General features: G+C 38.2%; 2 protein-coding genes across 2 annotated transcripts; both read left to right on the forward strand.

The window, feature by feature from the left end:
- The first annotated feature begins 46,104 nt into the window (after positions 1-46,104).
- LOC127128657 (phenolic glucoside malonyltransferase 1) lies at positions 46,105-52,901 on the forward strand. Its single transcript, XM_051058024.1, has 2 exons — positions 46,105-47,629; positions 52,793-52,901. Exon 1 carries the CDS (start codon positions 46,223-46,225, stop codon positions 47,615-47,617), a length of 1,395 nt encoding a protein of 464 aa, XP_050913981.1. The 5' UTR covers positions 46,105-46,222; the 3' UTR covers positions 47,618-47,629; positions 52,793-52,901.
- Positions 52,902-53,136: 235 nt separating this feature from the next.
- On the forward strand, positions 53,137-54,124 carry LOC127131971 (uncharacterized). The gene is made up of 3 exons (XM_051060842.1): positions 53,137-53,193; positions 53,295-53,339; positions 53,624-54,124. Exons 1-3 carry the CDS (start codon positions 53,137-53,139, stop codon positions 54,122-54,124), a joined length of 603 nt encoding a protein of 200 aa, XP_050916799.1.
- The last annotated feature ends 17,965 nt before the right edge of the window (positions 54,125-72,089 follow it).

The raw sequence follows: 72,089 nt of genomic DNA on the forward strand, positions 1-72,089 counted from the left end.
TGCGGTTGCATTTATTTTCGTTTTCTCTCTCTCTCTCTCTCTCTCTCACTCAAAGCCTTCATTCGTACCAGCTAGCACTGAGATTGAAGGAATCCGTTCGTGTGGACTGAGTAGAGACGTTGTCATCGTTCAACGTTCGTGATCGCTCTGTGGATCTGCATCAAAGGTTTTGATCGTCACAAGAGATCTGCACCAAAGGTTTCAATCGTCACAAGAGGTCAATATTCTATCACTGATCATGACCATTCGTAAGGATCTCTAAAGGAGAAAATTTTAATTTCCGCTGCGTTTTGGACCGCAATTCTCCTTCAACATCATCATTCATGATGCTTGATCTCCTTGCTTGGTTAAATTGCATTCAACAACTTCTTGTTTCTGGTTCATTCATGTGGAGTTCTTAGTTGTGTTTCTATTCACTATGCTCATGATCATTGATTCTAGTGTTTGGTCTATGTAGGTTGTAGTTCATGGCACATCTTGAGCCTTTCTAAGTCCTTTGTTTCATGATTATCATTGGAGTGTCACTCATGATTAGTTCAGTCAATGTCATTATACTATCCATTTCACTCTATTTCAATACATGTTCAAGATCCATTTATTCATATAAGATAACTTCAAATTCATTTCAAGAGCCATTCAGTTCAAATACCAATCCAAGTTCATTCAAATGAAGAAATGTCATTCATTACATGATCATAAAGGGTCCATTACATGAAAAATGCAAAGAGAGGTGTGTTAACCAACATTTGACTTTTTGACCAACAGTTGACTTTTTGGTCAACTTTGACCAAAGTCAACCCAAACCCTTAAGTCATGACCTATGCACATTCAAGCCTTGTCATTCACTCAAGTTTTGATTCGATGAGGTTATGTGATTCATCTGTGAAGAGTTCATTGGCCCTGTCATGTAGGGCATTCCATGTCATGTTTTAATTAATCCAATACAAAGTCAAGTCTTGATTCATGATCATTACAAGTATCCATTCATATTCAAGAATTAATTTCAAGTGTCAAGATCAAGTCAAAATCTCACATTCTGTAAGGAAAAGAAATCAGAGAGACCGAAAGTCCACATGAGTATAATACATTCTGTAAGGAAAACTCACGAGGGAAACAGAGACTCTAGGGGATAAAGGGATTTATGCATAGGCCAGACTACGTCTTAAAACTACTGGGGAACTAGAGGGATTCCATACAAAATGGAAAGACTCAGCCGGATAAAAAATAACATCTACAGGGGATATGAGTAAGTCAGGATAAAACTGAAATACTTGAATCATGCAGGGAAAAGCGATTTCACTAAGGAAATGCGCACTCAACTCAATTGGGGAGAAATGAACTTCAACACAGGAGGAGCAGAAATCTATTATCTACTACCTGTTACTGGGTAAGGAGATAATAAAGATCTGACAAAGAGAACATTCGTCATCGGTTAGGATGAACATATCAAGGATGACTCGCTGGGAACTGTCAGGAGAGGAAATTCATTACTGGTTACTGGGTAAGAATAGCCTTGCTGGGGAAAAACTGCAGAAGATAGGATTTACAACTACCAGTTACTGGGCAGAAGATCAAGGGTGAGAGTATCCATCATCGGTTAGGATGAACATATCAAGGATAAACTCAACAGGGAAGAAAATCTGTCACCGGTTAAGATGAACATATCAAGGATAGACTTTCCTGGAAAATGTCAAGGAGGATATCCGTCATCGGTTAGGATGAACATATCAAGGATATACCAACTGAACAAAAAAGGTAGGAATTACATCTTATCGAAAGCTGGATAGAAAACCGTCGGAGAGAAAATCTGTCACCGGTTAGGCTGAACATATCAAGGATAAACTCTGCAAGGAGGAAAAAGTAGGATTTACAACTACCAGTTACTGGGTAGAAATCCAATAAAAGAGAAAATCCGTCACCGGTTAAGATGAACATATCAAGGATAGACTCTGAAAAGGGGATAAAGTGGGATTTACAACTACCGGTTACTGGGTAGAAAACCACAAGGAGAAGAAAACCCATCATCGTTTAAGATGAACATATCAAGGATTAACTCTCTGAGGAACAAAATAGGGATTACAACTACCTTTTTACTGGGTAGAATACCAAAAATGAGAATATCCGTCACTGGTTAAAGTGAACATATCAAGGATAGACTCAGGCAGGGAAAAGAAAGATATTTGTCACCGGTTAGGATGAACATATCAAGGATATACTTCATGGGGAATAGATCCACTAGGGACTCTACTGAGGAGAAAAAATAAGGGTACTTTTGTCGGGTATTGGGAAATAAGTAACAAACTGCAAACTAAGAAGAATATTACTAGTTACTGGGTAATAGACTCTTAGGGGACCAAAGTATCTATCTACGTAAGAGCTAAAAGGAAAACGGTCAATCAAGACTCCACCCAATGAGGACAAATAACAACCATCCACGAGGAAACAAACTCAGTGGGGAAACAGAGAAAGGTTAAAGTCTTTCTGCTTAAGGGACTGACACTCTACAATTGAAGGAGGACAGACACCAGATTTGGTATGGGGATAAAATAACGCCATAATAGAAAATAAGGATCTCAAACCAATATGAAGATGCAGGATATGCAAATTATGAAATTATATGAATGTATATGTATATGTATATATGATGATTATGCTGACAAAACGATCACAAAGGATACAAAGGTGTCGCAAAGAATTTGAACCACCGATACAATCCTCGGTCAATCCACAAAATATGGAGACAAACTGCTGGAGAACAGAGAGATCAACATCCTAAAGGTTCAAACCTAACTGAGGAATGAGGAGATCTATTGAGGACAGTACATCAAATCTATGAGGAATTTTAGGTCAACACCATAAAAATGGGAGACAACCCTACAGAGAAAAATCATAACAAAAGCTGCTCAGAAACCATGAGGTAACTCTGACTGGGAGCAAGTTGAATGGCGATTGGTGGGGACACCAAAGCGATCTATTGGGGGAAGATCAACCATCTCTGAAGATCAACCCTGTTGAGGAAAAACAAACTTTGCTGGAGAAGGCAGAAACTCTGTCGGGGAAAACAACACGCCGTAGGGTATCTGAATCAACCAAATCAGCTGGGGACGAGGAAAGGAATTCCACTAAGGGTCAAACACTCCATCGAGGAACTGAATCAACACAAACTTCTAGGGATACCCAAAGGGTTAACTGCTTGGGGAACCTCTGATGTTTCGCACTTAAGGACTTGCTGTCCATTGAAATGTTGTTGATATTCCTTTTACTTGCTTTGAAATATTCTTGCTTTTATATATTTAAGAAAAAACTTGATTTGGATTTTAAAAATTTAATTTCAAAATGATCATAATAAAATTTAAAACTATTGGCTGAAGTAAATAAGAGTAGAAACAATTGGATAAAAGCTGAACTTTATTTAATGGAATGGTAGTTTGTAAATGACAAGACTCCATAGATTTTTAGAAAGTTGAAAATGGTAATTTACATGGAAAAGGGTTACATTGAATACAAATGATCCTTAATCCTTCTACCAACTCTCGATATCCAATGTACTCTTGACCGCTGAGGATGAACTGATGTCAACCCTTGTGCTCAAACAAGTCTTCAAAATCTGACGATCAACAGAATGCAGTTACTTGCCATAATCCCTAATTTTTGCATAAGTTGCCCTAAGGTGGGGTACTCAACTTATCGGGAAATTCTTTCTGTTCTATGTCTCTAATTTTTTCCTGGATCGCCCTTTCGGGTTTTCAATCCACCGAGACGCTCATTTTTGCCTAAGCCGCCATTTCGGGTTTTCAACTTAGCGAGTTGTTCTTTTCTTTTTTTAGGCGAAGTATTTCTTGACTGCATCTGCGTTTACAGGACGAGTGAACTCTTCACCGTCCATTGTTGTAAGAATCAAAGCGCCGCCTAAAAAGGCTCTCTTAACAACATATGGGCCTTCATAATTAGGAGTCCATTTTCCTCTGGAATCTGGCTTGAACGATAAAATCTTCTTGAGCACAAGGTCACCTTCTCTGAACACTCGAGGTCTGACCTTCTTATCAAAAGCTTTCTTCATTCTCTGTTAATATAACTGACCATGACACATGGCAGTTAATCTCTTCTCTTCAATCAAATTCAGCTGATCAAACCTGGTCTGACACCATTTAGCCTCATTCAACTTAGCCTTCATGAGCACACGCAATGAAGGAATCTCAACCTCTTCGGGGAGCACTGCTTCCATACCATATACAAGAGAGAAAGGGGTTGCCCATGTTGAAGTGCGGATGGATGTACGATACTATTGGTACAGGGTTAGAGTATCGGGATTTGTTATCGTCTTCACAGGGATTATGTGATATTGCCGCCGTTCATCAGTTGTTAAGTTCTTAACTTATAGTAACAAGGGGGTTTTAGTTTTCGGTTATGGTAGCTTGCATAAAAAGTAAGAAATTGCGGTAAAAGTTTTGGTTTTACGATTTGAGAAAGATTGTCAAAGTTAGGGTTCGACGATCACTTTGCATGCATATGTTCGATCAAACAAAACTCATAAACTCCATTAGATGATAAACACATTCACAAAATCCTCTCAATGTGTTTATTTCTAACACACATTGTGGTTTTTCCCATTTTGATCCATTGTTGATTTCTCACACAATCTATCAAAATGACAACTTTTAGGTTCAACTTTTTAGTGAACAAACTCATTCAATACTATCTCTAGCTAAAGAACAAGGATGGATGAAAACCTAGGTCAAGAGTTAGAAAACACCTTTCAATCATAAACCAACACAAAGAGTTATCAATAAAACAAGGTTTTCACCATACATTCATCATCAAAGAGTTTACAAATGAAGATCAACCCATATACATACAAAGCTTATGATCATCTACATCTAACCTTGACAAAATGAAAGGCTTAGCTACTCATTTTCATGGTAGCTTGAACAACAAGTTTCGGAAGAAGGTTGATCAACATCCGAGTCGAAGAATCGAGATTGGATGGGAATCCACCTTCTTTTTCTAAAATATTGTCAAGAGAAGAAAAAGAATGAGAAAATGTGGTTTCTAGGGCACAAAAATCACCTCTAAGCCAAAAACAAGTAAAAAGATGATCCCAAGAAAAAAGGGAAAGATAAAAGATGATGTTCCAAAAAGTAGCCCATGCTACTTATAGTAATGGTTACTGAGCTGTCATGCTCGCTAGGCGAGCAGAATGGTTCGCCTAGCGAGCCCCAAAATAAGCCACCAGAAGAGCCTGCGTCCAGAGGAATCATCCCAGAAAAGTTTGCATATGTTCGCTAGGCGAACAATCCTTCGCTAGGCGAAGCCCTCGCTTCTCTCATTCGCTCCAGCGAGTCTTGATGTTTTTGCTACTGGAATTGCTCGCTACCTGCTCGTTGGATGTTCGCCTAGCGAATACTTCGCTGCTTACCTCGCCACAGCGAGTTTTGATGGATTTGCTACTGGAATTGTTCGCTGCTTGCTCGCTGGATGTTCGCCTAGCGAATACTTGATCTTTTTGGTTCTGTCCAAATCTGGGAGTGTTCGCTGGCATCTCGCTGAGTGCTCGCCTAGCGAATACTTCGCTACCTCACTCGCCTAGCGAGCTTGCTAATGTTTTCTTTCTTTCTTGGTTCCTTTGCCATCTTTCTTGTGCCTTAGTTTTCTACTCTTTCATGCCTAATTCCTGCACAATAACACACAAATTAAAGGTACCAAGATCATTTCCATAGTATTGCAAATCAACAAAAGCAAGGGCGGTTTCGAACACTTTTTCAACAAAAAGGAGTGAAAGATGCCCACATTTGATAGCTCAAATAAGCAAACTTGGGCATCTAACAACTCTCCCTAACTAGATTCTTGCTTGCCCTCAAGCAAAGTATGCCTCTTGAAGGACAAGAGGATTTGCTTAAAGAAAAAGATTTCTCCGAAATCGGATAAAATGGCTCAAACACAAGAGAATCAACCAGACACAAGTTCCCAATGGTTAGATAACACAATACACAAGAACTAAAGCCTTATAGCAATGCAAAACATGTATCAATCCACAACAATGTTATCCTGAATGAATCACCCTATCTCTCCTCTTCGAATAAGGATTGAAGAAATTACGCGTTTGCAACCGCGGGGACAATTTCACTCTACAACAAACAATGCACAAGTCAATTCAATTCATACAATGTCTAACAATTATACATGAAAATGCGGAAGCACGAAGATCACTAAGGTCTTTTCCGATTGTAGCTTGGTCAGGTTTACAAACAAGGGTCATATCTAAGGCCATTGAAAACGAACTTGCCGACGCAAAAGAGACATTCACTGTACAAGCTATTCACACATCTCAACTTCGTTCCACTTGTTTCTCATTTGAAACCTTCACAACTCTTATTTCACAACTCAATTTTGTTTTTCACTATTTTTCTTCCAAGCAAGCATTCATTTTCATTTTCTCTATTTTTTTTTCTTTTCACATCGTATTCACGAAACAGATGTTTCTCTTTTCTAATTTTTTTTTTTCAATGCTTGCTCGGTTATTCAAGAGTTATGGCACCTACCGATTCTCATTTTCATTCTCCCCAACTTATCTTTTACTCACCCCAAGTGAATTCTCTTGACTTTTTACGGCAAAAGAACAATTATAAAAAATTTCAGGGTTTCAAGAAAAAAGATTTTGACATCTCGCCTTATTTCAAGCTGAGATTCAACTGTTTAAGCTCAAAGGGGTTCACGAATACTCTCTGCTCACGGTAAGTTGTATTTGGAACTGGTTGTGCTCGAAAGAAAACAAGCGCCTTGATCATTTATAATTGCTTCCACAAATTCACAATAATAAAAGACAAAGCATGAATCAAATGAATCAACACAGTTTATTAGAATCCAACATTTTAGTGTACAATGGAGGTTTCCTCACAATTTGTGGTTCTAAGTCCTAGGTGAATCATTCATTCAATTATGTTGCAAAAATAACAATATTCAATTACGAAAAGAGTAAAGTTCTTAATGCATTCTAAAATTCTAACCGGAGGTAACCATGTACCTTAGCATTATTCGCTTGTTTATTTTTATCATCGCTATCCAAGCTCGGATGCACCTTCATTGGATACTTCTTTGAGGAGCAACCAATCTAGAAGGTTTGACCCTCAACAACCAAAGATTTATTAAACAAAAGAAATTCAAACCAAACACAATAATTTAAAACATAAACAACAACTATCACTTCAAAATGTTAAAATGTGCGTGGGGGAAAAAACACCCCAAAAAGTACATAACCAAAATACCCAATATCTAAAAATACAAGAAAATAAAACATAACATAAAAAAAACTTAGTCCTCATAGGACTCAGAACTCTCCTCACTACCGGCCTCAGAATCGGAACCATCATCATCATCATCATCTTCATCATCAGCAGCATCATCAGCGCCACCAGAACCAGAAGCACCAGCACCAGCCCCCTCTCCGAAAACAGGCCTGTCCTCAGGCCAACTAGCATGTTGCAGGAACTGCTAACGCGTCATCATAGGATGCTCTCCAGAAGGGTCATGTACCTGCAACTGTAATAACTGCATAGAGTCATGTATATCAATCATGGCACGCTGAGTCGCCGCCATCCAATCCCAATTGTAATTGCAAACAGCTTGTTGGAGCAAAAGCACCAGGACCATCAGAAGCCCCGGTATCATCAGCAGCTGTACTACCTCGGAAGTTCTTCGGCTTACAGTACTTGGCCACATATCGATCGTCGATTGCGAACGGAATCCTTACCTGACTGTGGGAGGGTAGCTTCACCCTCGACTGTTGGCACAAAGCCATGATGAGACAAGGAAAAGCAAGGGGCAGTTAACTCGCGCCACCGACTTCAGCCCGCTCTCAACCACGGACTTCATCTCAATCGCAATGATTCGCGCCATATCGATCTGTACATTAGTTAGAATACAGTGGACCAAGTGTGCCACTGGGATCGGCACGGTCGACGTGTGTGACTTGGGCTTAATGTTAGTCAGAACCAGCATCAAGATCAGCTGAGCCAAGGGAATCATATCCTCCCGATGGTACCTCACAGGAACCCTAGATGGGTTCACCTCAACCGACTTTCCCCCAAATGAATGTCCCTCTGAAAATATAATAAAGTTCTGTCACGCAACATTCGCTACTGTCTTCGCCTAGCGAGCAGCTAGCGAATCAGCTCGCTACTGTCTTCGCCTAGCGAGCAGCTAGCGAACATGACAGTATCTGTTTTTTTTTAAAACAGTACTACACAGCACAATTCAGCAAGGTTCCACCAATTTGAACACCAATACCACACAACACAAAGCTGTAAATACTTACAATGTTGGGGTGCCTCCCAACAAGCGCTTGTTTAACGTCGGATAAGCTCGATGGTTCGAGATGCTCACAGAGGAGCATCCAAGCAGATTGCACAGCTCTCGCGATCCACAAGACCGCCAAGATAAATCTTTAAACATTGGCCGTTAACCGTCCAACTCTCTTTCTTCTCCAAGTCCTCAATGACAACAGCTCCATACTCTTTGACTTCTTTGACACGAAATGGCCCAGACCATTTAGATTTCAATTTTCTGGGGAATAACTTCAACCTAGAATTGAACAAAAGGACCAACTGTCCGGGCACAAATTCCTTCTTCCTAAGCTTTTTGTCATGATACTTTTTCACCTTTTCTTTGTACAACCAACTCGAGTGATATGCGGCATTGCGTATTTCTTCCAACTCAAGCAATTGCACTTTTCTTTTTTCACCGGCCAAATCCTTATCAAAGTTCAATAATTTCAGAGCCCACAAAGCTTTGTGCTCCAATTCGACCGGCAAATGGCAAGTCTTACCAAATACCAATTTAAAAGGAGTTAGCCCAATTGGAGCTTTAAAAGCGGTACGGTATGCCCATAAAGCTTCATCCAACTTTTGCGACCACTCTTTTTTAGAATTCGACACGGTTTTTTCAAGAATTCTCTTAATCTCACGATTAGAGACTTCGGCTTGACCGTTTGCTTGTGGGTGATACGGAGTCGCCACTCTATGTGATACACCGTAATGTTTCAAAACGCTTTCTAACGGAGCATTACAAAAGTGCGACCCTCCGTCACTAATCAACACACGGGGGGTTCCAAAACGGGAAAAGATGTTTTTCTTCAAAAAATTTATTACCGTTTTAGCATCCTCCCGAGGTGAGGCAATCGCCTCAACCCACTTAGAAACATAGTCAACCGCCACAAGCATATATTCATTACCATATGAGGGTGGGAATGGTCCAACAAAGTCGATACCCCAACAATCGAATACTTCAACCTCTTGGATGTTTTGGAGAGGCATCTCGTCTCTCTTACCAATCCCACCACTCCTTTGGCAACTATCATAACTTTGTGCATGGGCATTTGCGTCTTTGAAAATAGTAGGCCAATAAAATCCCGACTGAAGGACTTTAGTGGCCGTTCTTGCTCCATTGTAGTGTCCGTCGTAAGGCGAGTTGTGACAATGCCAAAGAATGCTTTGCGCTTCATCTCCAGTAACACACCTCCTCAAAAGGTTATCACCATCCAATTTAAACAAGTATGGGTCATCCCATACGTAGTACTTAGCATCCGAGAGAAATTTCCTTTTTTGGTTCGAAGTTAGGTCGGGAGGCACCAAACCACTAGCCTTATGGTTCGCAAAGTCCGCAAACCACGGCCTAACTTGAACTTTGAAAAGTTTTTCATAGGAAACTCTTCCCGGATTTCCTTCTCGGAAGCGGTAACCTCCACATTAACTAAGCGAGATAAATGATCTGCCACCAAATTTTCCGATCCTTTCTTGTCTTTGATTTCAACATCAAATTCTTGCAACAAGAGGATCCAACGGATGAGCCTTTGCTTCGAGTCCGGTTTGGTGAGCAAATATTTAATCGCCGAGTGGTCGGTATACACTATGACCTTGGAACCAATAAGATAGGACCTAAACTTTTCAAGCGCATACACTATCGCAAGTAATTCTTTTTCAATGGTGGCATAGTTAACTTGAGCCTCATTTACTTGCGTAGTGTATCGCATGAAATTTTTTCTCTTTTCTTTGGCCTAATACCGCTCCGATTGCATAGTCGCTCGCATCACACATGAGCTCAAAATTTAAATTCCAATTTGGAGCGACTATAATTGGAGCGGTAACCAATTTTTCCTTTAAAATTTCAAAAGCTTGTAAACACTCATCAGTTAAAAGAAATACCTGATCCTTAGCTAGCAAGTTACTCAAAGGCTTAGCTACCTTTGAGAAGTCTTTGATAAAGCGCCAATAGAAACCGGCGTGCCCCAGAAAGCTTCGGACTCACTTCAAATTCACCGGAGGAGGCAACTTTTCAATCACTTCAACTTTAGCACGATCAACTTCAAGCCCTCTTGAAGAGACTTTATGGCCAAGCACTATCCCCTCGGTCACCATGAAGTGGCACTTCTCCCAATTAAGAACAAGATTTGTCTTCACACATCTTTCAAGAACCGTTTCCAAGTTGTCCAAGCATAGACCAAAGGAACCACCAAATACGGAGAAGTCGTCCATAAAGACTTCCATTGTTTTCTCGATAAGGTCGGCAAAAATAGCTTACACACATCTTTGGAAAGTCGCCGGTGCATTGCACAACCCAAAGGGCATTTTACGGTATGCGAAAATTCCAAAAGGACATGTGAAAGCCGTCTTTTCATGATCAGTCGGGTCAACCGCAATTTGGTTATACCCGGAATAGCCATCTAAGAAACAATAGTATTGTTGCCCAGAAAGTGTTTCTAGCATTTGATCCATAAACGGGAGTGGAAAGTGATCTTTTCGAGTTGCGGTATTCAACCGCCTATAATCAATGCACATACGCCACCCCGTTGCCACTTTTGTCGGGATCAACTCATCCTTTTCATTTCGAATCACGGTAATGCCACCTTTCTTCGGAACCACATGTACAGGACTAACCCATGGGCTATCTGAAATCGGGTAAATCATTCCTGCATCCAACAACTTAACAACCTCCTTTCTAACAACTTCCTTCATAGTAGGATTTAAGCGGCGTTGCGGTTGAGCTATCGGCTTAAAGTCCTCTTCCATTAAGATCTTGTGCATGCAATAGGAAGGACTAATTCCTTTGATATCGGAAAGAGTCCAACCCATGGCTTCTTGATTCTTTTTCAAAACATTGATCAAACGGACTTCTTCATTCTTTGACAAAAGATTGCTTATGATAACCGGCTTTGCTTCGGTCTCGTCGAGGAATGCATACTTCAAATTAGAAGGTAACATTTTCAATTCAATAGGCGATTTTTCTTCATTAACCTCCTTCTTCATTACTTCCTCCTCAACTTCCCACGGATGTAACTCTTTTAGACTATCAAGTTCCCTTAGGCATTCATCAAGAGCTTGCTCTTCTTCAATTGTGAAAACTTCAAAGGAGTCATCAAGAGCTAACTCCATAGGGGATATCTCATGAATATGTTTAGAAACTTCAAAAGTTGCCTCTTCGATCACATCAATGCGAAAGCTATCACTACTATCCTTTGAATGCTTCATGGCTTCGAATAGATCAAAAGTAACTTCTTCATTTTGGACCCTTACTTTCATCAAACCGTCGTCAACGTCAATCATTATGCGTGCGGTTTTCATGAACGGTCGGCCAAGAATAAGCGGAGCATCATCATCCTCTTCCATATCAATCACGATGAAATCAACCGGGAAGAAGAATTTGTCAACTTTGACCAATACATCTTGGGCTAACCCATGAGGATGGGTAGTCGACTTATCGGCCAATTGCAAAGTCATCCGGATGGCCTTCATTTCAATGTTGCCAAGCCTCTTCACAATAGACAATGGTATTAGATTAATGCTTGACCCCAAATCAATTAGCCCTTTTCCGACATAGACATCACCAATTGTAACCGGCAAAGTAACTCGTCCCAGGTCAACCTCTTTTCTCGGAAGCATCCGTTGAATGATTGCACTACAACTAGCATCTAGGACAATTGTCTCCGGTTCCGTGTACCTCCGCTTTTTAGTAAGTATGTCTTTCATGAATTTCGCATACTTAGGCATTTGCTCCAATGCTTCGGCAAACGGAATGTTCACTTGAAGTTGTTTGAATATATCCATGAACCGGGTGTAATGCCGTTCATTCTCCCTCTTAGATGGAGCATGTGGATACGGAAGGTTTTGGATTGGAGTAGCGCCCACTACCTCCTTTCCTTTAGAAACTCTAGAATTCCTCTCTCTTTTCTTTTTTACTCCCTCCACCATCACTTCATCACTCTTATTTTTTTCAACTTCCACACTTTCTTTATTTTCTACTTCACCATTTTTTTCATTCTTTTCAACTTCTTCCTCACTCCACTCCCCAACTTTACCATCAATGTTATCCTCTATTTTTTTCTCCTCATTTTTTTTCTCATCCTCTCTTTTTTCACTCTCATCTCTTTTTTTACTCTCACTAATCAACTCCCTTCCACTTCTCGTCGTTATCGCTTTACAATGCTCTTTTGGATTCATTTGCGTGTTCGCCGAAAAAGATGGTCCGGGTTGTTGTTCCGCTAGTTGTTTAGCAAGTTAACCGACTTGAGTTTCAAGATTTTTGATTTCCGCATCGTTGCTCTTTTGATTAGCCATCGACAATTGCATAAATTGTGTCAATGTCTCTTCTAACTTTGAAGTCACGACCGGCGGTTGTTGAGGTTGGAAAGGATTTTGACGGCTAGAAGTACCACCCCCATAACCTTGGTTATGGTGATAGTTAGCCCTTGGTTGGAACCCTTGATTCCCTTGAAAGTGTTGTTGTTGATTTTGAGGATGTTGTTGATACGGTTGTTGTTGTTGTTGCCTCGGTTGGTAGTCTCGTTGGTTCGCCATGTAATTCACCTCTTCGAACCCGGGAGGTGGACAAAACCCGGTGTCATGATCACCTTTGCAAAGCTCACAACAAGCTATTTGTTTAGCTCTTGAAGGCTCTCTCAACTCTTTTATTTGTTGAGTTAAGAGTTCAACTTGTTGTGAAATAAGTTTATTTTGGGCAAGAATAGCATCATTTGTCCCAAGTTCAAGCACTCCCGGTTTCTTCAAAGTGTTGCCTCTACTTTGACTTTGGAGGTCATTTAGAGCCATACGGTTAATGATATCAGTAGCTTCGTCGACGCTTTTAGACAACAAAGAACCACCCGAGGTAGCATCCAATAAAGTCTTGCAATTAGGTTAAAGGCCATTCTTGAAAATGTAGATTTGCGTCAATTCGTCAAAACCATGCCCTTTGCACTTTCGAAGCATGGATTTAAATCTCTCCCATGCCTCATTCAATGATTTGTTGGCTCCTTGCAAAAACACGGAGATAGCCGTTTTAGATTCCATGAACCGGTTGTGGGAGAAAAATCTTTCAATGAACTTCTCTTCCAACACATTCCAATCCGTCATGATTGCAGGTGTTTGATCCAAGTACCAATCTTTGGCTTTGCCGAGCAAAGCATGAGGAAATAGTCTTTTGAACAACGGTAGGTCTTGAGCTTGATCAACTCCGGCTGCCAATGATATCTCGTAAAATTTGGTGAGAAAAGCAAAGGGGTCTTCATGGTCCATTCCGGTGAATGGACTTCCGTATAGCAAGTTAAGAGTTCCCGTCTTCATCTCGGCTTGCCTTCCCTGGTGGTTGGTAAACTGAGCTGTATTCCTCGGACTGTTGACACATGGTGTGGAAACGGGCGGTAGTGGTGGTGGATCCATGATAGGTGTGAAAGGTGGTGGGTGTGTTGTAGAAGAACTTTCTCCTTGTTCTTGTCGTTGTCTAGCTTGTTGCCTCCTTCGTCTCGTTCTGCTATTCGGGATCAAAAAGAAGTTGGTCCTCAGGAACCTGCCCTCGCATAAAACGAAAGCTGCACACTAAACCAAACAAATTAACAAGCACAAGTCAAAAATTCGGAAGTTAAAAATTCAGCAACTATTGCGATGCTCGCAATATCAATTCACAATCCCCGGCAACGACTCCATTTTGTTGGTACAGGGTTAGAGTATCGGGATTTGTTATCGTCTCCACAGGGATTATGTGATATTGCCGCCGTTCATCAGTTGTTAAGTTCTTAACTTATAGTAACAAGGGGGTTTTAGTTTTCGGTTATGGTAGCTTGCATAAAAAGTAAGAAATTACGGTAAAAGTTTTGGTTTTACGATTTGAGAAAGATTGTCAAAGTTAGGGTTCGACGATCACTTTGCATGCATATGTTTGATCAAACAAAACTCATAAACTCCATTAGATGATAAACACATTCACAAAATCCTCTCAATGTGTTTATTTCTAACACACATTGTGGTTTTTCCCATTTTGATCCATTGTTGATTTCTCACACAATCTATCAAAATGACAACTTTTAGGTTCAACTTTTTAGTGAACAAACTCATTCAATACTATCTCTAGCTAAAGAACAAGGATGGATGAAAACCTAGGTCAAGAGTTGGAAAACACCTTTCAATCATAAACCAACACAAAGAGTTATCAATAAAACAAGGTTTTCACCATACATTCATCATCAAAGAGTTTACAAATGAAGATCAACCCATATACATACAAAGCTTATGATCATCTACATCTAACCTTGACAAAATGAAAGGCTTAGCTACTCATTTTCATGGTAGCTTGAACAACAAGTTTCGGAAGAAGGTTGATCAACATCCGAGTCGAAGAATCGAGATTGGATGGGAATCCACCTTCTTTTTGTAAAATATTGTCAAGAGAAGAAGAAGAATGAGAAAATATGGTTTCTAGGGCACAAAAATCACCTCTAAGCCAAAAACAAGTAAAAAGATGATCCCAAGAAAAAATGGAAAGATAAAAGATGATGTTCCAAAAAGTAGCCCATGCTACTTATAGAATCGTTACTGAGCTGTCATGCTCGCTAGGTGAGCAGAATGGTTCGTCTAGCGAGCCCCAAAATAAGCCACCAGAAGAGCCTGCGTCCAGAGGAATCATCCCAGAAAAGTTTGCATATGTTCTCTAGGCGAATAATCCTTCGCTAGGCGAAGCCCTGGCTTCTCTCATTCGCTCCAGCGAGTCTTGATGTTTTTGCTACTGGAATTGCTCGCTACCTGCTCGCTGGATGTTCGCCTAGCGAATACTTCACTGCTTACCTCGCCACAACGAGTTTTGATGGTTTTGCTACTGGAATTGTTCGCTGCTTGCTCGCTGGATGTTCGCCTAGCGAATACTTGATCTTTTTGGTTCTGTCCAAGTCTGGGAGTGTTCGCTGGCATCTCGCTGAGTGCTCGCCTAGCGAATACTTCGCTACCTCACTCGCCTAGCGAGCTTGCTAATGTTTGCTTGATTTCTTGGTTCCTTTGCCATCTTTCTTGTGCCTTAGTTTTCTACTCTTCCATGCCTAATTCCTGCACAATAACACATAAATTAAAGGTACCAAGATCATTTCCATAGTATTGCAAATCAACAAAAGCAAGGGCGGTTTCGAACACTTTTTCGACAAAAAGGAGTGAAAGATGCCCACATTTGATAGCTCAAATAAGCAAACTTGGGCATCTAACAGATACCCATGCAAAGTAAAAGGGAGCATTTCATGCCAATCCTGATACGTGACAACCATCTTCTGGATAATCTTTTTGATGTTCTTATTCGCAGCTTCAACAGCCTCATTCATCTTGGGTCTGTAGGGAGAAGAATTATGATGTGCAATCTTGAAGTCTTTGCAAAGAGCTTCCACCATATTGTTATTCAAGTTTGATGCATTATCAGTAATGATCTTACTTGGCACACCATACTGGCGTATGATTTGATTCTTGAAAAATCTTACAACAACTTGCTTGGTCACATTTGCATACGATGTCGCTTCAACCCACTTTGTGAAGTAGTCAATTGCCACCAAAATGAAACGATGTCCAATCGAAGCTTTGGGCTCAATAATCCCAATCATATCAATTCCCCACATGGAGAAGGGCCATGGGGAAGAGATAACATTCAAAAGTGTCGAAGGAACATGAATCTTATCAGCATAAATTTGACACTTGCGGCACTTCTTCACAAATTTACAACAGTCAGATTCCATTGTAAGCCAATAGTAACCTACTCGCAACATCTTCTTCGCCATTGCATGTCCATTGGAATGAGTACCAAAGGAACCTTCATGCACTTCGGTCATCAACAAGTCTGCTTTATGTCTATCCACGCATCTAAGAAAAACCATGCCGAAGTTTCTCTTGTATAGTATATCACCATTCAAGTAGAAATTACCGGCTAATCTTCTCAAAGTCTTCTTATCTTTCAAAGATGCCCCAGGTGGGTAAATCTGATTTTGGAGGAAACATTTGATGTCGTAATACCACGGCTTCTCGTCTTTAATCTCTTCAACAACAAACACATGAGCTGGCATATCAAGATGCATCACCGAAAAATTGGGAACTTCATTCCAATACCTCACCATAATCATTGATGCCAACGTTGCAAGAGCATCTGCCATCCGGTTCTCATCTCGAGGGATATGATGGAACTAAACCTTTGTAAAAAAAGTTGAAATCCTCCTCGCATAATCTCTATATGGTACTAAACCGGGTTGATTTGTCTCTCATTCCCCTTTGATCTGATTCACAACCAAAGCCGAATCTCCAAAGACATCCAAATACTTGATTCTAAGATTCATGGCCTCTTCAAGCCCCATAATGTAAGCTTCATATTTTGCCATGTTGTTTGTACATTTGAAAGTCAATATAGCTGTAAATGGTAGATGCGTGCCTTGAGGAGTAATAATCACTGCCCCAATGCCATTTCCGTATTAATTAATAGCTCCATCAAACATCATGCCCCTTCTTCAAGCAATGGTTCATCACAATCTTTCATTTTCAAGTACAAAATCTCTTCATCGGGAAAATCATCTTGCATTGACTGATAATCCTCAATTGGTTGGTGAGCCAAATGGTCATCCAAGATACTACCTTTGATCGCTTTCTGAGATCGGTATTCGATATCATACTCTGATAACAACATTTGCCAACGGGCAATCCTCCCAGTTAAAGCAGGCTTCTCAAATATATACTTGATTGGATCCATTTTGGATATCAACCAAGTGGTATGATTCAATATATACTGACGCAGACGCTTAGCAGCCCAAGCCAATGCGCAACAAGTCTTCTCAAGCATTGAATACTGAGTCTCACAGTCGGTGAACTTCTTACTGAGGTAGTAAATAGCATATTCTTTCTTTCCAGTCTCATCTTGCTGACCAAGAACACAGCCCATACTATCTTCGAGTACAGTCAAATACATGATCAACGGTCTTCCTTCAACAGGTGGAGACAAAATCGGAGGTTCAAGCAAATATTCTTTGATACTGTCAAAAGCTTTCTGGAAATCTTCGGTCCAATCATAAGACTGATCTTTCCAAAGAAGCTTGAATATAGGTGCACATGTGGCAGTCATGTGGGAAATGAATATGGAAATATAATTCAAGCGGCCTAAAAAGCCTCTGACTTGCTTCTCAGTTTTGGGCGCATGCATCTCTTGTATTGCTTTGACCTTGGCAGGATCAACTTCAATACCCTTCTCGCTGACAAGAAAGCCCAACAACTTACCAGAATGAACACCAAAAGTACATTTATTGGGATTCAAGCAGAGTTTATATTTCCTCAAACGCTGGAATAACTTCAACAAATGCTCAACATGTTCCTCTTCATCAATTGATTTAGCAATAATGTCATCGAAATATACTTCAATCTCTTTATGAATCATATCATGAAAAAGAGTAGTCATTGCTCTCTGGTAAGTCGCACCAACATTCTTTAGACCGAAAGGCATCACTCTATAACAGAATGTTCCCTAGGATGTAATGAATGTGGTCTTCTCCATATCTTCCGGTGCCATCTTGATCTGATTATATCCGGAAAATCCATCCATAAACGAAAAGACTTTGAATTTAGCAGTATTATCTACCAACATATCAATGTGTGGCAGAGGGAAATCATCTCTCGGACTGGCTTTATTCAAATCTCTATAGTCGACACACATGCGGACATTTCCATCTTTCTTCGACACAGGCACAATATTGGCCACCCTTTGCGGATACTCAGCTGTCACAAGGAAACCGACATCAATCTGCTTCTGCGCTTCCTCTTCGATCTTCACGGCCATATCAGGATGCGTTCTTCTCAACTTCTGCTTGAATGGCGGGCATTCTGGCTTCAACGGCAATCTATGCTCCACAATCTCAGAATCCAAACTAGGCATGTCTTGATAGGACCAAGCAAACACATTTGAATACTCTCGAAGAAGATCAATCAAACCCTTCTTAGCATCTGGACACAGTCGAGACCCAACCTTGACTTCCTTCACATCATCTTCGGAACCCAATTTGACTAGCTCAATCTGCTCTTCAAATGGCTGAATAATCTTTTCATCTTGCTCAAGAAGACGAGACAATTCATCACTCACTTCTACATCACTTTCCTCTTTGGCCTTAAACACAGGAAATTCAAAATTTGGAGGAGGAGAAGGATCATTGTATTCAATGGGGTTAGAAACCAACCTGCATAACGATTTGATATTTTGATTTTAGAGAAGTGAATTTGTGACCAAATATTATGCAAATGGACAATTATATTGTTTATTTATGTTTTTTGTGATTACCATTTTCAGAATAAAGCAAAAAGTAAAAATAACATCAAAGATGTGGATGAATAGAATTAATTTTATTAATGATCAATTTAAATTGCCCAAACAATGTTCACTTCTCCCTTAGGCATAGGAGAAGGATTTTAAAATATAAAAGTAATTACTTAGATCGATGCAAAATAACAAGAATATCAACAGCAGTCCAATTGTTACATGTCTTTCCATGCGTTACAAAGTTGGTGCAGTCTTCCTCTTCGCTATCCTCTAGCACAAAAGCTAAGTGTTGTTCATTGCCATGAATGAACCCTCTGCTACGGAAGCTCAGTTGCATATCTTCAGATCTTGCAATTGATGAGCCTTTCTGGAACCCCAAACCGGTTTTGCCTTTGTTGTCGGAGACCTCTACCATGCGCCCCCACTGATCAACAATACCTTCTTCAACAATTTTCTGAGCATCTTTCAACGAGGACATAGTGTCGCAACCTGAAAAATGGAATGCGAAAAAAAACAACCGGCGAAGAAAGACAGGAGAGTCGCCACCGTGCGTTATTTATCCCAAAGGAGGGAAAGGAAACGCTCGAAGTAAACCTAGAAAAAGGAAAGGACAAGACAGGGTCTCGCAACCAAATCTTGGGTTCGGGAGTCGATTATGCGAAGGGAGGGTATTAGCACCCCTACGCATCCGTAGTACTCTACGAGATCCACTTTTGTAGTTCTTGTCTAAAGGGTGTGGGTTTATCTAATGTGTTATTTACTAAAAAAAAGGGGTCAAAAGAAAATGACTCGCACGGATGTCGCATCCACTGCATACGTATCTCATCTGAATATGAGAATCAGAGTCTTCGTAGCTCGGCTACCTAGGGGTTAAGGGTAATTGTGCTCGCTAAGACATCGCGTCTTATGCCTACGTATCTCATCTGGAATGAGAATCAGAGCAAGCCGTAGTTCGGCTAACTACGCGGTTATGGATTGGGTTTTGGACGAACGACATTACTACGCAATCTACCGGATGTTCGACCTTTGAAGACTTACTCGCCTGTAGTAGAAGGAGTTAACGTGTTCTTAGGAGAAGAAAAATCAATGAGTTGGTAGGGTTAGGGATGCTCATGCAAAAAGGCAGTCCTTGACGAAGGAACCGCGCTACCTGTGGGGATACAAACACATACAAAACAAACATGTATAAAGTAAACGTGCCAACAAGGCAATCAGAATAAATCTCCCAAATGGTATCCCACAAGCAAAGTGGAATATCCAGCGAGCTATCCCTGCAAAAGTCATGTGAGCCTTCACAAAAACTCAACAAAAGGGTTAGTGAAACACGATAAGCATTTTTTTCATGGATAACAGTATGGTTTCAGAAACCTCAAACCCTGTGGCATACACTTCAGAAATTAAACGATTAAACATTCAAGGCATTATTTATACATTCATACATAATTATGAACCTGTGGGCAAAAACCTAATGAAATTCATCCATCATACCTCAAACATTCAGAGTATTCAACTTCAAAGCACAAAGGTAATGGGAATAAGGGCAAACCTGATTGGAGAGATCGGTTGAAATCAAATGGCACAGCTGGATTTGCAAACCAATGTTAGGGTTTGCTTGAGCTGAAAGTTTGTGAGTCAGAATGAACCTTTCAGAGTTCCCTGGAGGTTGCTGCAGATTAATTCTCACTCTCTCTGTCTAGGTTTCTCTCCAGGTTTTGTCCAGGGTTTTGTTCCAAGGAAACCTCAGAGTGTTTTGCTTCTCTTCCTTTTTCTGTTTGTTCTCCCTCTTTTATAACCTGATTTTCATGGCTTTGTGGGCTCAAATGAGAGAGTTCCAAGTCCAAGATTTTTCTATTATATTTTATTTATTTATTTATTTATTTATTTATTTATTTAATTAATTAAATTTTTATTTTATTTTATTTTTATTTTTTTTCGTTTTTTTATTATTTATTTTTTTTCGAAACGCATGGGCTTCGCCTAGCGAGCATGACAGTTCATGAATAAACTTTTGCTCCTTCAAGATTAACGTTTTGACTGACGAATAGACCCCTGTTGGAAGTAACTCAAGTCTTTCCCTTGTGTTGACTGATCATCTATATAGAACCCACAAAGTGTCCTGGATGATGTTCAAGCTTCTTGGAGCTAATCCCGATTGACATGATGAAATGCAATGTATCTAATGTTAAATGACCTAAAAATGAATGCGTGAATAAGGAGGGCAAATTTTGGGGTGTTACAGCTGCCCCTATTCAGTCATCAGCTAACCCGAGCAGGATGAAAGCGAACAGCTTATCAGACAAACAGGGTGAGCTGTGATTGAATACCAAAGACAGACCGAAAATTTGCGCTCCGAGAACACCACAAAAATGCTGAAATACACCGCGCTGTTTATTTCTCTTCCGATCCTCTGGCTGAATCTGAATCAGTCTTCTGACTTAATCTGGAGTTTCGATCCTCTGGCTGAATCTATACTCAATTTAGTCCTCTGGTTGGATGTTAATTTTGATCCTCGGACTGGATACGGTTTCAATCTTTTGGCTAGATCTTCTTCGATCTTCTGGCTAGATCTTCTTTGTTTCGATTCTCTGGCTGAATCTATTTTCTTTGATTCTCTGGCTGAATCTACTTCGATCTTCTGGCTAGATCTGAATTGTTTCGATTCTCTGGCTGAATCTATTTCCGGTCTTCGGGCTAGACCTGACTTCGATCTTCTGGCTAGATCTTCTTCGATCTTCTGGCTAGATCTGAATTGTTTCGATTCTCTGGCTGAATCTATTTCCGGTCTTCGGGCTAGACCTGACTTCGATCTTCTGGCTAGATCTTCTTCGATCTTCTGGCTAGATCTGAATTGTTTCGATTCTCTGGCTGAATCTATTTCGATCTTCTGGCTAGATCTGAATTGTTTCGATTCTCTGGCTGAATCTATTTCCGGTCTTCGGGCTAGACCTGACTTTGATCTTCTTGCTAGATCTGGATTGTTTTGATGATAAATTCCCATCATCAGGATCTCGCATCTGGGGCATGCGCTGGTTGACCCTCTTTCAAAATCTACAGTCTTCATGTTAAATATGCAGCTTCGAGAATATCCCACTTTTGGGCTTCGTACATATTCTTCAGGCTATAACATGTTATAACGACTCTTCGATTAGACTTTGTTTTTTTTAATGTGATCCGCAGGCTGGATCCTCTTGTAGGTTGATTTTTTGTTGAGCTGTCAATCTATTCCTCCAACTGGCTTGCTGGGGAAATAACGCTCGTAGTCGACTCTCTGGCTGAATCTTCGAAATGACCCTCAGGCTGGATCTCTGGAAAACGATTCTCAGGATGAATCTTCGAAATGACCCTCATGCTGGGTCACACACACACTTGATCCTCTGGCCGAATCTCATGACTTTGGTTATAAAGTAGTTTTTCAGTCTGCTTTGAAGAACCTGTTTATCAGCTTATGTGTATGTTTGATATGCATGCAAATGCAAATGCAAATGTTATGCATGGTGCAAAAGAAAAAAGAAATCTGCTTGGGGAAGCAACTCTGGCAGGGAGCGGATCGTTGTATCAATCCTTGAATGCTCTGTGGGGAACAATCCGTCTGCCGGGACCGGGGAGCCACCGAAAATAAATCGGCCTTTTTTGAAAAGTTGACCTTGCTGGGGAAGTATCAACTATGGAAACTTTGCTTGGCGAGGCTCTGCGAGGAGAGTCTGTGAGGAAAGCACTTCCTGGGGAAATGTCGTAGGAATCGACCTTTGCTGGGGATATGAACTTGCTAATCGTCCTCAGGCTGGGGATTAAAACAAATCTGTTAAAAAAAATAATCTGTTGGGGACGAGATGAACACTGGGAACACCACCCTCTTGTCTGTTGGGTATGCGACTACTCCGCTGTTGCTGGGAAGATACAGTCTGGCACTGTCGACTCCGCTGGGGATATACAGTCTGGATACTGTCAACTCTACTGGGGATATACAGTCTGGATACTGTCAACTCTACTGGGGAACCTGCTCTGCAGAGGAGAGGCTTTGTCAACCGCTTGGGGGTGAGGATTCATGACTTGGCATCCGGTTCCTGTGACCTGTAACCAAAAAATACATGTATGCCCCGGGGAATTACTCGGTTTGAATTCACCGTCCGGGATTAAGCACATTCAAAGCAATTTTGACTGTTTTCCTGCGCAAGTCATCTGCAAAAGCCACCATTACATTCAGATGCAATATGTTTCCTCAAGAATTCAGACATCTTTTGCAAACAAACTGATAAATGAAAAGTAAAGAGGCTTTTTAACTGAATTATTCGACTTTTGTTGGTTGAAAAATTTGTGCCAGGAATAGGCGAGTATATCAGGAAGCTGATCCCTGGAAAGAGGCGATCGCTATAAATTGAACAAGAGAAACTATCCTAATGGCAATGTGGAAACGGGGTCCCACCGAGTTTCGACTCTGCTATGGCTCGTATGTCCTCAAGACGCTCTGCTCATCTTGCTTTCTGAAGTGGATGATTAGTCGATCTTTTACCTTCGAAGATTGCCGGATTGAATGAAACGGTGATATAACACGGATGAACTCAGATCGCAGTTATTCGCTTATTCCCTAACTTTTGCGCGGACCGCCCTTTTGGGTTTTCAATCCACCGGGATACCCTTTTTTGCCTGAGCCGCCCTTTCGGGTTTTCGACTCACCGGGTGTACATTTTTTTTGATTTTTATATCCCTAATTTTTGCCCGAACCTCTTCATTCTTTTTTTTGGTTCGTCGGGATGCCCCTTTTTTGCCTGGACTATTCTTTTTACTGTCCAGCGGGTCTATTTTATGCGAAGTATTTTTTAACTGCGTTTGAGTTGATAGGGGACGGGAAGTCTTCGCCATCCATGGTTGTTAGCATCAGAGCTCCGCCAGAGAAAACTCTTTTAACCACGTATGGACCCTCGTTGTTCGGTGTCCATTTGCCCCTGTGATCTGTGTTGGGAGGAAGAATTCTTTTGAGTACCAATTCACCGACTCGATACTCCCGAGGGCGCACTTTCTGATCAAACGCTCTCTTCGTCCGTCTCTGATATAGCTGGCCATGGCATATAGCTGCTAGTCTCTTTTCCTCAACTAGGCTTAGCTGATTGTATCGAGAACGGACCCATTCTGCTTCGTCCGGCTTCATTGTTGGTGCAGGGAAAAGTTATTCTGGCACAAAATGGCATATGAACCCCCTCCGGTGTGATCAACACTGCACCAACTCCGCGACCATTGACGTTGACCGCCCCATCAAACATCATAATCCATTTGGATTCAGGGTCAGGCCCCTCCTCCGGGAGTGGTTCCTCGCAATCTTTCGATTTGAGAAACATGATGTCCTCATCAGGAAAGTAGAACCTCATAGGTTGGTAATCATCAATCGTTTGCGCAGCAAGATAGTCTGACAAGACACTTCCTTTGATGGCTTTTTGTGAAGTGTATTGGATGTCATACTCTGTCAGCATCATTTGCCACCTAGCAACCCTGCTGGCTTTTCAAAAATATACTTGACTTGATCCATCTTTGATATCAATAGAGTTGTGTGAGTCAACATATACTGTCTTAGTCGGCGAGCAGCCCATGCCAAAGCGCGGCAAGTTTTCTCGAGCAGTGAGTATCTTTGTTCACAGTCGGTAAAATTTTTGCTAAGGTAGTATATTGCATGCTCTTTTCGACCTGACTCGTCATGCTGACCGAGCACACAACCCATTGACCTTTCTAACACAGTCAAGTACATGATCAACGGTCTTTTCCTCTCGGCCTGTAGACTGGCCCCGATCTTGATCTCTTTCTTGTCGTCTTCGGTACCAATGTTGATGGTCTCAACCACCTCCTGATAAGGTGTGATAGCTCGGTCCTCCTGTTTCAACAACCTGGCTAACTCCTCAGGCAATTCACAATCTTCCTCAACCCCTTCTTCGGCTTGATAGATAGGATTGTCGAAGTCATACTTGGCCATAGCAGTGTCGTTAGCAGTGAGATCCGGGTGATCAGTTTTACGAGGTGTTTTTTGGAAAGAAAAACGAAAAAGAAACATGAAAAAGAAGCATTGCCGTTTTTGTAAAAGTAAAAATAATTGAAAGAAAGAGAACACAAAATTGTTTGCAAAAGCTGTCCTTTGTTGATGATGAAAATAATTGCGAAATGTAACTAAATGGATGGCCCTACAGATGAGTCATTACACCTTGGTCAGAGTGTAAGACTTTGTTATGCATGTGATAAAAGGAAAACAATAAAAATTACTCCTTCAGTAGAGTAAACCGGACGACTTTTTCAGACGACCAATTGTCGAGCTTTTCTCCTGGGACACACGGGCGAATCCAGCTATCTAAGTCACAGTCGCAGTCAGCCTTGTCTTCATCTGCAGCATTGACAATGTGGGGAGAAACCAAACCCCCGCTGGAGAAAGTACCGGCTTCATTCTTCTGAGACCCCGGAGTATACCCCAATCCAAACTTGTCTTCTTTTATGATTGGCTCCACAAATTTGCCCCAGCCTTGGGCATTACCAGCCTTAACCACTTCAACAGCTTGCTTGTATGAAGAGATAGAAGTCCCGACCTTCTCAGACTCAGGTGAAAAGACAGTTTCGGGCGCGACCTCACTGATGTTTATGGCTTCGAAGCCCTGACACAGCATCTCATGCATCTCGCCATCCATCTCCACATACTTAAATGTAGACAGGTGGCTAACAAAAATATCCTCTTCACCACAGACGGTGACGATCTGACCTTCTAGTCCATATTTGAGCTTCTGGTGGAGAGTAGAAGTAACAGCACCGACAGCATGAATCCAGGGTCGACCTAGCAGACAGCTATAGGCAGGCTGGATATCCATCACATAAAAGGTACTCTTGAATACCTGCGGTCCAATCTTAACTGGCAACTCAACTTCGCCACAAACAGCTCGCTTAGAGCCATCAAAAGCCCTTACAACTAAATTACTTGGCCTCAGGGTGGCGTCATCGCAATCCAACTTCGTTAAGGCTTTCTTTGGGAGAACATTCAGAGAAGAACCTGTATCAACCAAAACATGGGAAAGCACCGTCCCTTTGCATTCCATTGTGATATGCAAGGCTTTATTGTGATTCCTGCCCTCAAATGTTAGGTCATAATCGGTGAAACCTAGCGCATGGCTAGTGTGTACATTCGAAACTACCGACTCCAGCTGGTCAACAGTTATCTCTGGGGGAACATAAGCCATATTCAGTACTTTCAACAAGGTTGCTCTGTGTGCCTCAGAGAACATCAATAGTGAGAGAATGGAGATCTTTGAGGGTGTCTGATTTAGCTGGTCGACTACCTTGTAGTCACTTTTCTTGATAATCCTCATAAACTCATCCACTTCCTTCTCGAATGCGGTCTTAGGAGGAGCTTCCTCGGTAGTAACCTCTTCGGTGGATACCTGTTTTCCTTTAGCTTTGGCAGCTGCCTCAGCTTCAGCATTCGTGCGCAATGTTGATGGTGCAAATAGGCGTCCACTGCGAGTGAAGCCACCAATTCCTCCAACATTGTCTATAGCGGAGCTACCAATGTCAATGTCTTCTTCGTTAACTTTCTGCCCCTGGCAGTAGATATCAGCCCCATAGTGCCACGGGATAGCACTGTCTTTCTCATACGGAACAGGTCCCGGTACCGTGATGGTGACCGGACCAATCAAAGTCGGTTGAGGGTTGTCAGAGTAAATTGGTGCTGGACTTTCTGGGAAATATATTGTTGTCGGAGCGGGTCTCTCGGGAACATATATTTCTTCAGGAGTGAAATAAAACGTTATTGTCGACACATCATTCTTCACTGGACGAGTCTGATCGAACTGAAGACAACCTTCATCTATCAGTTGCTGAATACCCCTTCTCAAACTATCACATCCGTTCTCGGCGTCTTGACAATTTCTGCACTCTTCCCCACAGCCCGGGAAAATCCGTCCTTTCAAGAGTCGGTCTTTGACCACCGATAGCGAAGTCTTCACTTTAGTCACATCAGAAACCAAATTCAAAGTTTCCCCACTATCAACAGCATTAATCCTCTGCCCGCCGTGAGCTGGCATCGGGTTTTGGATAACATTAGGCACCGGAGAAAAATTGATGGCCTGGGCATCTCTCAAATCTTGTACCTTTAGCTGGAGAGCCTTGCAATTATCTGTAGTATGGCCAGGTGCGTTGGAGTGAAAAGCACATCTGGCGTTGACATCATAACCTCTAGGCAGATTGTTGGGATCGACCGGTGGGGCCAGAGTTCTCAACGTAACCAGATTCATGTCAATCAGCTTGGGAAGTAATACAGAATAAGGCATTGGGATTGGCTCAATGACCCGGTCCGCCTGCCTTGGACGTTGTTGATAGGGTCTCTGCTGACCCGGATTACCTCCTTGTTGTTGATTGTTGTACCTGGGTTGCTGTTGCAGATGATACTGCGGTTGAGGAACAGGTGTTGGAATAGTGACTGCGGCCACTTGATCTTGATAATAATTAGGGCGTCCTTTGCCCCTGCCTCTGCCGGCATATACAACGCTCGTCTCACCTTCTCTTCTTCGCTGACCGTTACCAGCAAACGGTTTCTTGGGAACTGATGAGTTGGAAGCACTGTTGTCTTGAATTCGGCCCATCTTCAACAGACTCTCGATCCTTTCTCCAGCAATCACTATCTCTGCAAAGCTGATTGACGGGCAAGCAGCCAATCTCTCGATATAATTGCCTTGAAGAGTGTTCATGAACATGTCCGCCATCTCCCTTTCAGACATAGGGGGTGGGACGGATGCAGCAATCTGTCTCCAACGCTGAGCATATTCTCTAAAGGTTTCCTTGGCAGTCTGAGACATTCCTTGCAACAAGGTCCGATTTGGAGCCATGTCCAAGTTGTATTGATATTGCTTGACAAAAGCCTCTGCCAAGTCTTTCCAGCTCTTGATGGTAGTACGAGACAAATGAGAATACCATTCACGAGAAGCTCCAGTTAAACTGTCTTCAAAATAGTACATCCACAACTTTTCATCTTCAGTGTGAGCTCCCAACCTTCCCAGATAAGATTGGAGATGAGTGCGTGGGCAAGAAGCCCCGTTGTATTTCTCAAAAGTAGGGGGTTTGAACTTGTGAGGGATCCTTACTCCCTGAACCAGACCAAGATTTGTGACATCAAAACCTAAGGAATTTTGAGACTCCAAAGATTTGAGCTTCTCAGCAAGCTCATCCATACGGCGAGTGGTCTCGAGGGCCTCGTCGTGCAAAGAAAATTGATCATACTGACAATCTTCAGTAACGGGGCGCCCGTTAATCCGAATCCCTTGATTCACATTGTACCTTCCGCCAATACCATTCCCAACATTTCCCGTGTTGCCAACATTACCCGGGTTTCCATCAACATTTGCGTTACCCGCGTTTCCAGTGTTCACAGGGTTATCAGCGTTCCCAGGGTTACCAGGGTTCCCAGGGTTACCAGGGTTCCCCTCAGCACTTGGTATTTCCACCTCTGGATCGGGCCTCGGTTGCTCAACCAATTCCTTCAGCTTCGCCTGGCCTTCTGCCATACCAGTCATCAATGTCATGAACTGATCCATCCTTTCACGCATATCATCCAGTTCTTTCTGTATCTGGTCCATTGCTAGTCGTGGACTGTTTTCCTTTGTCGGGTACCTGTGAACTCGCTTGGGACCAATAACTGCCTACAACAGGGAACAAACATTAGACACTACGGTGACACCTGCAAAACAAACAAGGGTTAGTATGCATGGTATGCGATGCACTGCTTATTCGATTTTAAGGCCCCCCTTAAAAAGGGAATACCCTGCAAATGAATAAGCATGAGATGTTGGATGCAAATATGCAGATGATGTTATGCAATGCAATGGCATGTCAATCAGAATTGATGGATCCGCTTGAACATCTGTCAGGTTGCACTGCCTGGAGAGAAATTAAGAGGATCAAGCAAAGCACACCAAACAAAGGTCATGGGATGGATCATGTTATCCTTAATATCAACCATCCATTTTTGGTGGATTATGGTTTACACCTTATCAACACCCAAGTTTCATTGATATTAAGGATACCTGAACGGATCAACCATGAATCAAGGGTTTGTTGCAAGTCACGAGCATGGAGTTTAGGTTAAGAACCACCCAAAGGGAGTGTACTAAGGTTTAAACATGCCAAACATGTTCTACAAAAGGTTCCCATAATCATAATCCCATCTTTCGGATATTATCGGAGGAACGACTACTCGTATTCCAAAAATATTCTCAAGAGAGACTCTTATGAGTGTAGTATCGCGTAACAATCGTATCAAATCTTACACTTCAACGACTTTCGCACTACGTCCTACGAATAGGCCAAGATGGGTTTGGTAAACTAAGGTCCTTGGCTTCTAAGGTCTATATTGGAAAAAGTAATGTCTAACCACAACTTACTTGTGTGACATTATTGATCCCAACATGACCTCCACCAAGTGAATGGGCTTGCAAGTCAACTTGCTAAGGAATAACTCCACACAAGTCAACAAGACTATGCCATTCCCCTATCCTAAGTGCACTCGAGTTCGGGTATAGAACTCATCTCACAAACAAAACCAGCAGATACGGCAGTCATATGTACACAATGCAATAAAGCAGGTAAATGCTGAAAGATAAATAACTGTACAAAAGAATAAACACCCAATAAACAAACAACCTACAAAAGCTAGGAGGGACTCGCTTAGGGAAACCGGGTCCCCAGCAGAGTCGCCAGCTGTCGCAACCTGAAAAATGGAATGCGAAAAAAAAACAACCGGCGAAGAAAGACAGGAGAGTCGCCACCGTGCGTTATTTATCCCAAAGGAGGGAAAGGAAACGCTCGAAGTAAACCTGGAAAAAGGAAAGGACAAGACAGGGTCTCGCAACCAAATCTTGGGTTCGGGAGTCGATTATGCGAAGGGAAGGTATTAGCACCCCTACGCATCCGTAGTACTCTACGGGATCCACTTTTGTAGTTCTTGTCTAAAGGGTGTGGGTTTATCTAATGTGTTATTTAGTAAAAAAAAGGGGTCAAAAGAAAATGACTCGCACGGATGTCGCATCCACTGCATACGTATCTCATCTGAATATGAGAATCAGAGTCTTCGTAGCTCGGCTACCTAGGGGTTAAGGGTAATTGTGCCCGCTAAGACATCGCGTCTTATGCCTACGTATCTCATCTGGAATGAGAATCAGAGCAAGCCGTAGTTCGGCTAACTACGGGGTTATGGATTGGGTTTTGGACGAACGATGTTACTACGCAATCTACAGGATGCTCGACCTTTGGAGACTTACTCGCCTGTAGTAGAAGGAGTTAACGTGTTCTTAGGAGAAGAAAAATCAATGAGTTGGTAGGGTTAGGGATGCTCATGCAAAAAGGCAGTCCTTGACAAAGGAACCGCGCTACCTGTGGGGATACGAACACATACAAAACAAACATGTATAAAGTAAACGTGCCAACAAGGCAATCAGAATAAATCTCCCAAATGGTATCCCACAAGCAAAGTGGAATATCCAGCGAGCTATCCCTGCAAAAGTCATGTGAGCCTTCACAAAAACTCAACAAAAGGGTTAGTGAAACACGATAAGCATTTTTTTCATGGATAACAGTATGGTTTCAGAAACCTCAAACCCTGTGGCATACACTTCAGAAATTAAACGATTAAGCATTCAAGGCATTATTTATACATTCATACATAATTATGAACCCGTGGGCAAAAACCTAATGAAATTCATTCATCATACCTCAAACATTCAGAGTATTCAACTTCAAAGCACAAAGGTAATGGGAATAAGGGCAAACCTGATTGGAGAGATCGGTTGAAATCAAATGGCACGGCTGGATTTGCAAACCAATGTTAGGGTTTGCTTGAGCTGAAAGTGTGTAAGTCAGAATGAACCTTTCAGAGTTGCCTGGAGGTTGCTGCAGATTAATTCTCACTCTCTCTGTCTAGGTTTCTCTCCAGGTTTTGTCCAGAGTTTTGTTCCAAGGAAACCTCAAAGTGTTTTGCTTCTCTTCCTTTTTCTGTCTGTTCTCCCTCTTTTATAACCTGATTTTCATGGCTTTGTGGGCTCAAATGAGAGAGGTCCAAGTCCAAGATTTTTCTATTATATTTTATTTATTTATTTATTTAATTAATTAATTAAAAAAAAAAATTTAATTTTTTTTTCGTTTTTCGTTTTTTTTTTCCCGAAACGCATGGGCTTCGCCTAGCGAGCATGACAGTTCATGAACAAACTTTTGCTCCTTCAAGATTAACGTTTTGACTGACGAATAGACCCCTGTTGGAAGTAACCCAAGTCTTTCCCTTGTGTTGACTGATCATCTAAATAGAACCCACAAAGTGTCCTGGATGATGTTCAAGCTTCTTGGAGCTAATCCCGATTGACATGATGAAATGCAATGTATCTAATGTTAAATGACCTAAAAATGAATGCGTGAATAAGGAGGGCAAATTTTGGGGTGTTACACATAGGTGCCCCAACTCTCTTCTCAGTAGAAATAGACAAGGCTTGGAACGAAGTTCCAACCTGATCCTCAGCTTCAACATACGAGAAAGATGACAGATGGCTAACCAGCAACGCCTTTTCTCCTCGAACAATCACAAGCTTGCCATTCTTGACAAATTTCAATTTCTGATGCAGAGTGGAGGTAACAGCTCCTGCCTCATGAATCCATGGCCTTCCCAATAAAAAGCTGTAGGCCGGGTGGATATCCATTACTTGAAAAGTAATCTGAAAATCACTCGGACCTATCTTGACTAGAAGGTCCACTTCACCAATTACTGTCTTGCGCGAACCATCAAATGCTTTGACGATTACACCGCTATACCTCATAGGCTCTCCTTGGTAAGATAGTTTTGACAAAGTTGACTTCGGAAGCACATTGAGTGATGAACCGGTGTCAACAAGCACATTCGACAAAGCATCTTCCTTACAGTTCATTGAAATATGCAAAGCCAGGTTATGATTTCTTCCCTCCTCAAGGAGTTCTTCATCGCAGAAGCTAAGATTATTGCATGAAGTGATGTTAGCCACGATGTGATCAAACTGATCCACAGTAACATCATGCTCTACGTATGCTTGTTCAAGAACTTTCTGTAGTGCTTCTCTGTGTGCTTCGGAATTCATCAGCAGAGACAAACTGAGATTTTTGAGGGGTTTTGGAGCAGCTGCTCAACCACATTAAACTCTTTCCTTTTTATCAACCGGAGTACCTCATCATTATCATTGGATTTCAATTTGCTGGATTCACCAGACTTATCTTTTGAACAACCAACTAGGTCTATACTAGGCACCTCCATCTTCTTACCAACAATCGTTTCCTCTTTGTTTTCTGGGAACACCGGCCCAAACACTCGACCACTGCGAGTCACCTTCGTTACATTGGCAATGCTCTCTACTGAACTAGTCGTAGGTAACGGGACCTCTTGACCATTCTTTATCATTGTAGCATTATACTGATACGGCACAACTTTATCAGATGAATACAGGACTGGGCCCGTTAACCGTATTACCAACGGCGATACTGATCTTTGACTGACATTATTATTGTTGCTGCCATCATATTGAATCACCAACCGCTCTTGTTGTTTGAAAACGGGCACTATGACATTGACGTCGTCATCTACATGACGGGATTGAACAATTTGAATCATGCCTTCATCTATCAGACGTTGGATGTCCCTTTTCACTACATCACACCCTCTTGGGTTCACACTACAAACAACACAACCATCATGGTCATGTTCACAATCACTTACCATACAGATATCCTTATGCATATGCACCAAGGATATTCGGATAAACAGACGTCAAAAACCTTGAATTCTCCAGGACAACCGTCCACCATATTCACTAAAGAGTTCCCATGAGCGGGCAAAGGGTTTGCTTTCACATTTGGCGCGCGGTCCTCAAAGGACACCATACCACTCTTCATAAGCTTTTGAATCTCATACTTCAATGGATAGCAGTTTTCAATATCGTGTTTGGGTGCTCCTTGGTGAAAAGCACAGCGGAGCTCAGGTTTATACCACCAGGGAAGTGGTTCAGGGATCTGCGGTGGGTTCCTCGGTTGAATTAAGTTCTTGAGAACTAGCGATGGATACAGCTCTGCATACGACATAGGAATCAGTCAAAAGAGACCTTCTTCCTCTCAAAGTTCTACTGATGATGATTGTTGTTGGTATTGTTGTTGTTGTATGTGTTCGTTCTTTGTTGCGATTATTGTTGTTGACATTGATGTTGTTGTTGTTGTTGAATTGGTGTTGCTTGTTGATTGGAAAATACCGGAATTAATGATGACACTTGATGATGATGATGTTGATGGGGTGGTGGATTTCTTCTGATCTGAGGCCTCCTCTGCCTCCCACTGATTATTGCGTTTGTCTCACTATCCTTCTTCTTACCAAAGTTGCTACCATATCTCTTGCTTGTTGACGCCTCATCTCTTGACAATCGTCCCTCACGGACTCCTTCCTCAAGTCTCATCCCCATGTTTACCATTTCGGTAAAATCACTGGGGGCACTAGCGATCATGCGTTCATAATAAAATGAACTCAAGGTTTTCAAGAAGATTTTCGTCATTTATTTCTCCTCCAAAGGAGGATTGATCTGGGAAGCCAACTCCTTCCATCTTTGCGCGTACTCTTTAAATGTCTCTTTGTCCTTTTGAGACATAGACCTCAGTTGGTCTCTATCCGGCGCCATGTCTACATTATACTTGTATTGCTTCACAAAAGCCTCTCCCAAGTCATTGAAAGTGCGAATGCTTGCACTATCCAACCCCATGTACCAACGGAGTGTAGCACCAGTCAAACTATCTTGGAAGTAGTGAATAAGAAATTGATCATTGTCAGTCTGAGTAGACATCTTGCGGGCATACATCAGAAGATGACTGAGCGGACAAGAGTTCCTCTTATATTTTTCAAAGTCAGGCACTTTGAACTTCACCGGGATCTTGACATTGGGCACCAAACACAACTCGGAAATACTCTTCCCAAACAGATCTTTACCTCTCAGCATCTTCAATTCTTTGCGCAGCTCAAGAAACTGATCTTTCATTTCGTCCATCTTCTCATAAACATCCGGACCCTCAGACGGCTCAGAATGATAGATGGTATCCTCTACGCGAGGCAAAATATGCACAACGGGAGGTGGCACGGACATGACCGGGCTAGATGCCGACATGGAAGCAAAGGTAGGCGCAAAGCCTTCTGGCACAAAGTTGGGTGGCATTCCCCACGGGAATCCGGCAGGCATATTGGGCGCGAAATGGGCGGTAGCAGCAGGCATGGTAGAGGTAGTCACCTCTGAAGTAACAGTCCTCGCGGGAGGAGTTGCAGGTGTTGGAGAAGCTTGATTCTGAGCAGCAAGAACTGACTCCATCATGGCAGTCAGGCAGGAGATCTCGTCCTTCAGCTCTCTGTTCTCTTGTTCCAAATGTTCCATGATTTTCAGATGATTGGATCGGGTATTGTACCGGTGAGTCAGCTTGGCTAAAGCACAGAAGAAACACCAATCATACATCTTACGAAAACATGTTTATGCAAATGATGCATGAAATGCAATGCTTGATTATTTTTATCTTTCAAGGAACTTACTATACCATTTGCAAATATATAATATTTAAATGGCAATTGCAACAATCTCTTTTTATTTATATAAATTGGAAGGATTACACTGAGTACAATTTCAGAAACCAAAAGTAAAAATACAAGAGAAGAGGAGACTAGTCATCCTAAGGATCCCTAACAACAATGTCAGAAGATCTGGCTGAAGGCGCGTACTTCCTTCGAATGTGACGGATCTCGGTCTCAAAAGAAGCCTTCATCTGAGTCTTCTCGAGGACAAGCTGGTCAACAATCTTCTTCCAAACAACAGAAGGCTGATGTATGCTAGAAGATGAAACCTCTGGCTCTCTCTATCTCTTCCTCACTCGGTCTTCAAGTAGCTCAATCAGTGCATCTTTGTCCTTAGACTCCAACTGCAACTCTTCATGCTTCTTGCTCAAAGCACAGAAACGCTCTTCCCACATATCCTTCTCTTGCTTAATCTTGACGAGTGCGTCTTCCAACTCCTCTACATCTTGGTTAGGGAGAGTTAATGGCTCAACCACAACCATAGACATAAGTCTTTCGCAAGGATAAGGCATCTTCAACTCCATAGCTCTCTTCTTCACCCAAAGAGTGTACGCTTCCAAAGCTACACAATTGCGCAGACCAATCTAGGATCTTCCTTTCCTATGCACAGTATGCCATGCATGCACAATCTTCTACTTCAAATGTTCGGGATCTTTACCCTCTTGATAGAAAATACCTTCTAACAAAGTGTTATTAGGCTTGTCTCTCAAGGGGAACTGAAGTTGATGACGAGCCAAAGCAGGGTTGTAGTTTATTCCTCCTTGTGTACCAATAAGAGGCACATTAGAGAATTCACCACAACTATTAATAATCTCCACACTGCTTAAGGACGGATCATACCAAACTATATCATCATTAGTGAGAGATATAAGTCTCTGAGACAACCTTAGACATTGTTTGTTCTCCACAAAAGCAGGCATCTGAGGCAAGTGTGAAATAAACCACTTGTACAGAAGAGGAATACAACAGACAATCGTTCCACCACCTTTAGAATTCCTTAGATGCAAAGAGAAATACATATCACCCAACAAAGTAGGCACAGGATTCTCAATCAAGAAAAGTCTAATGGCGTTAACATCAACAAAACCGTCAATGTTAGGGAACAAAGCTAATCCATAGATGAGCAACACAAAGATAGCTTCAAAAGCATCCAAACTACCAGCTTGAGCAAAAGTAGTAGCTTCCTTGATGAGGAAATCAGATGGCAACCCAAATAATCCTCCTTTCTTCACCCAATGAGCCTCTATCTCATACTTCTTCAAGTGAAGAGCTTCAGCAATAATATTAGATCGGGGAATCTCCTCCAATCCACTAAAAAGCACTCTACTAGAAACAGGTATCCCCAAAAGATGAGAATACTCCTCCAAGGTAGGCACAAGCTGAAAATCTGGGAAAGTGAAACAACGGTAGAGAGGATCATAGAACTGCACTAGCACACTCAAGAGTCCTTCAACCACATCAGCAGACAAGATGGACAGAAGCTTCCCATGACGTTGTTTGAAGTCCAAGGGATCTAATACAAAAGATGCTAGCTTCCTTAACTCTTTCAAGTCGGGACATCTGAAACTGTACTTCTTAGTGTTCCTTCGTCCATAATCCATGGTCTGAAAATATTTGCAAACGATACCTTAGTTCCTTGAAATTTTCGTGTGATGAATGTTATAATGCGCATGAATGCATGAATGCAACAATCACAAATAAGGGATCACACATAAGGCAAACAAAGGCCAAGGGATGAATCAAGTCATTGTCAAGATCAATCATCCATTTTGGTGGATTATTGTTTACACCTTATCAACATCCAAGTTCCATTGATATTGACAAGACTTGATTGGATCAACCAAGAGCAAGGGTTTGTTGTAAGTCACGAGCATGGAGTCTAGGTAAGAACCATCCCAAAGGAGTGAACTAAGGATAAAAACTTGTAGATCATGTTCTGAAAAGTTCCCAGAGTCTTAATTCCATCTATCAGATATTACAGGTTAAGATGACTGACTCATTGACCCATAATATTCTCAAGAGAAACTCATCTGAGTGTAGTATCGCGTAACAACTGTTATCAAGTCTACACTTGAACAGTTTCCGCACTACGTCCTAAATAGGCCAAGATGGGTTAAATGTTCTAAGGTCCTCAGCTTCTCAGACCCAATTAGAAATAGTAATGCCTAACCACAAATACTTGTGTGACATTTCCAAATCCAAAGGAGTCTCCACTGAGCGGATGGATCTCAAGCCAACTTGTTAAGAACTACTCCACACAAGTCGAACATGACTATACCATCTTCCTATCTTAATTTCACTCAAGTTCGGGTTAGAACTTATCTCACCACTCAGAGATCACCAAGCACAACAAGCAGATTATATCACACACACATATATACAAACATCATATATATACAAATATATAGAAACAAAAAGTAGGCTAAACCCACTGGAGACTACTCCCCAGCAGAGTCGCCACTTAATTTCTATAGCGGAAAATTCATGATCATCAAGCTATTGACAAGCTAGAGATCAAATAACAAGAGTCGCCACCGCGCTTTTGTTGTTTCCAAGGGAAAAGAGAAAAAGGTACGAACAGAACCCAAAAAGTAAGAAGTTTTCAAATCAAAACTAATAAAATGTCAGAGATCACATGTAAGGGGTTGGTTACACAGAGGGGAGGTGTTAGCACCCAAAGTATCCTAGGGAGCCCTTTTAGTATGCATATGTACTTGGTATAAAGTGATGTTTACAAAACAAATAGAATGGGGGGATGAGAAAATAATTCATTAATTATATTTTTGTGTTTGACAAGACCTTCGGTCTTGTGCCTACGTACCAACATAAAAATCAGGGATCAAAACCTCGTAGTTCGTGATACAAATTTCAAAATGGATGCATTGTTTTTAATAAAAATTAAGTTTGAAAGGCACAAAGGCCTAAAAATGGTTTGAATGAGTTAGTTCTTTTTTGGCTTTTTTTTTTAAAGTTTAAGTCAAGTATAGTTAAGTTTATTTACAAGTTTGATTTAAGAAAATAAGTTTGAAAATGCAATGGCATAAGGCCAAAGTTTCTATCTTTTTGCAAAAGAGGTCTAAGTTTAGAATAAAAGTAGTTCACGCAAAGAAGATTTTGAAAAGGAGAGGGAGAGATTTTGAAATTAAAGAAATAGGGAGAAGATGAAGAGACTATCCTATGTACAAAAATTAAAAGTTTAGAGTTGAAAAGATTTGACCAAATGGGTAGCAATCCAATAGACAAGAGTGTCAATAGAAACCCAGAATTCCCTTGGACTTTTAGAATCAAGCAACACACAAATGCACAATTATATTATCTTGAAGAGCAGGGCATCAAATAAATATGGCCACATCCAAGCTTATCCATTCCATGATCTTTTTCAAAATAGCCCATGTAACAGATGAATTCCACAAGTTACAGGTTTATAATAACAGCTTCACAATGATCATGTTGCTGATGAACTTAGAGATGTCTTCAAAAATGTATCAGATGAATTTCAAATTGCAAGCACTTGGTTCTCAATAAGTTGGCATTGGCCAAGTCCATTAGCTTAGGAAGGTTGCCTAGATTCTAAGTCCATTTGTCCAAGATCAAGCCAACATTCCACACAAAAGTCTTTTAGGGTTTTTGTTGTTATTATGTACATTAATGGTCAAAGACCACACAAACAAGCAAAGTATACACAAACAAAATATATCACATAATATGGTCCAAGTGGACAAAGTGAAAATTGCACTAACATAAACAATTAGAATGATATGAACAATGGCAAATGAAATAGAGTGCTAAAAGTAAATTGCATTAAAGTAAAGGCTTGAAATTAAAAGTTAGTAGTTAATAGGTTAGAAGTTAGTATTGTTTTGCTTTTGCTTTTCATATTAAGACATTCTTTGGAGAACACTCAACCCACTTATCACAAGCATGAGTCCTTGAGCCAAAATATCTTCCAAAGGAAGGAAAGAAGGCCAATTTTCACACAATACCATGAAAGAGGGGATACTTACAATCTCACTAACTAGAATGCTTATGCCTTTTATGTCACAAATTTAGCGCTATGTTAAGCAATCGTAATTGGACTTATGTAGAAGTCACAACTATTTGAGGTCGGGCAATAGAATTTTGGTGTTAATGCATGTTAGAGACATAGTATAATGGACTATGCTCATGAAACATACCACACACAAAAAGAATATGCAAAAGGTGTGGCCTAATCTCATCCATACTCATGTCAATTTTTCAATCAACTATCATTAGGACTTTGAGATATCATAGGCCAAATGAGATGAATGCATAAAGAAGGGGAATGAGATGAAGAGAGAGGGGAATGGATCAAAACACAAATTGGTCAAAGGAGGACTTTTACCAAATTAATATCATCCATTCATTTTGGGAGATGGAATGTACATTCTATCAATCCCCTAAATCCAATGACATTAATTTTGACAAAGTCAAATCAACCTTGACCAAGACCCAACAACAAGAGTCAAACATAAACAAGCCATCACAATTGGTCAACAATTTTATTTGGCATTTATTCAAATTAAAATACTAAAATAGTGCATTTAAATTAAATATGGTTTATCCAATTCCTAAAATCTCATCAAAACACCAAAGAAATGGCCATGAGATTTATCATAGGTCAAACAAGGTCAAAGGACCTTGGAGAAAAAATTCATAATTTTTGGACATTTAAAAATATTTTTAAACAATTAAAAACAAATGCAAAATCAATTAATTCATGAAAAATATTAATAATGATCCAAAAAATAATTTTATTTCAGAATATGAAAGAGAAAAATATTTGAATTTTTTTGGTGAAAGTCCCATATTTTTTGGATCAATATTGAATTTAATATGAATTATTGAAAATAATGCAATAAAAATGAAAATTAAAATATCAGAAAAAACGTGGACCACTTGATCTCCCTCATTAATTGAGGTGGAAGATCAAGTGGCCAGAAACACGCGTTCCACCATGCACATGAGTCAGTGCGCCATAACATTGGTATTTAAAAGGAACGATCGTGATTAAAAAAAATTACATGGATCATGTGGCTGTGAGACATGCCAGCGCATGGCCGGAGTTGTAGCTCCGGTCTTCTTCTTCGGTGGACCTCACCGGACTGGTCCACCTTCAACCATCACCAAAATTAAAAACAAGGACATGATTTCAAAGTAAAAATGGCACTGAGCTCAAATTTGGCCTCAATTCACTCTAACTCCAAGTATATTGAGAGATACATGGAGTTGAAATTTGAGGTACATGAATTGAGTGGCTTCGATTTGGCCTCAAAGCAACTCAATCTTCTTGCCTACATTGGTAGGACTTTATACAACCAAAGAATCAATAGAACTAAGCAAGAATTTGAGAGAATCGAAGAGATCAAAATTTCTGGAAAATACCTTCAATGGAGGTCTGGATTCAACTGATCTTGATCTTGCTTGTGCTTGGTCTCACTCCAAATGCTTGCAGAAGAAGGATTGAATGCTTAAAAGGTTGTGGATTCCTTGAGATTTGAATTTCAAAACAGTGGAAATTCAACCTCATATTCAAATGAATTTCTCAGGTTTATCCTTTGTATAGTGAGGGTTAGAGATGGGGGATCAAAGTTGGCGCGAATGTGTGTTGATTGTTGAGCATATGAGGCTCTATTTATAGCTGAATCCATTGCTTTTTGCACACTTGAAATCACTTTCCAAATTTGGCCATTGATGATGCATGGGTGCATGGGCGTGCATAGGCCCATAAAATCATTGCCATAAGTCCACAAATGAATGTTAGATAGTCTGAATTCAGCTTGGAATTCAAGGCAAGTGTGCATTTGGATTTGAAGTTTCATCCTTGCCAAGTGATGACACCATGTTCATGCCATACGCAGCCTATGCATTCCTTGTCCAAAATGAATGAATTTGAGCTCTTTGGAAAGGTGATATGAAGAGGAACAACTTTCATGTTTAACACTTTTCCATTTGGAGTTTTTAACTTGGAGAAATTTGAGGTGGAAGTTTGGAAATTTTTGACATATCAAAATTTTTCTAAGTGTCAAGCCATATGTCTCAATATTCCACCTTGCTTAACTTTTTATATGAGCTTCAAATGAGAAAAATTTCTTCATAAAAGTTGTATATCTCTCAAATACCTTCAAAATGGTCACTAATTTCATGTCATTTGGATTTTAAATGATAGAGTTATGCATTTTTGAAGTTTGGAAAAATCACTTGATCAATGGTGTAGGTCAAAAGTGACCTATAATGTAACCTCATATCACATGCTCAAAAAAGTTTAGTTAGCTCCTACTCCAAACATAAAAGTTGAATTAGACACATTGAATTTGATTGTTCAACTTGGAAATATTTCATCTCATAAAAATTGAGCAAGTTATGGCCTTGGGAAGTTGACTTTCAAATTAGGGTTTAGACAAAATGACCTATAATGTTTCAACATAGAAAATGATTTTCCAAGAAAAACTAGCTCTAGGTATCAACATGAAAGTTGTTTGTAATGTAATTTAGAGTAAGTTTTCTCTTGGAATCATTTTCATATGGTGAAAATTGTAGGATATAGGGTCTAGGGAGACCCAGTTTTGATTAGATGAATCCATCTGGCCAACCACCATCAACCAACTTGCTAACTTTCAATTCTCTTGACTTTCTTGGCTCATGGTAGATCATATATGCATAAGATGATGAAATTTGAAGTGTCCCTTAAGAAATTTGATCAATGGTGAGATAGCTTGTTGGAGAAGTTACTCAAGATACCTAGTCAGACTAGGGTTTCCAAGGCAAATTACCCTCACACTCTTGAAGAAAACTTGATCAATATAACATGTAGAGAACATTGGGACTCATATATGATGCTCATAAACATTCTTAGATAAATTCTTGGTTGTGCTCTTTGTTCATGGGGGTCTCAAACCCTAGATGGGAACTTGATAGATCAATAGAATCATGCCCTTCCTACAAAAGAGTTAGACAAATGTAAAGACATATTTTTTGTATTTTGGTTATTGAACTGATAAAATACAAGTATGATACAATCACAAAGTGCTTGGTGATCTCCCCCAAAACAAACCCAATGAAATAGGAGTAAGGAGGATGCCAAGGTATGATCCCAATGCTAATGCTTATGATGAAATTACATGAGGGATCTTAGGGTCAAAATTGGGGTCTTACACTAAATCGTTTAGTAGCATTCGTTGTCAGACTAAATCAGTCGTGTGATGCAATTCATTCACTCGTTTCAGAGTCATAATGGAAGAAAGACTCCATATTTTAAACGCTTTTTTGGAGCACATGATTATGTCCATGTGGTGTCTAGTTTCCCACTTCTAGGTTGTCCACCTCCGTCCCTTTCTTATTTTTCTGTTTGTACAAGTATTTTCTAGTTTTCCCTTTCCTTTTTCTTTTTTCCATATAACGTCTTTATATTTTTTTCTCACCCTTCAATTTTCTCCATTTTTGTTGTCAATCTTTTTTTATTGATGACAAAAAGGGGAGAAATAGGGTTTGATTTTGATTAGTTTTATCCAATGATCAATCTGGAACATCCATGAATCTGGAGGATTTTTTTTTAATTCCGATATTATATCGTTGAATTCATTTCTTGTAATTATTATATTATATCATTGAATGAAATTTCTTTCTAATTTATCATTCTTTCTGATTGTTTTTGTTATACTTGTATGAATATCTATGAATGTTTTGTTATATTTGATTCCAAGTCTTATATTTGTTATATCTCTGAATCTTGTTGTGCTTGTTAAAATAACTGAATCTTATCTTATTGAATTATTTTTCTAAAATTTATATCTGATTTTAAGTCTTAAATTCAGGGGGAGCTTGCAAACCTAACTCTGAAATTTAAAACTATGAATTTTGATTAAACCAAGAAAATTTCGTTAGTCAAAAACTTAGGGGGAACTTACAAACCTAACTCTGAACTTTACATGATTGTTAGTGGGAGCTTGCAAACCTCACTCTGAACAATCAAGATAAGAAAAAAAAATTAAGTCTAAAACTCAAGGGGGGCTTACAAACCTAACTATGAAGTTTAGATGATTGCTTGTTTGAATAAAATTGTTCATCAAAGTCCAATTGTTTGTCATCATCAAAAAGGAGATAGGATACCCCAGAAGCAATGCTCCAGCAACGGGTATGACAGGATACACCAGAAACAAAATACTAACTAGAAATAGATGATTGAGTCACTACTACGGAAAACACATATAATGACGGTTGCAAAACACATATAATGACAGTCTTAAGTTCGTTGTTAGGTAACGTGTGATTGTATGTATGATGGTTTCCGCAACAGGTGTGTGACCGTGTTTATAAGTTAGGTAACGCGTTACCTATCACAATAGTAATATTAAACATCAGTCGTGATATATATGTAGGTCATGAGTTTGAAACCCAATCGCATCAACAAATTATTTGGAATATAATTAACATTTCACCACGGTTATAGAAGATAACCTTTGTGAAAAGTACCCGAGTTTATTATAAAAATATGTAAAAATTGCTTCTTTTTTTCTTACACCTCACTAAACATATGCAACCATTAAAATTGATGTATAAGATAATAATTTGAAAAATTAAATTACTCTTGATAAACAACTTAAACGAACCACTGTTTTTAAAATTGCATTCATATCTTAATTCATCTTTTGCTTATTAACACATATTATTTGATTCAATGCCCCAAATTCTTCAAAGCAACGGTTCATTCCTAGTTTATTTTTCAAAGTATCAATATGTTGACTAATTCGAGATCATCATCATCATCATTATTTTAATCAATAATTAAGATTATTATGATAACATTGATGAAGATGATTCAATTTCTCAAAAAAATTATTATTTTGCAATATAAATTAATAGAGAATGAACCGTTTCTTTGAAGAACCTGGGGAAATAAATCAAGATCTAAGTGTTAAATAGCGATATAGATGAATTACGAGATGAATGCCATTCAAAAAATATGTTTGATCTAAGTTGCATTTCAAATATAACTTAATTTTCAAATTATTATTTTCTAAATCACTTTAAATGAATGCATGTTCAATGAAAAGTGAGTGAAACAAACAATCTACATACATTATAATAAACTCAACAACAACATACATCAACAAAACGACAACAACATACATTTTATTGAAAAGATTCGTCGAATGATCTGAAGTTGATCTACTTTGTGTTGCCATGAAGAAAAAATACAAAGAAGATGAAGCTTCAAACATTGCTTCATACCTCTTGTATTGTTTATCCATAGCAAAACAAACCATTTATGAACCACACCCATAGTATGAGTTCTCTTGAACCAGATTTCAAAATATAAACAACTTTCAAAATGTTATCCTATTTTGAAAACATAAACCAGAATTAACATTGTAACATAACAAGCAACAACAACCAACATTATATTGTTAACCCGAATAGTTGTACACTATAACATAAATAAGCAGTACACTATAACATAACAAGAAACAACAACCACAACATAACTAGCATTAACATTGTAACATAACAAGAAACAACAACCAACAAAACATTGTTAACCCAAAAATGAAGTAAATCATGCCACAAGAAAAAACAACATGTTAACATAAACTAGAAGTATATTGTCACATAACAAGCAACAACAACCACAACATACAAAAACTTGTCAACACTAACAACTAACAAAAAATCATGTAAAACATAACAGAGGCATTCAAGCTTCATGCCTAGTTAAATTTATGCAGTTCTCAAGGGCTTCGTAGTTCTCAAGGTCTTCATCTAATTCACAATCAGTTACATCCATATTCATTAGGTAATTCATAATAGCTTTTACCTTCTTCATCTTTTCAGGGTTGAGATTCTTGAAAAGAATCTTCTTATAGCATGTTCCATTAGACGGTTCAACAACAGTAATGTGATCCATAACAGATTTAACTTCCTTGGTTTTGTTAAGCAATACCTCCACCATATCAATAACCTCCTTTGTAACCTAAATCTCGTGGATAAGTTTGTTGCTCCCACTATTAATTTTGAGAGAAGGATCTGAAATCGGCACAATAAAACAACAACATACAACAACATAAAATAACAACAACAACAACATACAATAAAAAACCATAAACTCTTGAACAAGAAAAAAAATCATTTGAAAATCATGTGAAACATAAAGATAACATACACGAAAAAAGAAAGAACACGGAAGAAGAAGAATACATTTATGTATGAAGTGAGAACTAATGAAGAAGAAGAATAGAGAAAATGTGTTACAGGGTTTTGCTCTGATAGATATGGTGATACTGTCAAGAAGTGAGAGCTACTTCACTTATATTATATATGAGAAAACAATTTCACCACGGTTGTATTCAAAATCCGTGATGAAATGTAATGACTTTCACAATGGTTCACATTAACAACCGTGGTGATAGGTATTTTAATTTTAATTTTAATTTATATATTATAATTATAAGGACAACATTAATTGTAGCAAAAAAATAGAAAATTGTTGGAGATGGGATTCGAACTTTGTCACTCCATAAATGTTTAATCACAGTTTATTAGTTTGACCGTAGTACAATGTATTTTCCTAAATATCAATAAACAAAACACGTCCAAAAATGAGGTATTACCACGGTTAACAATGAGACCGTTGTAGTTTAGTGTGACGAAAGGTCAATTTTGTAGTAGTGAGTAAAAAAGTAATAAAGAACACAATCAATTTTTTTACCCCATTTAGTGAAACTACACCTACGTCTGGGGGCTGATTTCACAATCCAAGAAAGAAAATCCACTATTAGTAGCTTAGTACAATTAGAGCTACAAGCAACAATAAATCCTATGTTGTTTAATGTCTCTTCCTAGCTACCCAATGACTTTTTATTTAGAGTTTCCCCTTAAATATGAGAGCATACTCACTTTCTCCTCTGCCACAATCCCAATGAAAGGGGCAAACAAACATTAAACCCTAGTGATCAATTTTAATCTTCACAAGATAAAGAATGTTGAAAGTTATAACTCAACTAGACAAACTTCCTATGCCAAGTTACTGAAACATAGATGTGTACATAATTAATATTGACTACAACTCAATTAGACAAACCTTCTATGTCAAGTTACTAAAACATATAGGTGTACAAAAAAATTCAACACTAATCATCTAAGGGCATTAGTGTGAATACATGACACAAAACCTAGACACTCTAAGATCTTCAATGGGAGTGGTTATCTTCCAATTTAGGTTTTGATCTTCTTATCTAACAAATAATTATGGGCTTTTTCCTTGTGGATCTTAAAATATTTTCGTCCAGAATCTTTGCACAATGTGTTGGATATTTGATTTGTTACTTGAATATCTCCAACAAGATATACTTTGTTTTTAATTCAAATTCAAATTTAATTTTTCATTTAAATTCGAATTAAACTCCACTCAGCTATCAAACAAATCATATAATCATATTGTTAAATCAATAACAATAAAATCTTTGATCAATCTTCTACAAAACACACTTCAAAACACAACAGTCTGGCGTCTGTGGCACAAGGCCTAGATGTCGTACTAACATGCTAGAGCATCGTACCCATCAGTGACATTTCTGTAGCTTCATATAACTTGAGCAAGTTAGACCAATCTTAAACACTTGGACACTTCTACAAATTGTTGTTTTGTTAAAATACAGCAAATTCAAAAGAAAAATTAAATAGAAACTACACTTGCTACTTTATCTCAAATAGAGTATTATTGTATTCACCTACAAGTAACATTTTTTTTATAACAAAACTATAACTAAGATGTTAAAAATAATAAGAATTATTATTATGATTATTATAAATAAATTATAAAAAAAACTATAAATTCAATATACCAAATATTGAAATAGTTAACCTTTCTTTTAAAAAAAATTATTTAATTAGAAACCTAACTAAGTGTCTGGTAAGAGATAATGACTGGTACATGTGGTTTGCTCAGAACCATTGAAACACCTTTGTCTTGCCACATTCCTCAATTCCGGTCCTTCCCATTTCCAAGAAATGACAAAAATCATAGAAATTTTCAATGTATCACCATCTTCACCACAAGAACTTCCTTCAGAAGCTTCACTTCCTCTTACATTCTTTGACATACTATGGTTAAGATTACCACCTGTTCAAAGAATTTTCTTTTATGAATTTCCACACCAACCTTCACTTTTCTTCAACACTTTTCTTCCTAAACTCAAACAATCTCTTTCTCTTGCACTTTTCCACTTTTATCCTCTTTTGGGTCATCTCATTTGGCCTATTGATTCTCACAAACCAATCATCAAGTACACCAAAGGCAACACTCTTTCACTCACACTTGCTGAATCTGATGCTGATTTCAATCTTCTATCTGGTAATAATTTCTGTGAAGCTACACAAGTTCATCATCTTTTATCTAGTTTGAGTATTTCACATGACCAAGCTTCTGTTCTTGCTCTTCAAGTTACTCTTTTTCCAAACACTGGTTTTTCAATTGGTGTCACTTCACATCATGCTGTTTTAGATGGTAAAAGTTCAACTTCTTTTATCAAATCTTGGGCTTATCTATGTAGAAGCCTTGAAATTGGTGATTCTGAACCAAAATCAAAATCAGAATCAGAATCACCCCTTTTGTTGCCACATGAATTTTATCCTTTTTATGATAGAAAAGTAATCAAGGATCCTAATGGATTTGAGGCAAAATATTTGAGTGATTGGTTAAAGCATGGTGGAACAAACAACAGAAGCTTAAAGGTTTGGGATCTTGAAGTTCCAGAAGACTCAGTTAGAGGGTTATTTCAATTATCTCGTTTGGATATTGAAAAACTTAAACAATTTATAGTGTCAAGACAAAAGGGTCTTAGGAATGAGAATAAAAATCTTCATTTGTCAACTTTTGTGGTATCTCTTGCATATGCATGTATATGCAGAGTGAAAGCAGACGAAAGCGAGAACAAAACTGTTAAAATTGCTTTCAGTGTCGATTGCAGGAACCGTTTAACTTGGCCTATTCCTGCAACATATTTTGGAAATTGCATTGGAGCAAGACTTGCAGCTGTTGGAACAAGTGAGTTATTGGGAGAAAATGGACTAACTGTGGCTGTTAAAGTTTTAAGTGAAGCTTTGGAAACTCTAAAAGATGGAGTGTTAAAAGGAGCTGAAAATTGGTCTTCTTGGTTACTTGATGGTGTTGTCAATGCTGATGTTAAAACATATGGTACTGCTGGTTCACCTAAATTTGAGGTTTATAGCACTGATTTCGGTTGCGGAAAACCAAAGAAAGTTGAAGTGGTTTCTATTGATAGAACTGGTGCGATTTCTATTTCTGATTGTAGAAATGGTGATGGTGTTGAGATAGGTTTTGTGTCTAAGAAAAAGGCAATGGAAACTTTTGCTTCTCTCTTTGTCAAAGGGATTGCATCTTGAGTTCCTTTATGTGTAAGTTTTGATTCAATTGCTTTGAAGGAAAATAAATTGTGTTGTTTTTCATTCTATAACTTATTTTCTCGTATGCTTTGAAGTGTAATAATTCTGAATAATTTGATAATTTATTATATCATATATTATAGTTTGAAATTATGTTCTCCGGATAATAAGATAATAAGATGTCAGACGTAACAATTAAATATATAATATAAATAACACATAATTTGATCATTCAATTCGGTTCAAAATCACCTAAGTTTTAAGGGAGTTAACCTAATAAAAAGAAATTCAATCTTAATAGTCACAATTATAAATTGGTCTGATTTAAACTCTCATACTTCAATACTTTTTTTCCTAATACTACTTGTTAACTTCGATTCAGGGTTCCCCCGAATATGACACCCCTCTAATTTTGACTCAAACACTTTTTCAAGTGGGTGGATAATTACAATAACATATGAATGATCGAATAAACTTACAACTCAAATACTCTATTCTCTTAATTTAGTATTAATACGCAAAAATAGAGTATTATACAAAAACAAACACAAGACTCGAAACAAATTAACATGTCAAGCTTAATAATGCAAAGTCTGAGTATTCACAATAAAAATGTCTCTTTAAATAGAAAAAATGGTCCAACTTTAAAGTTCATTAGGATTTAGATCCTGAAAGCGACTCAACATCTTAAAAGCGCAAGAAACCAATTTTCAATAATATTGATTTATAAAATTTTGATTGATTAAATCTTGAATAAAATAGAATTCCTCAAATTTAATCTTGCTAAAATAGGTTTCTAAATTATCCTTTCTTAATCCAAAACACGCATAAATGTCAAATCCTTGATTATATAAAATAAAATAAAAAACCTATAAAATGTTGGAATTATTCAAATTAGCTTACGAGTGAGTAACTTAGAGAAGGACAAGATGTCTCACTGAGCTAAGGACATTATGCTTAATATATGGTATTCTTACTAAAGTGTCTTGATCATATAGAAACATAATGTATCACATCTTGGCAGAACATCTTGCTTCACATATTATTTATAAAAACATTGTCAATCTTATGTAATAACAAATTCACCTTTGGCCAATTTTTCGGTAATTACATCATGTAAGATGTTAGACACAATCTAACAGACATTCTTTAAGACAGGTTTATCAAAATATTAGAGTGTGACGAAATTAAACAAAGAAAATGTTATCTTAAGAATTCATCATTTTCACGAGGAACCATATGATTGACAGAAAACTGAAGCATGTTAACTTAAGAGCACATCATCTTGATGAGAAACCATATGACTGATAGAAAACTAAAGACCAAAACAAATATATGTGCGAAAGAGCATGCATTCTTATACCCCTATTTTCTATAAATGGACAAAGGGAGGTAGTGTAATATCTAGCCCATTAAAGGAATAAAAAAAACTAAAAGAAACAACCCAACAGAGGGGAAAAAAAACAACTATTTAGCCCATTAAGGGAAACCACATCATCATAGAAAAGGATCCACACACAGGTAGAGAAAATAAACCAGAATTATGCCATATAAATGTCTTGCAAAGCAATTAATTTAAGGGCCAAAAAACAACTTCATCATTCATCATGTTGTTACTACTAGTCGTCATCATCATCAGAGACAAACTCGTTTTCCACATCTTCACGTATAACTTGTTCTTCATTTTCACCAGATGTCTCAGCAACCTTCTCAGCATCTTGACATTTTGTTTGAGATGTGGAAGCCACAAAAATTTTTGGATTCATCATTTTAATGAAACCATGAACCTTATTCTTCCACTACTACAAATAATGTATTTCATGAAAAAGCTTCTATCTCACCCAATAAAAAATCAGATTATAATGTCAAGGCACACTATGTTTTATTTATTTTTAAATAAGTAACACACATTCCCTCAGTTTCTAAATATAATGAGGGGGGAAATCCAGGACATGATTTGAATCACAACAAATGCAGTTTATGTTTTTATTTCTTTAAAAGTGGCGCCTTTATTTTTATTTTATTTTTTATTTTTAAATTAATGATTTATTCCTTTGTTTTTCTTTAATAACTGAGGGATTAGATAATCAGATTTTACCCTAACCTAACTTATATGTAGCCGCTCCAAACTTGTACGCATCATTCTTTGGGATGGATTGTAAGACAGAAAAAATCTTCAATGTTATTCTATCTTGAACAAAACATTTGTATGCTCTTGCAATCAATCTAACATAATGGTGTTTATGTTGTTGTTGTATTTTTGAAATAACCTTCATATGTTGTCAATAAAAGAAAACACTCCATAATTTATTTATTTCCTCGATTGACAATATTGGGAAATTTATTCCCAAGCATTTTCCATGAAATATTTGCTAAAGATAATGAAATCTTACATATCTCTAGGATGGATTGCAAGTGCAGAAAAAAATTCTCGTGGTTGGAACAGATAACATATCAGAAATTGGATGCATGTAACCCATTGAACATGAAAAGAATGTGCATAAAGGGTATACAAATAAATATGGATAACATCAAAGGTTTTTTTGTTATCCAATAATCCATTGTCAAAATCTAGATTTGTTTAAACTAACTATTTTCATATTTTGTGTGAACGATGTAATTTAAAAAAAAAAGCTTACTACGAACGATGTATTTTAATGTTATGTATGAATGATGTAATTTAAACTAAGAAATTTCGAAACAAATTTTGAAACAAGGCTAATATACCTCTTTGAATGAAGTCCGACTGCGAAGACTATGCAAAACACTTAGATTGTAACAAAGACTGAAGATACAGGTCGACATAAGAGATTACTAGATGGCTTCTTTATAACTGCAAGTTTTGTTTCTTCATGATGAGAACACGATTTGAAGGGCTAAAGGGTTTTTTTAAAAATTAGTTCTCATCAAGAATGGTTTTCGTAATAAGTGTTGAGAATATAGCAAGTGTGAGTAGCCACATTGGTTGGAATTGTGGAGACTTGAACATTTATAAGTGAGAGAATCCACTCACCTATCACCTTAAGGTTTTTGGTGAATATGTGTTGTGTCTCTAACAAAGGTGTTGCTCTAGAAAAGAAGTCTCACAATGTTGAATGCTCCCTAGTGAAAAACTCCCCCAACACATGGTATAAGAGTCTGGTTCGACTTTGTGGGAGATAAGGAGTTGGATTCAGTGTTGGATCTTGTTATAGAATGTGGGGGACTCACACTTGTGGTGGAGAATATTAGGTGCAAGTGTGAGTGGTTAAAGTCTCATATTGCCTATTAATGGGTATAATGTTAATTAATAAGGGAGAGAATTCATTTACCTAACACCTTAAAGTTTTTGGTGAATATGTGGTATGTCTCTCACAAAGTTGTTGCTCTAGAAAAAGAAGTCTCACAATGTTCAATGCTCCCTAGTTATAAACTCCCCCAAAAAATGGTATCATGAGCCTTTGGTTCGAATAAAGAGACCGAATTACTTGTACCAAAATGCCCAAGAAGTGGTGTCCCGTTAAAATCGAAATGCCCGTGAAGAGGTGTATCAAAATGCCCAGAAAAGAGGTGTCAACGGCGGTACAACTGTATGTGGACAAAAGAGTTTCCATTTGAGGGGGAACATTTTGTGTAACGCCCCGATTTTATGTAAATTATATTTCATAATTTAATTATGTGATAGTTGTGGTTGTGTTGTGTTGATTGGTGTTTTGATGTACTTTGTTACCTTTGGTGTGGGATAGTTGCCTTAGAATTATAGAAATTAAGGTATTGGAGAGTGTGTGAGCAAAAGTGTCGAAAGGGTGGTGTGGTGAGTAAAACTAATTAATTATATTATATATTATTTAGTTAATTAGTTAATATTGGTTGAATATTAATTTAATTAGTTAATTGAGTGGGATGTCATTATTATTATTATTTAATAGGTGAAAATTAATGATAATGGTAATAAGTTAATAAAATAATAAAAGGTGATTATTATTTAGATTAAATAATTAGATGTATTATCATTTGTTATTATTCTATTTAGTGGGATTAGTAATAATAATAAGAGTTATAACAAAAATAGAAAAGGGGATAGTGAGATAGAGATAGAGAACACGTAACAATTGCGAGAAAAGAGAAGAAACTGAGAAAGTAAGAAGAATGGGTTAGGGCTCAAGAATAGAATTCACCATTGTTGAAGGTCAAAGAATAAATTGCTAGGAACTCTAAGGTAAGGGTGAGATTTTGATTATCTAAGGGTTAACATGATGATGGTGGGTAGATTATTTCATGTAGGTTTTATGCTCTTCTTGTCTATATTCATTATCATTGTGATAATTGAAAATTGTTGAGTTGATCAATTACTTGTTGAATTGTGTGTGTGTGTGTATGAGTGTCCGATTCGAGTGTCGTTCAAAGCATCAGAAAGCTGAGAGTGTGTAATTTCATTTAAAATTAGTTTCAGTACCTGAAAATTCATATTTTTATGTGTGATGGTGTTGAAATTCATTGTAATGTTTATGTGGTAGTGTGACATAACCTTAAATGCATTGTTGTTGCTTGTTATGTTGAGTTGTATAACATGTGTATGATGCATGATGACCATTATTGGCGTTGTATATTGACTATGGTGGTGGGTCATTGTGCATGATGTTGTTGTTTCATGTATAATATGTTGCATGGATTCATGTTGTTGGACAAATGGTTCATTGTGTGGATTGAGCCGATAGACATTTTGGAGGTGATGGAACTAGTAAGTCGTTATCGGAGGTGATGGTAACGAATTAGTGGCTTTGATCCTAGGAGGTGAGGATCAAAGCGGTGGACCTGAGTGTTCACATATTGGTGCCATATGCATTGAGTCGAGTTGTTGAGTCTCATTGCATTGTACGTTGGTTGATTTGTTATTGTGTTAGATGGTTGATTATGTTTTCATTATGTCAGATGGTTGTTATTACGTTGTTATGTTAGATGGTTGTTATGTTGTTATCATGTTTGGATAGTTGTTGTGTTGTTTTTCCATATGAATAGTTGCAATGTTTCTATTATGTGTGGATAACTGTTGTGTGAATTATATGGAATTGTATTATGGAATAGGTGATGCGCATGTGATAATCAGATGCTTACTTATTATCATGCTTTACTTTATATAATTATGATATCTCACCCCTTCTGTTTGAATGTTGCCTCCACGTGGATAACATGTAGATAATCTGCACTAGGAGCTCAGATGAGTGGAAGATGAAGTCTTCCATTTTATTTTATTGTCAGCGTCTGCTCTGATGTGTAACATCGGGGAATTTGGAATCTTTTGTCTTTCGTTATGTTTTAACATTTCTTATAATGACATGCTATGTTGATGATGGATATGTGAGTTAACTGTTTTTTATTGTTGTTTCGCTGCTATTTAATAAAAGTTAACATTCAGACATTTAATTATTACTACTATTTTTATAAATATGAAGTGTTACATGTCTGTTCGGTTGGGCAGGTTGATTGCATGTTGTAGTGTAGCATCTTAAATTTCAGTTTGAATTGTTTTACTCAGATAAATGTTTGAAATTTACGTGGGGGAAAATTTAGGATGTTACATAGTGGTATCAGAGCGGGTATGTCTGTCCGGCCAAGTTGTTGAGTCGGTATGGTGTGACAGTTGAATATTATCGATGTTGTCTCTTTAACCATTATTACTGTTATTGGTGTGAAATAGAAAATGAATGGAAGAAACGACGCTTTTATTGCTACTACTTTGCAGGTTGTTGCTCAGGCTGTGTAGATTCAACCTAATGCTGGGGGGGAAATGATGAGTTCCGACATTTAGGGAATTTCCAGAGGAACAATCCGCCTATTTTCAAGGGTAGGTACGATCCTGATGGAGCAGAGACGTGGCTCAGGGAGATTAAGAGGATTTTCAGAGTGATGGATTACTCTGAAGCATAGAAGGTGCGATTCGATATGCATATGATAGCTGAGGAAGTTGATGACTGGTGGATCAACACTCGTCAAATGTTGGATGATGCAACTGAAGTTGTAACTTAGGCTGTGTTCCGCGGGGAATTTCTGAGAAAGTACCTTCCTAAGGTTGTTCGTGGGAAGACGGAGATTGAGTTTTTAGAGCAAAAGAAGGGTAACTTGTCGGTTACTGAGTATGCTGCCATATTTGTGGAACTTACTAAGTTTTGCCCTCATTACAGTGAGGCTACTACTGAGTCCTCAAAGTGTCTGAAAGTCGAGAATGGTTTGCGTCTTGAAATTAAGCAGGCTATTGGATACCAACAGATCAGGAGGTTTCCAGAGTTGGTGAACAACTATAGAATTTATGAGGATAATAGTAAGGCTCGGTCGGCTCACTACAAGGGGTTGAGCGAGAGAAGAGGAAAGAATAATATGAGTTGTGGGAAGCCATGTAGTGCTCTAGTTGATAAAGGTAAGTGGAGCGCTGCTGCTAGTAAGAGGCCAAGTGGGGGAGGTTCCCCTACTCCTCTGAATTGCTATAGGTGCGGTGAAATTGGATCATCGTGTCAGCTAATGCAAGAGTGATGTGAAGAAGCGTTTCAAGTGTAGGAATTCAAGACATCTGGTCGTATATTGTAAGGAGAATGTGGTGACTTGCTACAACTGTGGTAAACCAGGACATATCAGCACTCATTGTCCAAAGCCTAAGCAAGCTTCAACTAGAGGAAAGGCGTTCGCTCTGTCGGGGACTTAGACTTGCATTGATGATAGGTTGATCAGAGGTATATGTTATATTAATAATACCCCTTTGATTGTTATTATCAATACTAGTGCTACTCATTATTTTATTGTTGTTGATTGTTATCATACCCTAAAGTTCACCATACCCTTCACAATGATCATCTAGGTCACTAACCCTAATCATTTGCATATCCTGATAAGTATTCATCTCATCTACATATCCATAATATCATAGTACATTCCACTTGTATATGAAAATCTCAAAACCATGGATTCAAGGGTTTTTATCACATAGGGCATTGAATAGGAGGTGAGCCCTTCGTTCTGGTTGTCTTCATCGTGGAGGATAATGGAAACCCTAATTCATGGGTGTTGGATTGCGAGCATCATCAAGATCAATCAAGTCCTTAAAACCCCAGTTTCTGATTATGGCCATCATACCCTCATGTATACATTCAAGATTGAGATTCATTTGGTAATTCATTAAGCTTCATTGGTTTGTTCGACAATTCATCAGAGGTCTACTTGTTCATGATCTCCAAGGAGGTTACAATCTGTTGCTTGGTTAAGTATTCATTCGCTTGGTTTTGCTTGATTGGATTTAGTCTAGTAGCATGGCATATTTCATCTGACTTGAAGGTATAGTGTTATCCAGTAAAGTTTATTTTTCATTCATCCTATCAGTTCATTGCAGTCTATCAAGTCCATAGTCATTTCAGTTCATATCAGTTCACTTCATTTTCTTTCAAAGTCAATACATGTGTCATTTTCATTCACCATTGTCCATTTCCTCACAAGTATCCATGTTCATTACGAAGATTCCAACTTTTTGTCCATTTTTGTTACAGTTGACTTTTTGGTCAACTCACCACATACTCATCCCAAACCCTAATCTATATTTTCATTTCTCCATAATCCATTTTTGATTCACCACGATTCACTTTGAAACCAAAGTTATTTTTCAAGTCATAATCCATGTGCATGTTCATTTTAGCCATTTGTAACTATGTTCACTTTACACCTTTTTTTTCTTCAACCATTCTCCATTTAAAACCAATTACACTATCCATTCAACATTTAATTTCATAAACCATTTGATTCAATTCAATTTCAATTATAATACCATACATAAGCATCACATGAACCATTAACACAACCATTTTTCAAGCCAAATTCCAAACATAAATTCCAACATAAACCATCACATGTTCATTCAAAAATCCAATTACATACATACATTTTCATTCCCAAATCACACACAATTCCAAAACTACACTGCACTTCCAAAATTACACATTCATGTAACAACTATATATTTTCATATATTTCAACTTCAAATTACAACCATAACCATTACATCACCATACAAATCCATTCCAAAATTATACATGATTCCAATTACAATCAATTTCAAATTACAACCATTCATTTCAATACATATTACATTCCAAACTACAAAATGTATATTCAAATTACAGTCCAATTACAACGTTTTCACTAAAAAAATACAATAATCCACAATACAATTTCGAGCATTCCACAAGCCAAACCAACCCCTTCATAGCCATGAAAACCATTAACCTGAAAAGAAAGCAAAGTTCTAACAAGTTGTTTTCAAGCTTTGTACATCCATCTTCATGTGTGCATCATCCCTACAAAATAATTCTAAAGAATGCTTTGTCATGAACCACATTTCAAGCAACCACATGTTAACATAACATACTTCTAGCATTGATCCGCTGTCGCGCGCGGATCAAAATTGAGTTATTTTAAAAACGTAGTATATCGACAATGACTCAAATCGTCTCTCAAGGATTCTTGATTATTACTAACCAAAGGTAAATCGATTTAGGGGGGGGGGGGTTGGATTCAGGATCGATTAAGGAAAAAAAGCGATTATTAAATAAGTGATTATTGAAATAAGCTGTTATGAAATAGGTGATTATAAAACAAATGGATTCACTGTGTCACGTTCAACTTATCATCGATTGCTACAACTACAGCTTCTATCTTATTTGAACACAATATCATTCAACAAGCGTGATCGACAATGTAAGGTATATATTCTTATTGTCGGACTAAGCATACGGTTATAGATATCGCAAATTTAACGGTTAAGTAGAGTTGAATTGCGATCAAAAGTCAAGAACATATATCATTCAAATTTATCCAACAATATTACATGGAAATCGGATTAAGCAAACAACAATCATATAATATTATTGAAAGGAATAAAATTCTAATTGCAATTATAACAATCTCAAAGTAGTGAACCTGAATACAGCAAATCCGTCCGGAAAGATTAGTTCTCCATTACGGTTCTTTCAAGCGTAAGAAAAATAATTCGTGAATAGTAAAAAAACATGAATAATGTTTTCGGCTGCTAGGTATTAGGGGAAAACCAAGGCAAACCGTTTACAACCCAATTGGGTCAAATACATAACCCATGCCCAAAACTAACGACCCAAAACTAAAATAAAACTAATGATGCATCTTCAAACGAAATTCTAGAAAATAAGCGCTCCGAATCTGACTTCGACTCCAACAAGAAAGTTGTAGCTCTTTCTCTTAGCTTTCCGACGATTATTAGAACGCGTCAATTGTATTCCCGGAGCTCCAGTTATAGTCGTTTTAGTGCAGACTGTTAAAGCTGAAAATTAAATACGAAAATCAAATAACAATAAAAATAAACTAAAATATAAAAACATTATAAAACATAAAAGTAAGCAAAAGAAATCAAAAAAATGCTTAAGAATAAACATAGAAGAATATGCATTAAAATGCACTGATCAAATTCCCCCACACTTAAACTTTTGCACTCCGAGCAAAATCAAAACTCAAGAAACACACAACATCAGTTACTCATTCCAAACTACAAACTCTTCCTTGGTTAAGATAGCATCGATAGATACTAATCATGCATACTAAGGATATCATAGGAACACTAATCCATAATTATGCAGTCATAAGCCTCCTGAACACACAATCCATTCTGAATCATGTTATTATGCCAAAGCCTAACTTACTCAGTCTCCTTTTTACTCTTTTTCATTCTTGCACAATCACATTAATCCCGTTATCTCCACACACTCATAGTAAGGCAACCGGTTAGTGACTCTAATCCTTTTTACACGGGGCTCTGGTATAAAAATTGGTAACCCCTTATTTACCCAATTGTAGTTGTGGGGGATCGGACTGTAATCCGTCCTACCATGTCCAGCACCAGAAACCTCTGAACCAACCAACAATAGGTAATTATTATGTTTTAATTTTGTAGGTTCCACAACCGTTGGGTTAAGTGACCAGGTGAGGGCCACCCAACTTAGAAGGTGCATTCCCTAATTTAATTTTTTTTCCGAAAGAAACTTGGATTACTCACTTATTTTCATCGGCTTCCTTACGTAGAGCATGTGTGAGATGGTGCCAACTGCAAAGATAAACTACTCAAGAGCTATAAGAGAATGAAAATTCAAGGCTATGTCATAACAAGTATTCAAAATAATTTCCATACTCAGGAGACTTATGGTGTTAAGACGATACCGATCTTGTGAACTTTTCCCAAGTCTCCACAACTAACCTCAGATTAATCTATAGCCTAGAACTTTCAAAAAGATGCAAAAAAAATTTAATTTTTTTTCTATAATTGAAAACAAAACAACGAAACAAAAGCAAAGAAAACAAAACAAAAAGGGAATTCCCTCCCCCACACTTAAAACAAGCATTGTCCTCAATGAAAGGACATAGTTTTTGAAGTTGAGAGAAAGGAATAAGAACTCCCTGATCAAGTTGCAGTGTAGTTGGGTGCTTCCAAAGAAAGCTCCTTTATGCTTGCATTGTCAGGCGCTGAACTCTCATGAAATAGCTTTAGGCGCTGCCCATTGACCTTGAAAACTTTGTCAATACCTGCACTTTTAATTTCTACTGCACCATGAGGGAAAACATTAGTAACAACAAAAGGGCCAATCCATTTGGATCGAAGTTTCCCAGCCATAAGCTTAAGGCGGGAATTAAACAGTAAAATCTGTTGGTCCACAGAGAATTCCTTCCTGGAAATCATCTTATCATGGAAGTGCTTAGTTTTCTCTTTATAAATCCTAGAGCTTTCATAAGCCTCTAGCCTAAGCTCTTCAAGTTGTTGTAATTGGAGTTTTCTTTCAATACCTGCTTGTTGCATCCCCAAATTACAACTTTTCACCGCCCAATAGGCACGGTGTTCTATCTCTACAGGAAGGTTACATGCCTTACCAAAAAAAAGTCAATAAGGAAACATCCCAATGGGTGTCTTGAAAGTTGATCTTTGAGCCCAAAGTGCGTCTTCTAGACGACGGCTCCAGTCCTTCCTGTTTGGTTGCACCATTTTCTCTAAAACCTGTTTGATCTCTCTGTTGGAGATCTCAGCTTACCCATTTGTTTGTGGGTGATATGCAATAGAAATTATGTGCACAACTCCATACTTTCGGAGCAAAGCTTCCATGGTTCGGTTACAGAAATGAGTGTCTTGGTCACTTATGATAGCTCGCGGTATTCCAAACTTGCAAAAGATATTAGACCTGACAAAATCTACAACAACTCTAGAATCATTAGTCCTAGTGGGGATAGCTTCCACCCATTTTGAAACATAATCAACAGCAAGTAAAATGTACATAAAACCAAATGATATAGGAAAGGGACCCATGAAGTCGATTCCCCATACATCAAATACCTCACAGAAAAGCATAGGCTGCTGAGACATTTCACTCTTACGAGTGACATTTGTACCTGCTATCTGGCACTCTTTACAAGTGCGGTAAACCTCATAGGCATCTTTAAAAATTGTGGGCCACTAAAAACCCGAGTGTAGGACTTTTCTTGCAGTCCTTTGAGGACCAAAATGTCCGCCGACTTGAGATGCATGAGAAAAAATCAAAATGGATGCAATCTCATAATCAGGGACACATCTCCTGATTACCTGATCACTACCAAACTTCCAAATATACGGATAATCCCAAACATAATATTTGGCATCACTCTTTAGTTTGTGGATTTGTGTCCTGGATGCACTTGTAGGAAAAATACCAGCAACAAGATAATTAACAATATCAGCTAACCAAGGAGTAATACCATGCACAAGTAAAAGTTGCTCATCAGGAAAGTCATCCTGGATGGGAAAAGGATCTTTATCTCTCTCTATTCTGCTCAAGTGATCAGCCACTAAGTTCTCAGCTCCACTTTTGTCTTTAATCTCTACATTAAACTCTTGGAGCAATAACATACACCGAATCAATCTCGGTTTTGCTTCCGGATTCTTCAATAAGTACTTTAAAGTTGCATGGTCAGTAAAAACAACAACCTTGGAACCTAGCAAGTATGATCTGAATTTATCAAGAGCAAAAACAATAACTAGAAGTCTTTTTCAGTGGTAGTGTAATTTGACTGTGCAGAATCTAAAGTCCTAGAAGCATAGTAAATAACATGGGCATCCTTGTCAACTCTTTGTGCAAGGACATCCCCAACAACATAATTAGAAGCATCACACATAATCTCAAAAGGGAGGGTCCAGTCGGGAGGCTGGATGATGGGAGCGGAGGTCAATGCTTTCTTCAAGAAGTCAAACGCTTATTTGCATTTGTCATCGAAACTGAAAGTAGCGTCATTCTTCAACAAGTTTGACAGCGGAAGAGCTATCTTTCTAAAATCCTTGATGAAACGCCTGTAAAAACATGCATGACCAAGAAAAGAACGAATCTCGCGAACGCAAGAAGGGTAAGGCGATGTAGAAATTACATCAATATTAGCAGGGTCAATAGAAATTCCTTTTTCAGAAATTATGTGACCAAGAACAATTCCCTGCTCAACCATAAAATGACATTTTTCATAATTTAAAACAAGCTCAGTCTCGATGCATTTCTCTAAAACCATATTCAAACTTTTTAAGCATGCATCAAAAGACGAACCATAAACAGTAAAGTCATCCATAAACACTTCCATGCAATTTTCAATAAACTCAGAGAAAATACTAATCATGCATCGCTGGAAAGTGCCATGAGCATTGCAAAGACCAAAAGGCATCCTCCTGTAAGAAAATGTATCGAATGGGCACGTGAAAGTGGTCTTTTCTTAATCTTCAGGTGCAATATGAATCAGAAAGTAACCTAAAAAACCATCAAGAAAACAATAATGTGATTTACCATCTAGCCGTTCAAGCATTTGGTCAATGAACGACAAAGGAAAGTGATCCTTTATGGTAGCTTGGTTCAACCTCTTGTAATCAATACAAACTCTCCAGCTATTCTGAACTCTAGTGGGAACAAGTTCATTCTTTTCATTTTTCACCACTGTGAGTCCAGATTTCCTAGGTACAACCTGCACTGGGCTTACCCATTTACTGTTAGAGATAGGATAAATGATACCTGCTTGCAAGAGTTTGGTTACCTCTTTCTTTACCACATTAAGAATCAAAGGATTAAGCCTCCTTTGGGGCTGCCTTACCGTTTTAGCACCGTCCTCAAGTAAAATCCTGTGCATACACATGGAAGGACTAATACCTGGGATGTCAGCTAATGTTCAGCCAATTACCTTCTTGTGCTTCTTCAAAACCTGCAAAAGTTTATTTTCCTGATTGGAATTAAGGTTAGAAGAAATAATAACAGGGAGTTTTTCATCACTCTCCAAATAAGCGTATTTCAGATTATCCGAGAGTTGTTTCAGCTCTAAGGACGGGGGTTACTCGATGGATGGGGCGTTTGGGGCAGCCGGGATGTTGAGAGCATCAGCTGCATAAACAACTTCGTTTTCAACAACTTCACCTGTAGGAAACATGTCACCCTGTAAGGCAGCATCAATCTCAGCACATACAACACAAATGTTAGTGTCAGTACAATCAGCACATGAGTAAACATCATCAAATCCAAGTAAGGATGGAAAATCAAGTGAAAACAATTCAGAATAAGTTTCATCAACCAAATTAGATATCAACTCAAAATGAAAAACAGAGTGCTCCTCCAAGGGATGTTTCATGGCATCGAAGATGTTAAATTTTGCGACAATGTCACCAAATTCCATGGGCATGGTTCCATCGTCAACATCAATTTTTGTCTTCGCCGTTTTCATGAACGGTCTTCCTAAAATGATGGGAGCCCTGCTTGACTTAGTTTCTCCTTCCATGTCCAGGATGTAAAAATCTGCAGGAAAAATCAAATCGTTAACTTGAACAAGGATATCTTCCACTATACCAGCAGGGCGGGCATTGCTCCTGTTCGCCAACTGAACAATTAAACTTGTATGCTACAAAGGACCAAGACAAAGGTTATTATAAATAGAAGTATGCATAACATTAATGCCCTCTCCCAAATCAAGCATTCAATTATTGAATTTCTTATCTCTGATGGTACAAGGAATATTAAAAGTTCTCGGGTCCTTTCACTTTTGTGGCAAGACCTGAGAGATGGCTGAAACATTTTGCTCGCCTGTAACTTTTTCAGAATGGGGCTTGGGCTGAATAAAAGCAGAAATATTTCTTCCCATGTTAACTCTCTCACCACCTTTCATCCGTCTCTTGTTTGTACACAAATCTTTCAGAAACTTTGCATACTTAGGAACCTGTTTAATGATATCAAGAAGCGGAATGTTTACCGTAACTTTTCTAAAAACATCCAAGATCTCCCTCTCTTTGTCTCCTTCCTCAATTCTTTTATTTTTCAGAACTCTATGCGGAAAGGGGACTGGTGGTACATATTATTTTTCTTTATTCTTTTCAGTTTCTACCACAACAGAAGAAGGTGAAGAAGGTGAAGAAAGTTCAGATGTTACCTCAAGATTTTTTTTATTTTTTTCGGGGGTTGGTTCTGTGACCTTTCCGGACCTCAAAGAAATTGCACTAACATTGGCATTAGGACCTTTTGGATTCACAACTGCTTGGGCAGGAAGTTGGTTTGATCCTTGGGATTGTATGGCATTCATTGAGGTGGCAAGTTGTCCAATCTGTGTCTGCAAGGTTTGAATACTAGATTCTGTTCTTTGTTGAAACTGAAGATTATTAACAGCTAGTTATTTGACCAGGTCCTCTAATGAAGGTCCAGAGGGTGTAAAAATGGTGGCTTGGGGGTAGTTGCTGGTTGGGTTGGCTGCTGGTTTCCATATCGAAGGTCGGGATGGTTCCTCCAATTTGGGTGGTATTTATTGATGGACAGGTCAGGAATGTTGTTGTACCTGTTCTGATTGTTTCCTTGATTGTAAAGGTTTGCTGCATAAGCCTGAGGCAACTCAGTGATCGATTCATCATGCAAAATAGGACAAGTATCTGTTGGATGCTCATGAGAAGTACAAATACCACACAGTTTTGCCGCTTGAGTCTTACCTACTGCCAACTGTTTCACTAAAGAGGTGAGCTCGTCAATTCTGGTTTCTAAAGCTTTGTTGGAGGAAACCTGAATTTCGTTCACACCCTTTGCTTGGACAAAATTGTTTCTGGTTGTAAATTGTTTGGAGTTGAGGGACATATTTTCGATCAAAGCTTTGGCGCCGGCTGGAATTTTATCGACGAGTGCTTCACTGTTAGCAGCATCAAGAATATTCCTATCCATTGGTAACAAACCTTCATAAAAGTACTGAATGAGCAATTGTTCGGTGATCTGGTGTTGAGGACAACTAGATACTAATTTCTTGAATCTTTCCCAATACTCAGCAAGTGACTCATTATCCTGTCTAATACCACAAATCTCTTTTCTGATCGAGGCTGCTCTGGAGGTAGGGAAGTATCTCTCTAAGAACACTCTTTTTAGAGTATTCTAGCTTGTGATCGAATTTGGCTCAAGATAATATATCCAATCCTTTGCTGCACCCTGCAATGAAAAAGGAAAAGCTTGAAGTTTGATATGGTCTTCAGTTATTCCTTCAGGCCTCAACGGTGTAGAGCACACAACCTGGAATTCTTTGAGATGTTTATGTGGATCCTCACCTGCAAGACCATTAAACTTTGGCAACAAGTGTATCAAACCAGATTTTAGTTCAAAAGGAGTGTCAGCTTCAGGATATTCAATACACATGCCATTATAATTCACATCAGGGGCAGCTAACTCCCTTAAAGTTCTTTGGCCAGCCATATCAAAAACAATTTCAGAATCTGAATCAAACAAGTTATGAAAGTAATCAGAATTAGAATCAGACTCAATTTTGGGTGGTGAACTATTGCTAGCCTGGCCTGCTCTATGACGTGTGTGCAAAGTTCTCTCTACCTCAGGATCAAAATCAAAAAGTTCAGAACAAGAAGACCTAGTAGCCAGGACTAATGCACCGCAATGCAGCAACAATTATGAAAATGCCAACATTGTCCCTAATAGTCAAAAACAAACACAATGAAGGAAAATGATTAAAATAAATTCAGAAAAATAAACTAACACCGAAATTAATCTAATGACTTAAAATTAAAATTTTGAGAATTTTTTTGAATTTTTTCGACTCTATGAAGATAGTAAAAAATTCATTAAAAATAGAAAAAAAAAAGGGTTATTTGGCAATATGAGGCTGGAATCCCGTAACTACTCTGTAGTATGGGACAAAAGATCGGGTGAATTTTCTACTCCTAATAGACGGAACGAATTTTCGATCGGACTCAATTTTTCCAAAAACCGAATTTTTCGACTCTAGACGCGAATTGGCCGAAACAGCGAGGAACCTATGGCCTAAATGCAAGAACACTAAACTTATGACTCTAATATTGATTAATAATCGCAAGAATCCCCGGCAACGGTGCCAATTTGATCCGCTGTCACGCGCGGATCAAAATTGAGTTATTTTGAAAACGTAGTATAGCGAAAATGACTCGAATCGTCTCTCAAGGATTCTTGATTATTACTAACCAAAGATAAATCGATTTAGGGGGAGTTGGATTCATGATCGATTAAGGAAAAAAAAGCGATTATTAAATAAGTGATTATAGAAATAAGCTATTATGAAATAGGTGATTAGAAAACAAACGGATTCACTATGTCAGGTTCAACTTATCATTGATTGCTACAACTACGACTTCTATCATATTTGAACACAATATCATTCAACAAGCATGATCGACACTGTAAGGTATATATTCTTATTGCCAGATTAAGCATACGGTTATAGATATCGCAAATTTAACGGTTAAGCAGAGTTGAATTGCGATCAAAAGTCAAGAACATATATCATTCAAATTTATCCAACAATATTACATGGAAATCGGATTAAGAAAACAACAATCATATAATATTATTGAAAGGAATAGAATTCTAACTGCAATTATAACAATCTCAAAGTAGTGAACCTAAATACAGCAAATCCGTCCGGAAAGATTAGTTCTCCATTACGGTTATTTCAAGCGTAAGAAAAATAATTCGTGAATAGTAAAAAAACGTGAATAATGTTTTCGGCTGCTAGGTATTAGGGGAAAACCAAGGCAATCCGTTTACAACCCAACTGGGTCAAATTCATAACCCATGCCTAAAACTAACGACCCAAAACTAAAATAAAACTAATGTTGCAGCTTCAAACGAAATTATGGAAAATAAGCGCTCCTAATCTAACTTCGACTCCAACATGAAAGTTGTAGCTCTTTCTCTTAGCTTTCCAGATATTATTAGAATGCGTAAATCGGATTCCCGGAGCTCCAGCTATGATCGTTTTAGTGCAGACTGTAAAAGCTGAAAATTAAATACGAAAACCAAATAACAATAAAAATAAACTAAAATATAAAAACATTATAAAACATAAAAGTAAGCAAAGGAAATCAAAGAAATGCTTAAGAACAAACATAGGAGAATGTTCATTAAAATGCACTGATCAAGCATTCCAAATCATTTTCGTTTCAAAACAAGCATAACTAGCATTACATACTTGAACCCAAAACCTGAACTTGAAATTGAACCGGCCACCAAAGTTGAACCTGTTCACAAACTGCACTAAAACACAATGCAAACCGAATTCAATTTGCTCCTAACAGCATAATACAAAACCGAACTGTTATTGAACCAAATCATAACTGTGAAACAGAATTAACCAACCGGCAACCTAAATCCCTTACCAACATCTAACAGAATTTCCAAATTGCAACTTACTTCGGAACAAAATCATAACAGATCATAACAGATTCTAACGGAAATGCCAACTGTCCAACAAACTTCAGAACTATCATGACAGAAACAGAAAAAACCGAACTTCTCAAACCATTTCTAACAACTCTTTAACCACCCTGCTGAACAAGCATAAAAACATAAACAAAATAGGATCAACGGGCATAACTAAAAAAACCTAATTCCAATTCACTTCCCTCAACTTCTAACAACCTCCAACAAACTTCATAACAAGAACTCTTTCAATTCTAACCACCTCAGCAAACTCCAAAGAAAAGAGAGCCTCACACCTTCAAAATGAACGATTTTTCTAACCTCCTTCACAACCCCTACTTTCAGAAACTGCAGAACCTCCATAACAAAATAAAAAATGCTCACAAAATCCTCTCTGAAGCAACTTCAGTATAACCCCATAACAAACTTCCCTGACCAAATTCAACTGCAAAAACCTTCAAAACCTCCTCACTTCAGAACCTAACAGAACAACCTCCATTATCCATAACAACCCTGTAACGGTAAATTCATGACCATCAAGCTATGGATAAACTTGACGTCAGTAAAACCAGAGTCGCAACCGCACTTTTATTGTTTCCAAAGGAAAAGGGGAAAGTCCGAACAAAACCCAAAGATAAGAAGTTTTCAAATCAAAACTAATAAAATGGCAGAGATTACAGGTAAGGGGGTTGGTTACACAGAGGGAAGGTGTTGGCACCCAAAGTGTCCTAGCTACTCCTAGGGAGCCCTTTTTTATGTGTTCATATGTTTTTGGTATAAAAGATGTTTGATAAAATATAGAGTGTGGGGATGAGAAAAGAATTCATTGATTATATTTTTGTGTTTAACAAGACCTCCGGTCTTATGCCTACGTACCAACATAAAAATGAGGGATCAAAACCCCATAGTTCATGGTAAAAATTTCAAAGAAGTTGATGAATTGATTTTAACAAAATGTTTAAGTAGAAGGGCATAAAAAGCCAAAAATTTGAATGGGGTTGTTAGTTATTTTTGTCTTTTGAAATTTAAGTCAATATGGTTAAGTTCATTTACAAATTTGATTAAGAAAAAGTTTAAAAAGTCAATGGCATAAGGTCAAAGTTTCTAATCGTTAAAACATGTCTAAGTTAGAAAACACAAACAAAGAAAGTTTTTAAAAAGAGAGAGAGGTTTTGAAATTAAATAAGTGGGAGGAGATGAAGGGACTACCCTAAGAAAAAAATTAAAAGTTAAGAGTTGAAAAGACCTGACCAATGAGATGCAATCCAATAGACAAGAATGTCATACAGAAACTCATTTTCCTTTGGACTTTGATCAAACAATAAGCAATGAGCAATATCTAGACATCAATGAAGATCAAAGCATCAAATAAAGATATCCATATTCAAGCAAGCATTCCAATAGCTAGCAGTCTTCAGTGTCTTCCAATGTAGCAGATGAAATATTCCTTAATCAACTCAGAACAAAATATCAAACGTGGGCAATAACAAAATAATAATTAAGCACAGAGGCAGAGTAGCAGAAGAATCAAAGAGATCCAAAATCTTGCATCAGATGAAGTCTTAGTCAAAGATAACTCAATCTCAGATGTTGGCATTTTCCAAGTCCTTTAGTACAGAGAATGTTGCCTAATCCTAAGTCCAAAAGTTCAGATCAAGTCCCAAAAGTCCACCAAATATTTTTTTGGGTTTTTGTTGTTGTTAGGTGTTTTAGGGTCCTAAGACCACAAACAAAATCAAAACACACAAACAAATATATACAGTCACAAGATATGGCTCAAATGAGCAAAGTGAAAATGACTGATTCATAAACAAGTTATATGAAATGTAAATGACAATGAGTGATAAATGACTGAAATTTAAATTGCATAAAGTAAATGACTTAAAAGTAAAAGCATAATGATTAAGAGTTAGTAAATGGTTAGTCAAATGTTAGTGGTGAATTTTAATTGATTAAGTCATTATTTGGAGAACACTCAATCATTCATTCACAAGTATGAATCCTTAAACCAAGATATCTTCCATGAGAAGGGCTCCAAGTTGAATAATTCAACAAGTATGCCACTAGCTCTCATGAAAGGAAATGGAAATGGAAACTTTTGCTTCTCTCTTTGTCAAAGGATTACATCTTGAGTTCCTTAATGTGTGAGTTTAGATTTAATTGCTTCGCAGGAAAATAAATTGTGTTGCTTTTCATTCTATATATGCTTTGAAGTGGAATAATTCTGAATAATTTGATAATATGTTATATAATATATAGCAGGTAGAATTTTGAGTTATAGACATTTGGTAATGAATGAATGCTTTTTTTCTTTCATCAGTTTAGATTTCATTTTTCTTACAATGATTCTCATTATTATGAGTGTGGTTTTTTATTTTCATGTTCTTGTTAGTTTTATATAATAATATCACTATGAATATATATTAGTGCATCTTTCATTTAACTGTTAATTGTCAATCTAGTTGTTAAAAGTTCATGAAGTTTTCGATAAACATAAAGAGAGCTAAGAAAGAATAAGAACTCAATGGAAAATAGAGAATGAAAGTGATAATTTTCTCATTGAATCAACTTGAGAGTTAGTTACACTCCGTGTATTTTATAGTTTCTAAGTCATCTGACTAACTTTAACAAACTATTAACTGAATTAACTGTGATATTCTACATATGATGCATCTTAATAATGGTGTAACTACAATAACTTGTCATCTAAGTTATTGCTTGCTAAGAGCCTCGTCACCCCCTTAAGCTTAGCATGGTATATATATCATACACATTACATTTGAAATGAAAGAATTAAAACTCTTTGGTGGTAAAAGTTTAGTGAAGAAATCAGCAACTTGAACTTGTGACTTGAGTGGAAGAAGTTTGAAGATGTCGTGCATGATCTTTTCTCGCACAAAGTGACAATTATTCTCAAGATCTTGTGTCCTTTCTTGGAAAACTGGAGTAGTTGCAACGCGGATAGCGTTTTGGTCGTCAAAGTAATTCCCAAGTCTTATAGCAGGTAAATCAACAATTGGAGTTCACAACTAATAAATGATAACATCTGGTATTCTGCTTCTGAAGAAATTCTAAAAATTGTTTGTTGTTTCTTTGTTTTCCAAGAAGCCAATGATGATCCAATGAAAAAAAGTTTGAAATTGATCTTCGGGTGTCAATTCACCTTCCCCAATCTGCATTTGGGAAGCCAAGAAACTAAAAATTGGAATCTATTTCGAACATGAGACATCTTCCAAGAGATTCCTTTGAGATTTTTGACAACTCTACAAGTTGTGTCATAGTGTGCAACTGTCGGTGATAAAAGAAACTGACAAAGTTGTTGTGTCGCAAAGTTGATGTCAGGCCTGGTAGTTATCAAATAAAATTACAGATTACCAAAAAACATGACAACATATAACTATTTCTCATATTCAAACTTCTAACTCCACTCAACTTCAACAATTAATACTGCTCTTTTCACCTTTTTAACTATCCCTAATTGAGAGAAAAAATCAGAAAGAACTCTTTCATATGGTAAGAGGAAAGTCATTTCCTCGCGAGAGGTCACAACTATTTCCATTAAGAAGTTAAAAATAGTAAGAGGGAGATTAATTTTGACGTTATAGATAAGAAAGTACAAAATATGTTTGTCATTTGAAGTAAGCGTTTCTAGTTGTTTCTCTCTTGATCATATTTTCTAATGGAGACATAGTTCAGGTACATATAGAAATTTAAGTTTGAAACTGTAAGAGCAAAATTAGTTCTACAATATAATTCCAGGATTTTGATGATAACAAAGGATGAAACCAAAAATGGCATCCTAACGAAAATTCTCTAAGTGTGCAAGACTTTGAACAGAAACAAAGGAATCTGATCGTTTTATCAGATACAAACTCTGATCAGATACAAAGTACTAGAAGATTAGAAGCATCTGAAGAAGAAGTGCGCTCTAGAAGTTATGACTCTGAGCAAAACAAGACAGCAGAAAGACCAGAAGCTCTAAACTTCCACTGGACTCAATTCTGATGATCTAAAAGACCAGTACTCTTAGAAGCTCTGACGTAACCTCAATGCAATCTCCGGTTGACACAGAAACTCCGAGATAACAAAGACTCTGATGAAGTTTCTCCAAATCCAGAAAGAGTAACGGAAATAACTTCTTCAAATGGAAAGAAAGTATATTTAGAAAGAAGTTATTCAGGGAGACAAATTGGTTATGGCAAGAAACATAGAAGTAATGACATTGAATGCTCATTAAAGGCCAATATTCTGTCATCACTCCAACGGTCCTCTTCACCACTATATAAAGGATAGCATACCTCATTGAGAGATACAACAACGCACAGAAAATTCTTTACATTTTCTCTTAGTTTTTCACGAGCTGCTGCTCATACGTGAAAACCCTTGCTTGCTTATTCTGCTGTAATATTTGCTTACTCTTAGAAGCACTCTCGATTACAAATCTATTTTTTGCTAAATTGCTTTTGTTCCTCAAGTGACTCTGCGTAGCCTGTATACTTGGGAGGACTAAGAGATCACTCTCTTAGACGTTTGGTTGTATTAATCTTTCAAGATTAGTGGATTAAGCCCTTTTTGAAGGCGAAATCACCTTGGTCGGGTGGACTGGAGTAGCTTTGTGTTATAAGCGAACCAGTATAAAATTCTGTGTGTTCTTACTTTTGAAAAAGCTTTTAATTTCTAAAACAATCCAAACCCCCCTTTCTTGTTTTTCTCACCTTCAGTTGGTATCAGAGCTTTGGCTCTGTTATTGATTTTCTAATCAAACACTTAACAGTGTAGAGAGATCCAGAACGAGAAAAACTATGGCCAACACCAATGAAAGAGACAGCTACAACGCTAAGCCTCCAGTCTTTGATGGAAAGAAATTCGATTACTGGAAAGATAGAATTGAAAGTTTCTTTTTGGGCTATGATGGTGATCTCTGGGACATTGTCACAATTGGATACAAACCTCCGGTAATAGATGCTGGAGTTGCCGTTCCCAGAAGTAAAATGACAGATGATCAAAAGCGCGAATTCAAAAATCATCACAAAGCCAGAACGATACTTCTCAATGCCATATCCTACAATGAGTATGAAAAAATCACCAACAGGGAAAAAGCTAAAGATATACTCGACTCCCTAAGAATGACTCATGAAGGAAACTCTCAGGTCAAAGAAACAAAGGCTCTGACTCTAACCCAGAAATATGAAGCCTTTAAAATGGAGGATGATGAAGCTGTAGAGGTAATGTTTTCTAGATTCCAAACTCTTATTGCAAGTCTCAAAGTGCTAGACAAAGGATACACAACAACAGATCATGTCAAAAAGATAGTCAGAAGCTTGCCAAAGAAGTGGAGACCCATGGTCACAGCCTTAAAGCTATCAAAGGATCTGAACAACATCAGCCTTGAAGAGCTTGTCAGTTCACTCAGAAGTCATGAGATAGAACTGGGAGGAAGATGAGCCTCAGAAGAAGATCAAGTCTGTAGCATTAAATCCAGATCTGAAAGGCGCAAGTCTGACAAAAACAAAGCCTTCCAGGCCGAAACAGAAGATGTTGATGACTCTGAACAGGAAGATTTTGATGATGAGGAAGAGTAAAATAACTCTGGAGAAAGAGGAATAATAACTTCAGGAGACCAAGACCCAGAGGGGACCGATCAAAATCAACCTCAAAAGGTAAAACTAACAAAGATGTTACTTATTATGAATGTAAAGAAACAGGTCACTACAGGAACGAATGTCCCAAGTTAAAGAAAGACAGTTCCAGAAAAGAGAACTTCAAGAAAAATTCCCTCAGAACCAAAAAGGGACTGATGGCTACCTGGGATGACAGCGAATCTGACTCATCAGAATCAGACTCTGATGAACAGGCTAATGTGGCACTCATGGCTACCACATCCAAGAACACTTCAGATGAAGAATCTAAATCAGAAGAGGTATTTTCTGAACTCTCTCGATCTGACCTAGAATCATGTCTGTCTGAAACTCTCAGCTCATATCAGAAACTCAAACAAAAATTTAAAGCTATAAAAAGCGTTCTTGAAGAAACATTAGAAGAATGTGGCAAACTTGAGATAACAATTTTAGAACTAAAAGATGAAAACAGAACTTTGACATTAGAAAGAGATGCAACAAAGAAAAATTGCTCAAAACTTGAAGAAGCGTTATCTCAAGCTCCACAAACTTCAAACACAATAATTTAAAAATATGAAAAATATTTTCAAAAGTTTCTGAAAAATGGGATAGGGAGGAGTATAATGGCATCCATGATTTATGGAGTCAGTCAGAACAATAGAAGAGGAATTGGGTATGATCCTAGTGAAGATAAAACTTCTACTAATGACCAACCTAAATCTCCTTTTTCATATCACTATACACATACACAAGAGTAACAATTTAATAATGCTAGAAAACCCAAAGTGTTAAGAAACTCTGGGAAAACTAATCACAAAGGATCCAAAAGACTCTGGGTACCAAAGGATAAGATTGTTTATGTTGCAGATATCCTATGCAGCAGAGTTAAAACACCAGTCATGGTACCTGGACTCTGGATGCTCGCGACACATGACAGGAAGAAAGTCTATGTTCCAAAGCCTGGAACTTAAAGATGTTGGATTCGTAGGCTTCGGAGGAGATCAGAAAGGAAGGATCAGAGGCTCCGGAACTATTGGTAATGGTACTCTTCCCTCTATATCTGATGTATTATATGTAGAAGGATTAATGCATAATCTATTATCAATAAGCCAATTAAGT

The sequence above is a fragment of the Lathyrus oleraceus genome, chromosome 3 (genome assembly GCF_024323335.1).
Source record: "Lathyrus oleraceus cultivar Zhongwan6 chromosome 3, CAAS_Psat_ZW6_1.0, whole genome shotgun sequence".
Classification (NCBI taxonomy): domain Eukaryota; kingdom Viridiplantae; phylum Streptophyta; class Magnoliopsida; order Fabales; family Fabaceae; genus Lathyrus; species Lathyrus oleraceus.

Bases quoted from the DNA above. Each gene is read 5' to 3' on its own strand.
- LOC127128657 (XM_051058024.1), top strand. From the start codon at position 46,223: ATGACAAAAATCATAGAAATTTTCAATGTATCACCATCTTCACCACAA.
- LOC127131971 (XM_051060842.1), top strand. From the start codon at position 53,137: ATGTTTGAAATTTACGTGGGGGAAAATTTAGGATGTTACATAGTGGTA. The intron at 53,194-53,294 runs GTATGTCTGTCC...GGTGTGAAATAG, and splicing joins ACATAGTGGTATCAGAGCGG to AAAATGAATGGAAGAAACGA. The intron at 53,340-53,623 runs GTTGTTGCTCAG...GTTGTAACTTAG, and splicing joins TTATTGCTACTACTTTGCAG to GCTGTGTTCCGCGGGGAATT.